This window comes from Sinocyclocheilus grahami, unplaced genomic scaffold (genome assembly GCF_001515645.1).
Source record: "Sinocyclocheilus grahami isolate Dianchi unplaced genomic scaffold, SAMN03320097.WGS_v1.1 scaffold1111.1, whole genome shotgun sequence".
NCBI classification, from domain to species: Eukaryota; Metazoa; Chordata; class Actinopteri; order Cypriniformes; family Cyprinidae; genus Sinocyclocheilus; species Sinocyclocheilus grahami.
The window spans coordinates 18,128-90,216 of NW_015506290.1; the positions used below are offsets into that span (position 1 = coordinate 18,128).

General features: G+C 37.0%; 2 protein-coding genes across 3 annotated transcripts; both read left to right on the top strand.

The window, feature by feature from the left end:
• Positions 1 to 4,849: 4,849 nt before the first annotated feature.
• Positions 4,850 to 18,882, top strand: LOC107566905 (uncharacterized). Of its 2 annotated transcripts, none has more exons than XM_016252472.1 (9): positions 4,850 to 5,221; positions 5,919 to 6,234; positions 7,463 to 7,783; positions 8,223 to 9,987; positions 10,142 to 10,198; positions 11,451 to 11,664; positions 11,840 to 11,973; positions 16,658 to 16,729; positions 16,807 to 18,882. In XM_016252472.1, exons 2-9 carry the CDS (start codon positions 5,931 to 5,933, stop codon positions 17,075 to 17,077), a joined length of 3,138 nt encoding a protein of 1,045 aa, XP_016107958.1. In that variant the 5' UTR covers positions 4,850 to 5,221; positions 5,919 to 5,930; the 3' UTR covers positions 17,078 to 18,882. The 2 variants fall into 2 exon arrangements, with proteins under 2 accessions (XP_016107958.1, XP_016107959.1); XM_016252473.1 differs by lacking the exon at positions 4,850 to 5,221 and adding an exon at positions 5,321 to 5,368.
• Positions 18,883 to 20,080: 1,198 nt separating this feature from the next.
• LOC107566904 (phosphatidylserine decarboxylase proenzyme, mitochondrial-like) lies at positions 20,081 to 54,506 on the top strand. The gene is made up of 8 exons (XM_016252471.1): positions 20,081 to 20,148; positions 26,939 to 26,997; positions 28,640 to 28,794; positions 43,126 to 43,362; positions 45,189 to 45,327; positions 46,661 to 46,810; positions 47,028 to 47,188; positions 53,777 to 54,506. The coding sequence occupies exons 1-8, from the start codon at positions 20,090 to 20,092 to the stop codon at positions 53,999 to 54,001; spliced, it is 1,185 nt and encodes a 394-aa protein (XP_016107957.1). The 5' UTR covers positions 20,081 to 20,089; the 3' UTR covers positions 54,002 to 54,506.
• The last annotated feature ends 17,583 nt before the right edge of the window (positions 54,507 to 72,089 follow it).

A 72,089-nucleotide genomic window follows, 5' to 3' on the forward strand; every position in this document is an offset into this window, starting at 1 on the left:
TCTTAAAGGAGTAATCTTGGGGGTGCCTGTGTCCTTATCTGAAGAAGTATTAAAGACAGAGATAAAGAATGAAATGGTGACAGAAGTGAAGCGTTTGCAGTCTAGTAAAAATGGTAGGAAAGAAGATAGTACTACTGTTGTATTAACATTCAACTGCAAAAACTTGGATATATGTGCTATACGGTTAGGCCGTATATCAGACCAGCACTGAGATGTTTTAACTGACAAAGATTGGGACATGTTGCAGCAGTTTGTAAAGGGAGAAGAAGATGTTGCAAATGTAGCAGAGATCATGATTATGGGCAATGTGGTGAGGGGATTGAACCTAAATGTTGTAATTGTGGAGGTCCACACTAGGTTGAAAAGCCCAAAAACTAGCTACAGAAGCAATGAAATACAAAACAGTACAAAATATTTCATATGCTCAAGCAGTTAAGCAAGTACAAGCTGTTAATGGAAATCTGAAGGAAAACAGCACAACCCAATTTAAAGATACATGCAGTCATAAATGTCTCTTGGATGGAAACATGCTTGTGGTAAACAAAATGAATTTTGTGGCATTTATAGCAGAAGTCATTAATTGCTCAGCTCAAACAGCGAAAAGAACCGAAAAGCTGAAAATCATAATATCCGCAGCTGCTCGACATTTGAGTATTACTGAAATTTCAGTTGAACTGATTCAAACATTACTTGGACAAACCGAGGGAACCACAGGGTTATGTGATCCTTCGGGAAGTCAATGAAGTAAAACCATTAAATGAAAATACTACAATGGAAGTTTGATTGCGAATGGCCAAGAATTTAAAAGATTTGTACATCAGTTAACAATTTTACCAGACATTATTTGTATTCTGGAGACTTGGCTTCATCCACAATTAGATTTTGTCATTCCTGGTTACAAGTCAGTTAGAAAAGATAGAATTGGATCAAATGGTGGGGGATGTGGAACCTTTGTTAAAAATGGAGTGGCTTTTAGAGAAATAATATTAGGTAATGTGTTGTGGTAGAGGTATGGTCACAGGAAGGTGGGATAAAGGTGGTCAACTTTTATAATCCTTGCAATCAGTTAACATTAGATGAATTGAATATAATAAGAACTAAGGCTGGAGATAATTTAATATGGTGTGGGGATTTTAATGCACATAATGCACTGTTGGGAAGTTTATGCACAGATTGGAATGGTTGTAGAAGAGTTTATGGAGGAACAAGCTTTAGTGTGTTTAAATGATGGGAAGGGAACTCGATTCAATATAAGGGATTCTTCAACTTCTTGTCTAGATCTAACAATAGTTCCGGGAACTATAGCATTGGAATGTAGATGGAAAGTCCTAGATCATTCAACATTAGGTAGTGATCATTTTCCAATAATATGTGCTTTTGGAATGGAAATTTATCACCAAAATAAAACAAAGCAAACCAAGTGGAAATTTGATAAAGCTGACTGGGTTATGCATTGATGGAATGGAGAATTATAGTACTGAAGATGATATAGACTTATGTTCTGAAATATTAAATGCGATTATTATTAATGCAGCTGAAGACTCCATTCCTAAATCAGAAGGTAAAGATAGGTTGAGGATTGTTCCTTGGTGGAATGAAGAGTGCACTAAAGCAGTCAAAGATAGAAATAGAGCATTCAGGGAGCTTAGGAAAACATTAATACCTACAAATGTGCTAATTTATCAGAGGAAACGGGCTCAGGCAAGGAAGATAATTAAGCAAGCCAAAAAGAAGTATTGGCAATCATTTTGTAACACAATAGGTAATGAAACTCAGTTGAGAGAAGTATGGAGTGTCCTTAAAAAGATTGTTGGAGTTTATAGAAATCAGAATATTCCATTTATATTTTAATAGATGAAGGGGAAAAACCAGTGACTGAAGAGGAAAAGGCTGAACTGTTGGCCTTTACCATTCAAAAGGCTCACAGTACAAATAATCTTGAAGAAAATTATAAGAGAAGGAGGGAAGAAATCTTAAAGCAACATCAAGATATTTATATTAAAAAACCTAATAGTCTAACAGCATTAGATGCCACTTTTAAAATGTGGGAACTAAAAAGAGTATTAATTAAAGTTAGAAATACCGCCCCAGGGAAAGATAGAGTTTGCTATAATATGATTAAACAAATGGACGAAGTGATACTTAAAGCAATATTGGATCTTTTAAAGGTCAACTGCCTTTATCATGGAAACAAGCTGTCGTAATTCCTATTCCCAAACCAGGGAAAGATTCGGGAAAGCCAATTGCTTTGACATCTAACCTCTGTAAAGTGATGGAAAAAATTATTGTTAACCGCTTATATTATGTGTTGGAAAGCAGAGGATTAATAGCTCCCTATCAGTTTGGCTTCCGACCAGGTAGATCTACTTCAGCTGCATTATTAAGACTAGAAACTGATGTAAAGAAGGCATTAGCAATGAAAGAGGTGTTAGTGGCAGTATACTTCGACACTGAAAAGGCATATGATATGATGTGGAGGGAAGGAGTGTTATTAAAGTTGCAGAGAATTGGAATTGTAGGAAGATTTTATAATTGGGTTTTAAGTTTCTTGTTTGGTCGAATGATTCAAGTCAAGGTGGATGGTGTATTATCTCAGATGGTGAATGTAGAAAATGGAACTCCTCAGGGAAGTGCTATAAGTCCTATATTATTTAACATAATGATCAATGATGTGTTTGAAGGAATTCATCCAGGAATTTCAACAGCATTATATGCTGATGATGGAGCAATGTGGAAGAGAGGGAAAAATGTTAAATATATTGTACATAAAATTCAGGAAGCAATAGAGGGCGTAGAGAAATGGTCTGTGGAATGGGGATTCAGATTCTCTATATCCAAAACGTGTTGTCAGTTTTTTACAAAAAAAGGATTGCAGAAAATATTAAACTTTATTTATATAAACAACCATTAGAAAGGGTAACAAAATGTTAATATTTAGGTCTGTGGTTTGATTCTAAATGAACACGGAAAATCCATATTGACTACATTGAAAAGAAATGTAGTAAAGTACTAAATCTAATGAGATGTATAGTAGGCCAAGAATGGGGGGCAAATAAACAATCAATGATCACCTTATACTGTGCACTTCTACGATCTGTTTTAGATTATGGGTGTATTATATATGGATCTGCCTCAATCAGTATGCTTAAAAAGTTAGATCTTATTCAAGCACGAGCTTTGAGATGTATTACAGGTGCAATTAAAACAACTCCAATCTCAGCAATGCAAGTTGAAACAGGAGAGTCCCCATTAGAAATAAGACGTAAAACATTATCTGTAAAAAATTGGATCAATTTACAAGGGCATAATTCAGATCATCCTACAAAATCAATATTAGAGGGGAGTTGGGAGACAATGAACTTAACAGGAACAGGGTTTGCATGGGCAGTAAAGGATTGGGCTGCAAAAATGTCACTAAAGAATATTACATTTTCACCAACAGTTACAATTTCCCCAATACCTCCTTGGTTTTTCAGTCAACCTAAAGTTGATTTTCAAATTCATGAATATATTCAAAAAGGACAGATTGACATTATTAAAACCCATTCAACAGAATATATCAGAACAGTTTATTATGCATTTCTGCCAATATACACTGATGGCTCAAGAAACCCAGAAATAGGTCGTACTGGATCTGCATTCTATGTTCCAGAATTTAAAATCGGAAAATATGGAAGGTTAACGGATGGGACGTCAGCATATGAAGCCGAAATGGTGGCACTTCAAATGGCACTTAGTTGGGTAGAAGAAGTGATGCCAAATAAGGTAGTGATTTGTTCAGATTCAATGGCATCACTTACCAGTCTTCAAACTTTTCAAACTTTTAGATATGATATCTTTATAGAAATAATGAATATATTGTATAGATTAAGACATGCTGGAATAATAGTTAATTTTGTTTGGGTTCCAGCGCATGTTGATATACCAGGAAATTAAAAAGCTGATAAAATGGCAAAAGAGTCACTTAATCTGAATACTCCTATATTTCAGTTTCACTAAGCAGGATGGAGGGGAAAAGTCTAATTAAAGAAGCTTGCAATTGGAAATGGCAAGGGAATTGGAATGACTGTAAAACAGGAAGACATTTTTATAATATACAAAACAGGGTAATGATACTGAACTTAAGTAGAGAAGATCAGGTCATTTTAACAAGACTAAGGATGGGTCATACAAAACTTAATTCTACAATATAATAGGAAAACACAGTACTGGGTTATGTGAAACATGCCAAGTAAAGAAAACAGTTGATCATGTGTTGTTACTCTGTCCTAGGTATGAACAGGAAAGGAATGAACTACAAAGAGAACTACAGAACTTAGGATGCAATGAATTTTCAATCGGCAACATATTAAACACAAAGCAAGGATGTGGTAAAATAATAAAGGCCTAATGGTTAGAGAGTCGGACTCGTAACCCAAAGGTTGCGGGTTCGAGTCTCACACCGGCAGGGATTGTAGGTGGGGGGAGGGAATGTATAGCTCTTCCACCTTCAATACCACGACTGAGGTGCCCTTGAGCAAGGCAGCGAACCCCCAACTGCTCCCCGGGCGCTGCAGCATAAATGGCTGCCCACTGCTCTGGGTGTGTGTTCACGGTGTGTGTGTGTGTGTGTGTGTTCACTGCTGTGTGTGTGTGCACTTTGGATGGGATAAATGCAGAGCACTAATTCCGAGTGTGGGTCACTTGGCCACATGTCACGTCTTTTTTTTTTAAAGATATATACTAGACTGAAATCACTTCACACTCCAGCACAGGAGGTGGCGGTATGCACCTTAAAAGCTGGTATGCGACCCGACAATAAATCCACAGAAGAAGAGCCTGAGTTCCTGCAGCACCCAATGGCAACACGCTTTACAGCAGCACGCATGACGGAAGTCGTCACTGTCCGGCAATAGCAAATATTATGACGCTTGGGAAATTTGTTAGTTATTATCATTTATTATTATAATTTCGTGAATTTTATGATATCGTTAAAAACACATAGCTGTCGTAATAATACGCTAGGTTAGTGTGCAGTCAGTTTGCACTGGAAATCCGTCCATCAGTCTGAATAGCCATCAGAGTCGCCGGAAATTACTTTTACTGGCTTCAAGAAATCACATCCGACCTGTGCATCATCATGAGAATGGATCGGCGAGTATTAGTGATATAACCGCACACTCTCACCGCCGGAGACGTTCTTTAGCGGGGACCGACAGTTGTTAACGGGAACGCTATATAGGTACTGCTTTACAAAACATGTCTGGCTGGCTCTTGATTTATTTGTATTCGTGTCCAGGGCCTTCCAAAGTCTGGCATGCATGAGGAGCCTGTTCATTGACATCATTATGCATAAGACCTATAACGTTACATAAAAAACAGTTTTGAAGTAAGAAGATTTTCTTTGATGGATTATATACGAAAGGTGGTCTAGTAAAATGTTTTTTTAAACTAGTGTGAGGACATTTCCGACGAAACCTGGTCATTTTCATTCATTCATGCTATTCCGGACGCATTATTATTCTAGCTAGTGTTTTAATAAAGCACGATTTATGCGTATTAATTGAAATGCATGTGCACGTATAGACGGTTCAGTTCAATTTGGGTATAGTTCGAAGCTTCTTGGAATTGTATGCATATGCAAATACCATGGTATATTAACTTTTGATAATTCAGTACCATGTTATGTATCAAAGTAATGAGTGTCTTGTAAGTACCATGATGTTGAAATATACTAATCATTCAGTGCCATGATATTATTATCTGAGACCTTACATTTTGTAAATAACATGGTACAATATATGCAATACCGGTCTTACATGATAAGACTGGTAAGACCAAAGAATGCACACAATGGTAATATTAAATGTACCATGTGTAATTCATGTTATGACTTGTGATTTAATCGGTTGCCGATCTGATGTATTCTCTCCCGTCAGTCCCTTTAAAAGATGTTGTCCAATCCTCCGGCTGAGCAGAAAGGGACAGAGCAGGTGCCTGCGTCTGCGGCTGGTCCATGCCACCGTGCTGCTCTTTCTCCACTGTATCAGGAACAGCTGGCCATCGGATGCAGAGAAACCAGCAGTGAAGAGACTGAATCTGGTGACAAAACACGACCCTCAGACTTTGAGAAGGGCTTGAAGGGAGTTCATCTGGAAAATGAAGGAGCTCTGAGGCAGATGACGTTTGATCCAAAAAGTAGTAACTTTGGAGTCAATCCTAGTTCGACTTGCCTGCACATGTGTAATAAGCAAGGTAATGTTGAATATACAATTTTCAGTTTGGTTTTATTAAAGCAAATCATATTTCCTCATGCTACCTGAAAAGAAAACTTATGTTCATATGTATTTTGTTTTTCTATTAAAAAATTCTATAAAAAGTAAAAGCAATCTAGTATGCAACAGTCAATTTCCTTATTGTGCTATGTACTGTATCACATTATCATAAACAAACCACCTCATAGTGGGTGTTTTATACACCAAATAAAAACATTAGAATAATAAATATATACCTACACTACCGTGCAAACCTTTTAGGCCAATAAGATTTTAAAATGTTTTTCAAATAAATCTCTTATGCTCAAAATGGCACATTTTATTTGATTAAAAAAATACAGTAAAAGCGGCAATATTTGAAAATATCAATACAATTTAAAATAAAATGTCTACTTTAATGTATTTTAAAGTGTAATTTATTCCTGTGATGGCAAAGCTGAAATTTCAGCAGCCATTACTTCAGTCTTCAGGGTCATGATCCTTCAGAAATCATTCTGATATGCTGATTTGGTGCCCAAGAAACTATTATTATTATTATTATTATTATATATTTTTTTTACAATGTTGAAAATATGCTCCGGATTATTTGAATAAAAAGTTCAAAGAACTTAAAGAACAAGTTAAAGAAGTTAAAGAACAATATTTATTGGAAATGTTTACTGTCACTTTTGATTAATTTAATGTATCCTTGCTGAATAAAAGTATTAGTTTCACATAAAGAAAACAAAAACTAACCTAACCCCAGACTTTTGAATGGTAGAATATAGCAAATATTTAGGTAATATGCCATGATGATAGTTATTGAGTTACTATAGTTAGAGGCCACACTTTGTTGTTAGACATTGCTTTGATTAATAGAAAAACATTGCAAAATAATTATACAATAATATATAATACAGAATATAACATAATATATGTATATAAATAAAAAATAGAATATAAAACTGAATAACAGCACCGAAAGGTCTTTCAAGTCTTCTATAGTTTGCTGCCCATTCATTTAGCCTTATTTTATGACATTTCTAATCTTTTTAAGTTTTTCCTCTGGGCTTTTTTGGTCTGCACAGGAATAGCTTTAGAAGTGTGCACACGGTTTCCTAAAAGGAACATTGCAGATATATTGTAAAACAGTTGGTTCCAAATAGAATCAAAACAATGTTTTGGTAAATGTTATGAAGCACAGCTTTTGATCAACATCTCCTTTGCAGAGGCCAAGTTTAGGGATCACCGAGGGACCTCTGCCAACTTCAATTCATCTCCTCCAGCTGGACCATCCGGAGAGCAGCTTGGAGTTCTGGAACGATTTCTTGTGTCCCATCAAACTGAGATGAAGCGTCTGCTGACTGATACCTTTGGATCTCTGACCCAGCGTCTTGAGGCAGTGGAGAGGAGGATGGACCAGCTGTGTTCACAAAGCAGTGCACATACTTGCAGTTTAGCTCAGCTGCACAGTAAAGTTGGCCAGCTGGGAAGAGACTTTTCCTTTGGCTGTCCAATTACTCCAAGTTTTTCATCAGCTTGCAGCCGTGGTAAATGTTCATGTTAGCATAGTCATATAAATTCATTGTCATTTGAAGCTAATTTCATATATCCCATACCAAATGCTGTGATGAGCATAATATTCTTTCCTGTGTTGATGTATTTCCCATTGTAGCATGAAGGTGCAGTGGAAAAAAACATGTCCCTTTTTAATAGCTAACATTATGTAGTTTATATTAAAGGCACAAACCATGATTTGCTATTGCTTGTTATAGTCAGGTCGTATAAGGAGGAGAGGATGTTCTCTGTCCGAAAAGCAGTTTATTGGGTAGTAGTACATTTTGAAGAGAAATTCTTCCAGGTGTTTGCTAAAAGATAATTTTGTCAACTTTTTGGAGTGCTTAGTCAACGTTTAGAATATAAGTGACCTCAAATCTAAGCAAAGACATAGATTAAATTTTGATTTGATTTATTATTTTGTGCTTGCAGGAGTGGATGCAGAAGTGCCAAAAGACTACAAAGGAATTAACTCAAATATCTCTTCTCCTGAAACTAAGAAGCACTCTGTGTGTTCTTGGGCAATGTCAACTCCTTTACAGCCCAGCCAAAGTCCTGATCATAAGTCCGAGGACCTAAGCTGTCAAGATCTAATTGGAAATTATAGCAGCTCCAGTTCATCATGTGGAATTCTCAGAACATGCCATTCGGGACAAAAAGACAATTGTTTGCAAGGTAACTATTCGCCCGTTTCCGATTTTGAAGACCCGGAGATGGAACTGGAAGATGAGAAGGACAGAGTCGCGTTAAACTTATTGGTCGATTCCGTGCTTAGCAACTCAGATGACAATGGCAGCCGGGGACTTCCTTGTATTCGAGAAGTACTGTCCTCTGCTAGTGTGGGGAATAATAAAACTGGTCAGGAAGGAGAAGACACCTTGAATAATCAGTGTTTACACGTTCCTGAAAATCCTCGGGTGCCTTCCGTTCAGTTTCTCAGATCTTCAGCTCCTAGTGGCTTAAAGTCAAATACAAATACAGATCATCATTGTTCATTTTCAAAAGCAGTGAACTCAAAGCCCTCGGCATTGACAGATTCCTCTAAAGATGAGTGTGAAAAAATCCAGCAGCAGTCCTTTAGTCAGATTACCTTCCCTTTCTCCACTAAGCCGCTAGGAGCACAACCCAACTCCGATAAATCCAAGGGTTGTTCAGTTCTCTTTCAGACTACTAATAAGAAAGAAGCAGCGATCTTGGACAAGATCAAAATGAATGGTCTTTTTCACTCTACTACTACCTCATTGAGTAATATTACTTCAGTTTTGGATCACGTCCATACGTCAAGGGATGTAGATGTATTGACAGAGACAAATGCTGGAGATTCTGACGAGAACACAAAGATAGGTAATAAGGGACAAAGCTTTGATTGTCAGCACTCAAATATATCATACTCAAAGGAAAGCCCTTTTCAAGGGTCATCAATCCTGCCATACTGTGAACTTGCTTTGCCGAAACAATTGGTAAAAGGTGTAGGTGACCAAAAATCACTAGGTTCGCTTTTGACATTTTCTCAAGCACACTCCAGTTCGCATCACTCGGGCCAAAGAAATGGGTCCTCCAAACCATTTTTAGACAGCGATACTAACAAACTGTTGAATCAGCTCTCAGATACCGCCTATCGCTTGGTATCCAGAAGCTGTTCCTCAAGCAACTTGGACAGATGGACTGGTGCAACCAGCAGGACTGGATCCAAACTCAAACACTGTGGTGGAAAGAAACATCACCTTCCTGGATTTCCCGCTCTTAAAGTTGGAGAAACCCTTTCTTTGTCCTTCTTTGAGCAGGCAGGAGGGATGTCCAAACATTGGCAGCCGATTCTTGAGGACTTGATACTTCCGGTCTCTCCTCGATTGACTGGCACACTAGCTTGTCCTTCAGATGCTTTACCTATCCACCTGGATAAAGACTCTGTAGGTTGTCCTAGCTTATCTCAACTTTTTTGCCCCACCAGTCCGCCTTTGTCTACTTTTAGCAAAGGGAGCTTCTCTGGGGCAGGTGTTAGTACCGTCCTGGCTTTATCTTCTCCAGCTTCCTTCAGACTGTGGTTTCGACACAAGCGAATCAACTTTCCTCTTATGCAGTTGTCACGTCCTAGTATCCATACGGTTGTGAGTCAGATTTTGGGGAGGAGCAAATGTCATCCTTTTCGACCTCTGGTTGACTTCACAGCCCCACCAGGCATTGACAACGATCACCAGTAAGTTAAAGCTGTTGAAGTTAAAACTTTGTTTTGCATGTTTTGATTGCAAGGAAATTTGATTTACATAATCAGAGGTGAATGTCAGTTTTTACCTGCATGCTGCTTGCACTTACAATTCAACCCATTTTGATCTACATCTTTTCATCGATAGCTATATACGCCGATCCAGTCAAGAAGCTACACCCAGCAGGAAAAGAGCTTCAGCACGGTGGGCACATCCCCCTGCATCTTTCACATTTTTGCCAATCTATTCAATGAAAAAAATAAGTTTAATCAGTCTTTGCTAACCAGTTCAGGTTGAAGGTGAAGTGCATAATTTTAGTGCAACTAGCAACACAAAATCGAGTGACTGAAAAGCTTTCCAAACCTTTGGAAATCTACAGTGGCCAGGCATCATCTTGTTTCCTTGAAACTATTTTTGTGGCATTTGAGGGTTTTCTGTGTTTGGAATGCAAGCATCATTATTATTACTTTAACTACACTTACAGATATCAAACTTTGCATTTTTGCTGCATACATGAATGACAAGCTTGTGCAACTTGCTGTGTTTGAGCTGTGCTGTTACTTTTCTAAGCGACTTGAGTGTACGATTTTCAGGTATAAAAAAAAACAACCTTTTTTGAAGAAGTGACCAAGCCAAGATATCATAGAGACCTGAGTGTGGATTATTTTGGGGTGGGCCAATAAGAAACCACCCACAACACCCTGGCAACCACCCAGAACACATTACACCTTAACCAAATGCGATAAAATTTCTAGTGACAGTTTGTCTGTCCACACCAGTTGCGACATACCTACAAGATATGTAAATTCAATCACAAATCACAGCCAATCAGAAGAGCATGTGGGCGGGCTCTGTCCCTGCAACTGCACTGCTGTCTCACACTTCCAATGAAATAGTTGTTTCTTTTGTTATTTTCCTTTATTATTTCCTTTCCAAGATCTGAGGTAAATTATTCATTGTCTCTTTAACTTTGGCTGTTGAAGTCAAATAAAACTTTTTTTAAAAACAAAACACAGTAAATACCTGAGGTGTCACTCGTGATAGAATAGAATAGAATCTCCTGTCGCTCGTGTATCGCTGACATGGCTGGTTACGCCAAAAACTTTTATTAACATGGAAAATACATTATTCATGTTGCGGCATTGCATTGTAAAATGTAAACAAAAAATTTTGTTTTTCTATTCAGTTTGATACTGCTATTGGTGCAGAAATTACTCACTTCACCTTAAAGCGGTCTACATAATAAAATAGGAATGTAGCAATAAAATCAATCTTTCTTTTCAGATATTCTCATTTGTGATTGTTGTCAGATTTGAAGCATGAAGGCAATCCAATTTTACAATCCACAGCTATCTACACTTCTAAGCTGATCATTTAATCATGTAGATGTTGGCTGATGTTATATTACCAATCACCTGGTGTTCTCTAAAATGCTTGCTGCTTTCACTGTGTGTAGGAAAGCCACCTCATCCCTATCAGTGTGTCATCTGTCAAAAAATCGTCTTGCACCAGAAAGGAGCCTAGATCACCCCTCTCGGCACAGCATCAGCCCCAAATCGGTGCGATTGGATGGATCCCCCACTGAATCTGTGCCTAGTTATGCTATTGCCAGTGCAAATGTCAAATACCCTGGTTTGCATAATCGGGGCACATCTACAGAAATTAACCAGGTATTACAGTATTTCATCTCTTCTAGCATTTGAACTAATAGTTTTGAAAGAAGGAAGAATTCAAGTAGAAGGAAGAATGCTAGTAGAAATATTTGGATCTTCAGACATTGCTAAACTGAAGGATTTTGCATTCTGGTTATGTTTCCTCAAGCCTAGACATTCATTTTTCTTGTAGGTGGAACTCTACGACGCTAATAGTGAAGCTCAACGAGGTCAACGTTCCAAAAGGGTCTCTCAAATTCGTATTCGTAAGACTGTTCCCAAACCAGATAACAACCTTACTCCAATGGGACTCCCCAAACCAAAGAGGTGAGGATTCAACTCCTCTAGTCTTCATAATAAATAATGATGTGGAATCGTAGAACTGGTTTAGGATTTGTAAAAAAAAAAAAAAAATTATTACATTTGAACAGTTTGCTACAGTTCTTTTAATTGCAGTACAATTTCAAAGGGGTCAAGAACTGAGAAACCAAAATTCCCTTGATCTTTTGACAATTAGGAGGTCATTGTACTATAAAAAGATCCTGTGAGTTTCAGAAATCAAAAATTTCTTGCTAGTCTAAAAACAGCTTATATTGAAGCCAGTCTGCCAAAACGACAGGTTGTGGAATGTACAACTCTATGATGTAATAGTGTGGATAAGCTCTGCATCTGCAGAGGAAGATCAACGCCTGCTTCTACATCACTGCCTGTTTAGCCCTGCCCAACAATTTGCGCATGTACTGTAAAAAATTAGATGCAAATGCAGGTCTATGCTGAAACCAAACGATAAAGATGGTTTCGAAGACAACAAGATGCTGTGCAGTGCCAAGTTGTGGAAAAACATTTTTGCATTGCCTTCCTTCGGATCCCAACGTTAGGAAAGAGTGGATGAACTTTATTTTTAAAGAAGTTTCAGAATGCGTCAGTAAGAACTCGGTCCTTTGTTCACTTAATTTTACCGCAGATTCATTTACAAATAAGGCATAATTTGATGCAGGATTTTAAGAAAGATTGAAACTAAAAGATGATGCTGATCCGACAGTAATGTCGCAAGACTCACAACACACAAGTGTGAGTAACTGTTTTTATTACGTGGTCACTATTGCTTGATTGTTTGATATGTATGAGTATTATGCGTTTTTAACCTAAATCACAGCAGCATCCATCTGTGAAACATACACAACGGTTAGCCAATCATAGCAGTGGGCGTTTACTTCCAAGTCTACAATCCGTCACGCCTATTCAAACAGAGTGTACAGATGAGGGGGGTTAAAAACAGGACATAAAATAGCCTATTACCTCAAATTATTATGTTTTTTGATGTAAAAAATCTTGATAACATTATAAGTGAACCTCAGAGAACAGTACAAAATTAGTGCTGTCAAAATTAGCGTGTTAACGCAGGCGATTAATTTTGCGGTCACACTAGACTTTCCGTTCCATTGACTTCCATCCATACACATGCGAATGCAGCAGACCGGTGTTGTGCTGAATTTTGCACCCCTGCCAGATTATGCATCCCTTCGTTGAAATCGCTATGTGATTGCCTAATCACAACCCCTCCCCCACACCTACTACTAAACTACCAATACTAGGGGATGCATGCATAATCTGGCATGCGCTGTATCCTGTATCATTTCATATAAAAGTGCGAAATAAACTACGTGCATGCAATGTCGTGGTCAGTTAAGTCATGAAGTTACCAAAAAGGCGATTAAAGCTGCCTTAAAACTGTGCATGCATGTAATATATTATATATGAGCAGGGTTGGGAGGGTTATTTTTAAAATGTATTCTGTTACAGTTACAAATTACTTCATTAAAAAAGTATTCAGTAATGTAATTCAAGTACCACAATATAAAATTTATGTAATCTGATTATTTTTGGATTACTTCAAGTTACATATGTAAATAAAGTAAAAAAAAATCTATATCTAAGTACTTTTAACTATGACATTAAAATGAAAACTAATAAAAACTATAGTAAGAACTATTTGAAACTATAAAAAATTGCTTGTTTCACCATCCAGATATTACAGCCCATATGTATTTTTATATAAAAAGCTATGCAGACATCTAGTGGCTATACAGTTTAGTATTAGTTTTATTTTTATTATTTTTTTTATTTCTTTCTTTAACATGTACAAGTAAAAATAAATATAGTTCTACACAACATGAAAAAATTTACACCATATACATATTAGTCTATTTTAAAATAAACCTGCATGTGAAATGCTATGATCTTTCTTTATTTCATTGATTGATCCATTTTACTCTAGAAAACTTACACACAACTGCAGTCATGCACACCATGGAATTTTAAATCACTAACAAACACTAAATTTGAGCTAACATGATGAATTCCGTGCTAGTCGGACCTGCAATTGTTCAAGTTGTTTGAGTAGCCTTTGTTAAACAAGAGTCTTCATGCATAGCTTACGCTGTACAACTATGTTATTTTCTTGATTCTTTTTTAAGACAAAATAACTGAAATTGAAAAACGTTTTTCCCAGCAGGAAGCATCGTAATTAACTGTAGCAGCGTCTCATCCCGCGTTTGAGGAGAATAACTGTAGACGGGTGTTATTTGCGCACGCACCAGCAGGTGGCTCACGTGAGTCAACATGAGTGTCAACAGAACCAGGAACTACTGTATGATGAAGCAGCGCTAAATATAGCGTTATGATGTCAAAAAACTCATTTATTTAATTTTAAATGAAACAAATGTAATCCTGATAGTATTCCCACTTTTTACAAAATGTAACCGTAATCGGAATACTTTGTTTTTTGATGTAACTGTAACGGATTACAGTTACTAGATTTTTGTATCCTGATTAAGTAACGCTGTTACAAGTATTCCGTTACTCCCCTGTATATGAGTTACATTAAGAACTTGTCTCTGAAATGGTTTTCAGAACTGTCCTGGAGCAGCCCAGCACTGTCTCCCTCATCTAACCAGAGGCGGACAAAGTACTCAACTCCATTACTTGAGTGAAAGTACAGATACCGCTGGTCAAATATTACTCCATTACAAGTAACAGTTGTAAAGACAGATTTGTACTTAAGTAAAAGTACAGAAGTACTTGCTTTTAAAAGTACTTAAGTACCAAAAGTAAATTTCCTTTTTTATGTCAATGCACTGTTTTATTGTTGTATGTAATACTTGCAATATTTCTGAAGCAACTTAGAATACATTACACCTACTGAATACACTGACTAGCTTGTAGTATCTTTGAAATAAAGAGCCTTTAAAATGTTAAAAACCTATGGGGGAAAAAAACATATATATATATATATATATATAAATAAATATTTAACACCCCTACCCACCCCCACAAAAGCAGTATGGTAGTGCTCTCACACAGCTCTGACAGTGTGTGCACACATCTATGTGTAGCCATTCATCCACATTTGAACAGAGTGGACAGTGAAATCCTGTAAATACAGAGTAATAAGGAAGAAACAAAATCAAACCTGCTTTAAAACCCAGCAACACAACTGTAGCTGTATAACTTTACAACAGCAACACCGCTTTAACAAAAAAGCAAAACAGCAAGGCTTATATGACACCAAAACAAAAATTTTAAAAAATCTGTCTAATCGCTCTCGTGGTACTTGTTTTATTAGGAGATGCACAACAGTTCTTCTGTGGCTTTATAGGTAATATTTTCATGTACACAATTTAGCAAAATCAGACAATATTGTGTCTAATATATACCACAATATTAACTTCTTATTATTGAATTGTTATAAATAAATATCACATTTGCAGCTGGTCAGTGTTCAGAAAATGCTGGGAAATCACTTCATGTAGCCCTACAAGAGTGATTACTGATAAACTGTCTGAAAAAAAAGAAAAAGAAACGTTTTAGAGAAGAAAGCAATCACCCACTGACTTTCAAAGCTGCTACATAGTAACGACTTTCTACTTCGAGGACCTTGATAGAAATGTAGTGAAGTGAAAAGTACAATATTTGTCTTTCAAATAAAGTCATAAGTTCCCAGAAAAATTAATACTCAAGTAAAGTACCGATACTCAAAAAGTGTACTTAAGTAAATGTACTTAGTTACTGTCTGCCTCTGCATCTAACACACTCGATTCAACTCGTCAGCTCATTAGTAGAGACTTTAAGACCTGAAGTGGGTCAGAAAAGATAAAGAGAGTTGAGAGAAAATACGATGCGTGTCAGATCCTCATCACATTGAGCAGCGGCAGCTCTTAAAGAAATAACAGCCAAAACAACATAATAACCCCGCTGCTGTGATGGCTGTTAATCAAAGAAAAAAGAGGAATTCAATAACATTTATAGCTTTAAGCATTCATCTGTATTTAGTGTTTGATAACATTATTCAATTTCTGTATATTTCTGCTGCGGGGCACAGGTAGCTAAATATGACATTTATTATAATGGGTTTATGTTAAGATTGTTTTAAGTTCACTTAAATTAGAAGTTATTTTTAAAGTCTAATAAATGTTCAAATTGATAGCTCTTAATTATAATGTATATGCATTGAATGGCTATAATCAATGGTTAAATATTGGGGGGGACATTTTTTTATAGGGAAAACAATCAGTATTAATTGGTATCAGCGATACTGGCCTTCAGTCATAAAAAAGATGCCATTAAACAAATATTAAAAATGTACTGTCTTTATGTTGTTTGTACATTAATTTGAAGATTGAATGCGAAATTATTCCAATTTAAAAGTATATTCAAAAACTTTAATGTTGTGGGATTATTCGCAATTAATTAAAATGTGCGATTAATTAGTTAAATTTTTTGAATCTATTGACAGCACAATTTCAAAATAAAAAAACAAAGGCAGTTCATGACTCCTTTGATATATATTTTTTTAATTCAGAGGAACCATATTTTTCATAACACAAGAAGCCAATGCAAAACAGGTCTTTAGGAAACTTAATGGCTAAATTAAAAGTGCTTAAAATTGTGATACTTACAACATTGGTTAAAACATGGATTATCATAAATATTCTGTTTTGCATCCAATAAGGCTGAAGAAAAAGGAATTCAGTTTGGAGGAGATTTATACCAACAAGAATTACAAGTCTCCAACCCCTAACAGGTTTGTTTTTGCAACTTTTATTTATAATCGTGTTATTCTGGAAATCATTCTGCTGTTTCTGCCTTTCATTCACACAGAAGCCTGGAGACGATATTCGAAGAACCGAAAGAGAAGAACGGCTCTTTGGTATGCATCGGTCATCAGAAACGAAAGCGAGTTCTAGACTTCCCAGATTTCACACTGCCTCGGAAACGCAAGGCTAAAACTAACCTGGGTCCACTGCGAGTGAAGGGGCCACGAGGAAGGGCTCGTAGGGGAAGACAGGACGACGTTGACCTTGATGTATTGCTAATCGAGAAGCTCACAGAACTGGAAGACTACTTTTCTCGCCAAGGCCTGGAGGTTTAAGCTCTGCTTTTCACAAATCTATTCTTAGTTCTTGTGAACAATTGATCAGTTACCAAAAATTTCGTTTTTAATCTTTTTGCCTAATCAAGGAAAGAATTTGCGCTTCACACGCCATTGTTTACCGAACGTTTAGCAATAGAGTGAAAAAAACATTTTCATGTAGCATTTACAGTTGAGACTTAAAGCGTGTGAAGCGGACTGACACGAAAGACATTTGAGCTCTGTATGTGTGTGCGCAAATAATATAAGCACATTATAGTAAACCTTCACCTGAGCACTTTCTGACTCCTCACAATGTGACTGCTGCAACCTAGTTGTGTTTTTCTTCCATTTGAAACGCATTGCTAACTAACACGTTCCTATCTGTCATTTTCTGATGAAAAAAGGAGTGTGGGAAAAATAATTACTGATCCATTGGTTTAAGCCTTTCAAGGTCTCTGAAGCAAGGAGGTGCTCATCCTTGACTACTAATGACCTGTGAAATTGGCAGCTTAGATTTTATCATTACAGTTCCATTTTTTCCATCAGGACTAGTATATGTATTTACAGCTTTATGAATAAAAATACTAAGGCGGCCAAAAACAAGACTACGAAAAACTATTTAAAGTTTTTCTTTTCTTTTAAATAAATCCTTTAAGGTACAGTGCGGTGTTTGATCACTATATTCTTACGATGTGATATATTTATTCACTCTTCATGTCATTCCAAACCTGTATGACTTTCTTCTTCAGAATGCAAAAAGATAAAAATGTCCATACAATGAAAGTAAACGGAACCCAGCATTGTTCTGAACCCTGTTATTTGGACAAAAACAGTTGCAACATACTTCAAAATATCTTCTTTTGTGTTCCACAGAAGAAATGAAGCCATGCAGGTTTGGAATGAGATGAGGGTGAGTAAAGAATGACAGAAACTCAGTTTTATAAAAAGTCCCTCAAGTTATTTAATTTATATAGCCAAGACTACATTCTGAGACCTCGAACACGGGATAGACGAGCCATTGGGTTGTGTTTGAGAAAAATGGGAGAAAAACCACTTTTCTTTTGTTGGATGTGAAATTTCTTTTATTCATCACAAACTTTTGGATTATAGTTACTTATCCGAAACGGAGCTGTGATATGTAATACATGTTTGCCGTGAATCCATGCTTCTCTTTTGCTGGCTTGGTGAGACCCACTTTCTACTTTTCTGATCTGACATTTATTGGGTGTTATATGCAGCTAATAAAGTGATATGCTGACCAGATTAGACATATTTTAGTTTTATCATTCCATTGTGCAATATATTGCCACAACTTTATTCTCATTTGTTGAGGATGAAACCAAGGTTACATTTTGTTTTGATGTGATTATTGACATTTTTATTGCTTTGTTTTGTTTAATGGGAAACTTTTACAATCAATTATAATGTAGCCTTTGACCTTTTACCTAAGGCTTTGAAAGTCCATTATCTGCACTTGACCCCCAAAGAATAAACCTTTGCCAGACGAGCATCTCTGTGCCAGTTATGTCTGTGGGATAGAAATGTGCTTATAACTCAACCTACAGACATGTATTGTCTCTTTGAATCACTTCGAAGTGTTAGAACTGTACTCAGAAGAGCACATTTAAAAAAGGCTATTGTGTGTTTACTTAGTTATGCAGTGAAACCAGCTCTTTGATCAATTTTTTTTTAGATGGAAATATTTTCATTTGTATTGATCTTTTATTTCCGTATCACACATACAGTGTTACAGATACTGCTACTGTTGTGCTTCTCTTTGAGCTCACCAACAGACCAACACTAAGTTTTGCTTGATTGCTGTCAATGTGATTTGATATATATTTTATGAATAAAATAGTGTTAAGTAAGACTCATGCTTGGGTGGTTTACTGAAATCACAGTAATTGATCTTTTTTTAATGACGAATAATAAAAATGAATGTCAAATCAATTAAAATAAATAATGAAACAAATATAAAAACTTTGTAACAAACAAAATACATTTTCCTTTCCCCCCACCTTTATCTTATTTCTTTGTTCCGCCATGTTGATGTTCCTGAACCTGTAACGCAATTCAACAATACAATTTATCTTTGTACTTGGTACTATAGTTTTTGGATATGTAACATGATGACAGCAAAATATATATTTTTTCTTTTATGCTTTGTTTTAAATAGGATATTTGTTTATTTTCTATTTGTGACCCTGGACCACAAAACCAGTCTTAAGTCGCTTTCGGTATATTTATAGCAATAGTCAAAAATACATTGTATGGGTCAAAATTATAGTTTCTTCTTTAATGCCGAAAATCATTAGGATATTAAGTAAAGATCATGTTCCATGAAGATATTTTGTGAATTTCCTACCGTAAATATATCAAAACGTAATTTTTGAATAGTAATATGCATTGCTATGGACTTGATTAGGACAACTTTAAAGGAGATTTTCTTAATAATCTGAATTTTTTTTTTTTTTTTGCACCCTCAGATTCCAGATTTTCAAATAGCTGCATCTCCTCCAAATATTGTCCTATCCTAACAAACCATACATCAATAGAAAGCTTATTCATTGAGCTTTCATATAATGTATACATGTCAATTTAAAAAAACTGGCCCTTATGACTGGTTTTGTTGTCCAGGGTTCACATTTTATTAATTGTAAGTTCAATTTGTTTCTATTTATTGTAAAGCTAGTGCTATGTGTCAAGTGCTGTGGCAATGAATCCTCCATTCCGGTAGATGGCATCAGTGCGTGTGAAGGTGTGAAGCAGGAGGAGAACACGGGGAAACTGTAAGCGCATACCAGTGTTGCCAAGTCCGCGGTTTTCCCGCGGAATTGGGCTACTTTAAACACTGTTGCCGCGGGTTGAAGCGACTCCAATAACATTATATTTATCACCTGGAATGCTTATTTAAGCAGGGGAACCCCACCAAAAAACGTATTTTACCCACCGGAACGCGATTGGGCTAGTTTTGAGTAGCGATAGGGCGGGTTTTCTTGTGAAAACCTGGCAACCCTGCATTCAAGCATCATGGCAGCACTCGCACGCAGAGAGTTTATTATCCACCTGTCGGGGACGGGAAAGAGCAGGTAATTGTATCATGTTATTTTGCGTTTTTGTGAATGAATCTAAATTACTGTAGACCTTCGGAGGCTATTGCTAACAACTAACAACTACACGCTTCATTATCCCGGCGAACCCGTCAAGACAGGATAAAGTGACGGATCCTGAGACCTAACGTTAGTTGATCTCGGAGCCTAGTTACAGAAATATTATGGAGTGAAAACCGTATAACTGCTCTTACAGAGTTGCGTCAGCTCAAGTATTGACAGGGTGCCCGCGGGTCCTTAAAAACTCTTTTAAAAAACTTAAATTACGTTTTCCTAATAAAAGGTCTTAAAAGGTCTTACAATGTCTTTAAGATTCGATGGGTCTTCAATATTTCTGGGCACATTACCGCTAAAACATCTTCAGTCTGACAGATATAATGAGTGTTAACCATCACTGGACAGACCGCAGATTTGTTTTCTTCCCCCGCGGTAGTTACTGCGTCATCAGGCAGAATCGCAGCAGCAGAATACAGGGTTGAACTGCCTTCTTTATTTATATATATTCTCAATAATAACAATATAGTTAGAGCTACAGCTGACCAGCCTTCTAGCTCGTTTAAAATGTTTGTTTTTTTTACTTGCCCGACCGGACAAATAACCTAAAATGAAAACTTAAGTGACAAAAAATAACCAGCGAAGCATCAAAACGCGAGAATGATTCTTCTGATTTTATTACATTGTGTTAAACAGCATGGATTTCTGGTATTAAGATCGCGCAGTCTGCCTCTTTGCGAGAGACTTCAAAACAAATGAGCTTGACCGCACACATAAAGAAACTCCGATGAAACACACTGAGGTAAAAATTCAAAATGTTCAGTTTTTTTTCATGAAATAGTTAAGTAACATACCATGAAAAGGGGGCTATTTTGCTGAATGTTCTCACGATTGCAAATGTTACGTTGACTTCAGTTAAATAAACAAGTAGTCAAATAGTTACTAAGCTACTTACATTTTAGACACAGTATTTACTGTTTTGTTCTATTTCACCAACGAAAATACAGGTGCATCTCAATAAATTAGAATGTCGTGGAAAAGTTCATTTATTTCAGTAATTCAACTCACTGGGCGATGTTTTGTTACTGAATGATTCAGCGTTTTGAACAAATCTGTTGAATGAATGACTCAATGACTCACTCATTAAGTGACTTACCGCCACCCACTGGTGGTTTAGTATGTTAAAACGTGTGCATTCCCCCCAACATTTCTTATTTGTATATTCATAAATGCAGTGGTGGACAAAGTACACAAATCAAGTACTTGAGTGAAAGTACAGATCCGTATATTAAAATATTACTCCAGTAAAAGTACTCAGTTTTTGGAGTGAAAGTTTAAAAGTACTTGAATTTTTATGTACTTAAGTAAAAAGTACCGATAGATGAATGTTTATTTTGCAGTTTTATATAGGCTACTTTTATCATTTAATTTTATATTAACATATATATTTTTATAATCCTACTGCTCAAAATACCTGGGATTTTCCCAAAATAACCAGTAAGGAAATAATTAATATAATAAAGAAAATAATTTAGATTTTCGTAATGATTTTTTTCTTCTCAAACCTTGTCTGTGGTGTAAAAACACCCCTGGCCAAATGCCCCCAGAGGGCATCACTTCCCACTGTGATAAATACTGTAGTTACCTTACCATGTTCTGAACATCACATCCTTTCTGTTTCCCTCAGATGTAATCTATCTAGGTGGTTGAATAAAAATACTTGCGCTTTATTTAAAAAAAATTACCTCAATTTAGCACCAGCAAGCTCGTTAGCTAGACAGTTAGCATCAGCTAACATTATTGACTTATTTTCAGCATGGTTATGAATAAACATTTATATTAGTCTACTCAGCTAGTTGATCCAGATGCATAGTAACTTAGGCTACGTGTGCTGACAAACAATATAAAAACAGACGTCACATAGGGCTAAATGCATAGCATTTTAGTAAAACTGCTAACTTTACAGCAGCGAGGAAGATGAACGTGCATGGGTTATTTTATTTAATCCGTGTTATTTAAAAACAAATTTGACCTAAAACATAGAGACTCTTATGTTGATGTGTCTGCATTCAAGCATTTCAGTGGGCTTAAACAGATTTAGTTTACAGCAGATTTAGTTCACAAACAACTGACAGCTTTGACCTAAATATGATTTTCAGTTACTATAATTAATACTAAATTTCGACATTAACTTACTTTTAACAGCATCAGACGCGTGCGCGCTCACAAGATCTCCCGGTTCTTACTTGTGAATTCAGTTCACTGAAGACTCGCACTAAACGGATCATTGGAATCAGTGAGTTGTCGACTCGAGAACAGCTGCAAGGATCATTCCAATTCGTGAATGAATCATTTGGTGCGATTTGTGAACCGATTTAAAAGTTTCATTAAAAAGAAAACAACTATAACAGGTTGTTTTTGACCTATGAATGCTAATTCTTTACAGCGAAAAAAAGTCAACCGGTTTATCTTTTAACATCGGATGTTTGGTTTGTAAGTGACGAATCAGTTTCACAGGTTTCAAACTGTCGTTTGCAAGCACCTCTGAACATACAACACACTGTGGACGTGGTTCGTTATTAATTGTGATGCACGTGAATCCGTATTTTATGTACTGTTAGTGTTCATCATACTTCCGTCGCTTTGATGCACACAGGCCTTTGGTTTTTGCAGTTAACGTTAATCAGTGTTGCCAGATTGGAAATGTCCAAGTATCGTATCAGAAGCTCAAAATTATCGTATTTGGAAGAAAATGATCATACACGAGTAAAAACGTACAGAATACAGCTATTTATCTACTAGACTAAAACAACAACTTTTTGACACAACCTTCAAATTACCACAATAAATAAATAATTATGCTAGGGCCCTATGATTTTTTTTTTTGTCCCAAAATTCCATTTATTTTTTTCATTCCAAATTAAAAAAAATTTGGATTCAGTTTTTTTCCATTTCAATTTTTTTAATTAAAATTGGTTAAATTAAATTTTATTAATCGAAAGCACATCTAATTAAATAATGAAACGTATACAATTCAACATCAAATCTATTAAAAAGAATGTTTTATTTTTCCCAAAATTCCATTTATTTTTTTCATTCCAAATTAAAAAAAATTTGGATTCAGTTTTTTTCCATTTCAATTTTTTTAATTAAAATTGGTTAAATTAAATTTTATTAATCGAAAGCACAGCTAATTAAATAATGAAACGTATACAATTCAACATCAAATCTATTAAAAAAGTTTATCAAAAATTACGTTTAGGGTCTTATGAAATATTCTGTTTTTTCACCTTGTTTATTGTTACTAAATTCTGTGTTTTAATATGTCTAATTATTTGAATGCATAAAAACTACTTTTATTTATAGCCTTATGGACCCTTAGTAGCAACACCCTGTTAAGTAGGTATCCAGAGGATTTACAATTAAAATTAAAACATGGAAAAAAATATTGTGATTATTCCTTAATAATTTTAGTAGTAGTTGTACGTACATTCTACTGAACAATAGTAATACATTTCTGGCAGAAACGATATATTTTTTACTCTCAGAGCAGTTCTGGGGATGTTGTTCATGTATTTATGACCTATTTAGCTTCAGTATGTGTGTAGTAAACAAAACCGCGTGACATTCATTCAAACCATAGACTAAGATTCAGACAGACACAGAACATGCAGGATTTATATTTAAATAGCCTTTTTGCGGCTTAATATTTACAGATACTAGTCCATATCACGATTTAAGTGTAATGACCTTCCTTGGATTAATTCATCCAAACTTTGACAAATTCCGTGACATTCCGCATTATACAGTAAATTCCATTGACTGGATTCCACAATTCCATCCGTGTTTTCTGCATCGCGGAAGTCATAGGGCCATAGGCGTACCTTGTGGGAAGGTCCAAACTCCACCTGAGTTGCTGTCAGCAGAATCCTGCCTGTTACCAGATGTTGAGGGTCCTGAGGTGTGCACCAACCCATTATGCATAAAAACTACTTTTATTTATAGCCTTATGAAATGTTTTTTTCTTTAGAAATTCTGCGTTGTGTATTTAAATTTTTCTGGTTATCTGGTAAGGCATAACACATTAATTTAATTTATCTTTTAATTAATGAAAATTAAACAAATTAGCCTTATGGACCCTTAGTAGCAACACCCTGTTAAGTAGGTATCCAGAGGATTTACAATTAAAATTAAAACATGGAAAAAAATATTGTGATTATTCCTTAATAATTTTAGTAGTAGTTGTACGTACATTCTACTGAACAATAGTAATACATTTCTGGCAGAAACTATATATTTTTTACTCTCAGAGCAGTTCTGGGGATGTTGTTCATGTATTTATGACCTATTTAGCTTCAGTATGTGTGTAGTAAACAAAACCGCGTGACATTCATTCAGACCATAGACTATGATTCAGACAGACACAGAACATGCAGGATTTATATTTAAATAGCCTTTTTGCGGCTTAATATTTACAGATACTAGTCCATATCACGATTTAAGTGTAATGACCTTCCTTGGATTAATTCATCCAAACTTTGACAAATTCCGTGACATTCCGCATTATACAGTAAATTCCATTGACTGGATTCCACAATTCCATCCGTGTTTTCTGCATCGCGGAAGTCATAGGGCCATAGGCGTACCTTGTGGGAAGGTCCAAACTCCACCTGAGTTGCTGTCATCAGAATCCTGCGTGTTGCCAGATGTTGAGGGTCCTGAGGTGTGCACCAACCCATTTAGAGCATCTGTAATGAGCCGATTTCATGGCTTTGTTTGGATGAGGTTGACTTTGGAAAAAACCCTTTCTGAAATTATCGTACATTATGGGATTTTTTTCATTATTGATCGTACAGAGGTCAAAATTATCGTACAAATACGATAATTATCGTACGTCTGGCAACACTGACGTTAATCCTCTCTGTGTGGAGATCCCCGTTGACGTGGAGGGTTCGTGGTCAGTTTGAAGTCATAATGCTTCAGACGGGCACTCCTCTTCCTTTTTTTTTTGTCAGACGGTTCACCCGTTTTACTTTCACTGGTATTAATCTTAAAAAGCCACCGGTACATTTTATTTTTTACGTTACTTACTTTTTCTTGAACTCGATCGCACCAACTCTGCTCTAACAGCTGCCTGATAATTAGCTGCGGGGCTAATCAGATTGCCCCCTAGACTGTCAGTGGAAATGTTCTTTGATAATGTAAATGTTCTTTGCTCTCCTTCTGTACAATAAAAGTGTTATTGTAAGTCGCCTGTTCACATTAACTTTCAATGTTAAATTCACATTAAATATAAAGTCAGTCGTATTAAAAAGATGTTATGGCATGACACTCATATCTGTTAATTACGTAAACAGACAGGTTTTTATGCATAGTTTATAGACTACATTATTAGGTAACTTTGACCCTCGATCAATATCTATAAATGTGAGAATCAAGATATTTCATGATATAGTTCATGCGTTTGGGAATGTTTCGAATAAACAGGAAAAAATAAATAAAACACGTACTGTTGTGGCTGCTGTGTGTCACATGACGACTCCCCCCCCCAACTCGTGCCCCCTCAAAAATAATGAGTGCATGACACACCTGAGTACAGTAACGAAGTAAAACTACTTCGTAACTGTCCACCACTGCATAAATGTAACATATAACATTATTTATTGCAGTTGTAATTTTGCAGTGTAAATGATTTAATCTGACTGGTAACAGCCCTATGGCTTATATTTAATTTGTTGATAAATTGTAATAATTTGTCATAAAAGATGATGCATACATTTAAAAAGGCAAAAAAATAGGCCTTTGTAAAGGTAAATAAAAATATGCAGATTTAAGCTGATAGAACACTGATGAAAATATTGCTTCAGAATAAATAGTTTACACCACCAAAAATCTTGGTGATGCCGTACTTTTGTGGGGATATTTTCTGTGAATTGTCTGCTGATATGAAAAGTTCACTATATATCGTAGTAATAAATATCATTGATGTGATGATATTTTGTTTTCTTTTACATGAAACACATTAAATATTACATAAGCTGGCCCATATGATTTCTTGTCTTTTAACATTACTATGAGGCCCAGTTACTATAATAATAGTAACTGGGTTACTATATATACTATACTATAATAATAGTAAAAACGTTGTGACTGCTACATAAATGTCTGCATTAGCGAACTTAACGAATTTCAAGATGAGATTAATTCATTTATTTCTTTTAGTAATGATTCATTACTGCAAATAGCGACATTCTTTGTCAAATTTTCAATTTCAAAATGGAGACACCTAGAAATGCACGTGTTGGTTATGTAGTTCTTCAGTATCGTAATTTTGTGGGGATATTTTCTATGAATTGTCTGCTGATATGAAAAGTTCACTATATATCGTAGTAATAAATATCATTTATGTGATGATATTTTGTTTTCTTTTACATGAAACACATTAAATATTACATAAGCTGGCCCATATGATTTCTTGTCTTTTAACATTACTATGAGGCCCAGTTACTATAATAATAGTAACTGGGTTACTATATATACTATACTATAATAATAGTAAAAACGTTGTGACTGCTACATAAATGTCTGCATTAGCGAACTTAACGAATTTCAAGATGAGATTAATTCATTTATTTCTTTTAGTAATGATTCATTACTGCAAATAGCGACATTCTTTGTCAAATTTTCAATTTCAAAATGGAGACACCTAGAAATGCACGTGTTGGTTATGTAGTTCTTCAGTATTTGAAACTGATGTGAATTGTCTTGTATGCAGTTTCCTGCAGCACCGTGCTGTCGGTCTCGGATGGAGTCATCAGAGGTTATTTTCAAAAGGTCAGTCACACTTTCTAAATATTTTATCCCTGTTAAATTGTCCCACAGTCGTTTTATGGGTCACTGCACAGTTTCGTATTTTTCACAAACTTGCAAAACGTTTAGGGTTTGTCCCTAAACTTAAATTAAACTTGAATCAACCTGAAAGTCTTTATTGGAGAATGTAATACTGCAGTTCATCATAATAGCCGTTAGGTGGCACCGCTACATCACTGAGTGTTTATGTAGATTTATATACACTAGTTATTTCTATCTTTTGCTGTAGTGTGTCAGTAGGAAATATCAGTTTACATTTCCAATCATTGCTTTTGCCATTAATTATAATCGTCCAGTGAGATTTTTGAATGCACTAGGAGTCTGACAACAGAGATCTAATGATGTGAATTGTCTTGTATGCAGTTTCCTGCAGCACCGTGCTGTCGGTCTCGGATGGAGTCATCAGAGGTTATTTTCAAAAGGTCAGTCACACTTTCTAAATATTTTATCCCTGTTAAATTGTCCCACAGTCGTTTTTATGGGTCACTGCACAGTTTCGTATTTTTCACAAACTTGCAAAACGTTTAGGGTTTGTCCCTAAACTTAAATTAAACTTGAATCAACCTGAAAGTCTTTATTGGAGAATGTAATACTGCAGTTCATCATAATAGCCGTTAGGTGGCACCGCTACATCACTGAGTGTTTATGTAGATTTATATACACTAGTTATTTCTATCTTTTGCTGTAGTGTGTCAGTAGGAAATATCAGTTTACATTTCCAATCATTGCTTTTGCCATTAATTATAATCGTCCAGTGAGATTTTTGAATGCACTAGGAGTCTGACAACAGAGATCTGATCTCGCCATCATCCAGTCTGTCTGAATTGACATGAAGAAACAGAACAAACTGAGACAGACTAAATCCAGAAGAATCGTGGCAACGTCTCCAAGATGCTTCAAGACTGGATGATAGTGAGATCAGATCTCTGTTGTCAGACACTTTGTGTACAGAAAAATCTCACTGGATTATTACAATGAATGACAAAAGGAATGTTTGGAAATGTAAACCATTTCCTACTGACAATAATAATAGAAAAAAGATAATAATAATAAATAATATAAAAAATAATAAATACCCTGTTACAATAATTCACTTATATTGTTTATTTTTTATTATTTACACCTAATTGAACCTGGCAGGTGTGCTTCAGTTTGAACAGTGACTTTCTTATGTGTATTTGCTATTGATCTATAAATACCTTCCTTAAATTGACTGTCACAAACATGTAATAGACACATTTGTGACCCTGGACCACAAAACCAGTCTTAAGTTGCTGGGGTATATTTGTAGCAATAGCCAAAAATACATTGTAAAGTAAAGATCATGTACCATGAAGATATTTTGTAAATTTCCTACTGTAAATATATTAAAACTTCATTTTTGATTAGTAATATGCATTGCTAAGAATTTCATTTGGACAACTTTAAAGACGATTTTCTCAATATTTAGATTTTTGTGCACCCTCAAGATTCCAGATTTTCAAATAGTTGTATCTCGGCCACATATTGTCCTATCCCAACAAACCATACATCAATGGAAAGCTTATTATTATTATTATACATTTTCACATTTATGGTTGTATGGTTTTTTCTTTTTTTCTCTTAGGTTTTCCTGGACTACAGGCCTATATACGACCCCTTCCTCTTCTTTTAGCTACAGGTGGGGGTTATGTAGGATATGATCAATATGGGCGATACAAAGATCGGCAGCTGGAGAAGCTTGGCATTGAAGTGCCACCACGGATTGCCAGTGAAATTCAGGTAAGGTCAAACTCAGAATATAGTATTATTTGCGTGTAAAATTTCCAGACAAATTAACACATGGACCTGTTGCAAAGCATTGCCATTGCAAATGCATTGTCTGTCACATCCACCACTTTCCCCACATTCTAATTTCAGCACAGTAGGTTGTGTGCCATGAACTATGCAAAAATGTAAGTTCCCTGATTCTGTGAAAACTGATATCCCAAACACTGAAACCATTTTTTGTACTCGTGTGGCTTAGGGATGGGTCATGATTTTCGAATATTCGATTAGTTGATTTATTAATAGAATATCGAATAGGCTGTGTGAGTTTGTTTGTTTTTGTTTTTTTTAGACAATTACTCTCCATGTTTTCGGTGCTGATGTGGTGGTGACGCGTTCATGTAAGCAGAGGGTGGCGCTGCCAATAGTGCACCTAAAAGCTGTCAAAGACAACAGAACACCACATTGTCTCACGCGCGCACTGCAGATTTGTGTCAGGATTTAACCGACAAATCTTTTTCTCAGCGGCTGATTTCCTTTATTCTAGCAGCGGCCCGCCTACGACAAAACGAGCTCGGATCGAAGGTAGATACACACAACTACACCAAGTGTGTACCTGGCGCACCTACTTTCAGCCGAGATTGGCCCATAGAGAAAAAGCCGTTGTTCTGACGATTTGTGCTACCCTGTCAGATTTTGCTACCTCCCATTAAAACAAATGGAAGCATAATTCGATAGTGAAAGTGCTACTTATCAGATTTAGCTTTATATTAATAAGGTGTGAGGCTTTATTAACATGTACACCTACCCCAACCCTAAACCTTCCCTTACAGTAGGATAAATACAGTGTTGGGTAGCATAATCTGATAGATAGCATTATTTGTCAGAACACCATCTGTCAGCCAGAAGTGTTTTGTAGAGTCGGCATGGCTCTGGCCCATTATCTTCTACCTATCACATTATGTTACCAACACTGTATTTATCCTACTGTAAGGGTAGGTTTAGGGTTGGGGAAGGTGTACATGTTACCTTATTAATATCATGCTGGAAGCAAAATCTGATTGGTAGCACTTTTCGCTATCGAATTATGCTACCATCTGTTTTAATGGGAGGTAGCAAAATCTGATAGGGTAGCACAAATAGTCAGAAAACTGAAATCGGCCCGAATGTGCTTCTATCTGGGTGTTCTCTGCGGCCGGACTAAAATTGTGAACAGATTGCGCTCCCATATTCATCCCGAACATGTGGACATGCTAATAAAAATATGAGATACACTCTTAAAAATAAAGGTGCTTCAAAAGGTTCTTCAAGCGATGCCATAGAAGAACCATTTTTGGTTCCACAAAGAACCATTCAGTCAAAGGTTCTTTAAAGAACCATCTCTTTCTTGCGTTTTTGTAATCTGAAGAACCTTCTTTCGCCACAAAGAACCTTTTGTGAAACAGAAAGGTTCTTCAGATGTTAAAGGTTTTTTATGGAACCACTAAGACAAAAAGGTTCTTCTATGGCATCGTGAAGCACATTTATTTTTAAGAGTGTAGGTTATTGTTATGAAGACAGACGTTAAAATTAATGTTCACATAAGTGCCGTCATTCAGGCTGTTCACAATGTTTTAACGCATTTAGACCATCATTATAGTGGTGAGATTCATGGATGAATTAATCAAACTTTTGATTTTCTTTTTAAATTGCTATTAATGTTCATACTCATTTTTGAAATGGAAATGTCCTAGCCTTATGAGCAGTGTAAGCTAATCGACGGACTGTTCAGTTCAATTCAAGTTTATTTGTATAGCGCTGTTCATGATACAAATCGTTGCAAAGCAACTTTACAGAAAATTAAGTTTCTACAATATTTAGTGGTAGCTTATCAGTGGTGACTGTCAGTTAATAAACATATGGCAGAAATGTACGGAAAATCAATTAAAGATTTAATCAAACAGACGATGAACACTATTAACAGCAATTATTATATGATGCAATCAAATTTATAGCAAAATGTGGTAGTTCTGTATGTTGTTTCAGGGTTGGCATCATCTGAGGTCCTCTGAGGGGTTGGCATCATCTCTTCTCAGGTGTTCTGGATCCAGACTGAAGCTTGTATAAATCCTAGTTACAGAGAAACAAATAGAGACATAATTAGCGTAGCTGCTGTTCCAACCAAGCAAAATTTTTTTGTTTAACTCAAACTAAAGAATAATAATGCACATTTATATTTATAAGTGCCGTCATTAAGTTATATTATATTAATATGTTTCAGCACATTACAATCATTATATGGCTTGAGTTAAGATAGCCTATTCCCTAATGAATTAAACAGTTTTTTAACATACAGACTGAAAGCGTGAATGATCTCTGTCCGTTTTATGGGTGTGTAGCCTATAAATGTGGGGGAGGGGTGGATTTTTTAATAATATTCAAATAATACCAAAGACTATCCACCTTATTTTTCCCGTAAGAACGGCCGCAGCCATTTGTAAATGTAATGTGTCTGGCTTCCGGTTTCATCCACTTCCAACTATTTTTAGCTGCACAAAACAGCTCGTTTTGCGGCTTAATATTTCAAACTGGTGTGTCTTATCATATTATTTTAATGTATTATCTTAATTATGAACACTTCGTTATTTCCCTACAGCGGCTAATGAACCGGAAGTCTCGCACATTGACAGAAAACGGCTTACTCCTGCGTTGAAAAATAAGGTGGATAGAATCATATGCTGTGTCCCAATTCGCATACTATCCATCCTAAATAGTATTCGAAAATAGAATTAGTATGTCCCAAATCATAGTATGTAGGGCTGTGTAATTAATCGCATGCGATTACTTTTTTTTTACTACACAGAGCCGTAGTTCACTGACAAGCTAGGCAATATCGCGTTCATAATCACAGATGAATCGCATTCGATTATGAACGCAATATTGCCTAATTGTAGGCTTCGAAAAGATACCACAATCCTGCACAGAACGGCTCAACGGCTCTGTGAGAACCTACAGTATGGTGAATGACGTCAAGTTGACCGTTTCAAGATGGCGGCCGCATCTACGTGTCTGGAGCCGTCGAATGGGGCATCTATACATATCTATGGATAGAATACCCAAGACGTGTCACTCGTATAGTTTTGAATGGGGAAAAATGCAATGCTCAATATGGCCGCTCTATTGAACGAAGCACCGCCTTCTGAGCAAAAGAGCCAATCCTTAATCGGTAGTCAGCACGTCACTGCAGCTGCCGTTAGAAGTCCCGGTTGCTACAGAAACAGTCAGCGCTCTGAGACGTGTGCCTAGGACTGCGCATGCGCACTGGCTGATCTAGCCTGAGAAATAAGCTTTTTATAACGCTATTTTAGCAAAAGAAACAACATTTATGATACAGTTGTTGTCAGATTTCATTGGTGATTTCAAATATTAAATTTAATTGCAAGCTTGGTGACCAGTTTTGGAGAATTTGATGTTTCCCCATTCAAAGAGATAGGAGCTGCACTTGCATACTCGAGAAGCGTTTCAAAGATGGCTGCCGAGTGACATGACTTGCCTTAAAGGGACTTTGATAATACCCAGCAATTTTCGAATATTATTTTTGCTTGAAATGCCCATCCCAAGTATGGTTACATTGGGACACTGATGGTATGGCTGTGTTAAATGTATTCAATGTCTCTGGATACGGAGATACTCTTTGTAGTCCATGTTCAAAAGTGTGTGTGTACATGCTAATCTTTTGAAAAGCATATTACAAGAATGAGAATTTATGCTAATATATATATTTATATGTATATATACAGTGGTGTGAAAAAGTGTTGGCCCCCTTCCTGATATCTTATTTTTTTGCATGTTTGTCACACTTTAATGTTTCAGATCATCGAACAAATTTAAATATTACACAAAGATGATGCAAGTAAATACAAAATGCAGTTTTTAAATGATGATTTCATTTATTAAGGGAAAAAAGCTGTCCAAACCTACGTGGCCCTACGTGAAAAATTAATTGCCCCCTCCTGTTAAATCATGAAAGAACTGTAATTAACCACATTATTTTAGAAAGCGGAGTTAAATTTCACTAGCCACACCCAGGCCTGATTACTGCCAGACCTGTTGAATAAAGAAATCACTTAAATAGAACCTGTCTGACAAAGTGAAGCATGCTTAAATAGCAACACATTATGCTGCGATCTAAAGAAACGGCTCAACGGCTCTGTGAGAACCTACAGTATGGTGAATGACGTCAAGTTGACCGTTTCAAGATGGCGGCCGCATCTACGTGTCTGGAGCCGTCGAATGGGGCATCTATACATATCTATGGATAGAATACCCAAGACGTGTCACTCGTATAGTTTTGAATGGGGAAAAATGCAATGCTCAATATGGCCGCTCTATTGAACGAAGCACCGCCTTCTGAGCAAAAGAGCCAATCCCTAATCGGTAGTCAGCACGTCAAATATTGCCTAATTGTAGGCTTCGAAAAGATACCACAATCCTGCACAGAACGGCTCAACGGCTCTGTGAGAACCTACAGTATGGTGAATGACGTCAAGTTGACCGTTTCAAGATGGCGGCCGCATCTACGTGTCTGGAGCCGTCGAATGGGGCATCTATACATATCTATGGATAGAATACCCAAGACGTGTCACTCGTATAGTTTTGAATGGGGAAAAATGCAATGCTCAATATGGCCGCTCTATTGAACGAAGCACCGCCTTCTGAGCAAAAGAGCCAATCCCTAATCGGTAGTCAGCACGTCACTGCAGCTGCCGTTAGAAGTCCCGGTTGCTACAGAAACAGTCAGCGCTCTGAGACGTGTGCCTAGGACTGCGCATGCGCACTGGCTGATCTAGCCTGAGAAATAAGCTTTTTATAACGCTATTTTAGCAAAAGAAACAACATTTATGATACAGTTGTTGTCAGATTTCATTGGTGATTTCAAATATTAAATTTAATTGTAAGCTTGGTGACCAGTTTTGGAGAATTTGATGTTTCCCCATTCAAAGAGATAGGAGCTGCACTTGCATACTCGAGAAGCGTTTCAAAGATGGCCGCCGAGTGACATGACTTGCCTTAAAGGGACTTTGATAATACCCAGCAATTTTCGAATATTATTTTTGCTTGAAATGCCCATCCCAAGTATGGTTACATTGGGACACTGATGGTATGGCTGTGTTAAATGTATTCAATGTCTCTGGATATGGAGATACTCTTTGTAGTCCATGTTCAAAAGTGTGTGTGTACATGCTAATCTTTTGAAAAGCATATTACAAGAATGAGAATTTATGCTAATATATATATTTATATGTATATATACAGTGGTGTGAAAAAGTGTTGGCCCCCTTCCTGATATCTTATTTTTTTGCATGTTTGTCACACTTTGTTGTTGCTGCAAAGCGTGGCACAACCAGTTATAAGATTTAGGGGGCAATTACTTTTTCACGTAGGGCCAGGCAGGTTTGGACAGCTTTTTTCCCTTGATAAAATAAATAATGATTTAAAAACTGCATTTTGTATTTACTTGCATTATCTTTGTGTAATATTAAAATTAGTTTGATGATCTGAATCTTTTAAGTGTGACAAATATGCAAAAAATTAAAAAAACAGGAAGGAGGCCAACACTTTTTCACACCACTGTATATACATTCAGAATTCAGAAAATATTCAGACCCCCTTCACTTTTTTTCAATTTTATGTTGCAGCCCGATACTACAATTGTTTAAATTAATTTTTTACCTCATTAATCTACACTCCGTACCTCATAATGACAAAGTGAAAACAGAATTTGAGAAATGTCTGTAAATTTATTAAAAAGAAAAAACACATTATAATATCACAATTACATAAGTATTCAGACCCACTCAGTACTTAGTTGAAACACTTTTGGCAGCAATGACAGCCTCGAGTCTTGTTGGGTATGACGCAACAAGCTTTGCACACCTGGATTTGGGGATTTTCTGCCATTCTTCTTTACAAATCCTCTCAAGCTCGGGTCAGTTTGGATGGGGACCATCAGTGGACAGCCATTTTCAGGTCTCTCCGAAGTCTCTTATGCTCACCAAGGCGGCATTTATAAAATACAATAAAATAGTCATATTTTGAAATATTATTACAATTTAAAATAACAGTTTTTTTAAATAATATATTATTTTATAATTATAATTCTGATACTCTTTCATTATGATGCCAAGTCAGTTCACTAAATCATTTTTATAATTATAATAAAGCAGTCTTCAATATGTTTTGACGCAAAACTAAAAATTGCTAATGTCTAACATGAATTTTTAATTACTATTTTTGGCATTGTTTCTGTTTCAGAAGTGGCATGGTAGCCCTTTTGTGAATTTCTTTCTTGCTTATTCTACACATAAAATAGTTTGAAAACCTGATGAAGAAAAAAATTCAAGCCCACAACACAAATATACAACCACTTAAATAATAAAAAAAGACTTAAGGAAATCTTCACACTCACTTGTACAGAGTGACACAATAAGAGGTCTGTCGATCTTCTTAAAGGACTACACTCCACTCACTGTCTTTGTACTAGGATCCGCTCAGATATGACGTGTGTGTGATGTGATGTCATCACTAAATATTAACCAGACCAATGAGTGAAAGGGCTTACTTCCTATTTGATGACTGTCAAAGAGCCCATCCCACTCCATAAACACTCAACTGTAGACAGCTATAGCATGTGTATTCAGTAGACACAGAGAAATAAATATAACTGACAGGACCAAGGGCTTGTGATTAAAGTCATTAAGGAAATAATCACTGTACTTTTGCCACAATAATTTTCACAGAGCGATTGCTTTTGTGTTATGACAACTATTGCAACATACTGTGACTCATAACTTTTTGGGGGCGGAGAGGTTTTGGTGAATTGATATTACTTTTGGGAATTGGTTTGTAAAGATGCAGCACAGGCTGGGCTAGATGATGCATTTTAAAAAAAGAATCTAGCAAGAGAATCTAGAACTAGGGCTGGGTAAAAAAAATATCGATTTATCGATTTTAATCGATTCTAATTTTTTTTGGGATAGGCTCTTTGACAGTCATCAAATAGGAAGTAAGCCCTTTCACTCATTGGTCTGGTTAATATTTAGTGATGACATCACATCACACACACGTCATATCTGAGCGGATCCTTGTACAAAGACAGTGAGTGGAGTGTAGTCCTTTAAGAAGATCGACAGACCTCTTATTGTGTCACTCTGTACAAGTGAGTGTGAAGATTTCCTTTGTAAGTCTTTTTTTATTATTTAAGTGGTTGTATATTTGTGTTGTGGGCTTGAATTTTTTTCTTCATCAGGTTTTCAAACTATTTTATGTGTAGAATAAGCAAGAAAGAAATTCACAAAAGGGCTACCATGCCACTTCTGAAACAGAAACAATGTCAAAAGCATCTTACTTGGGCTAAGGAGAAAAAGAACTGAACTGTTGCTCAGGGGTCCAAAGTTCTCTTTTCAGATAAAAGTAAATTTTGCATTTCATTTGGAAATCAAGGTCTGGACTCTGAAGGAAGACTGGAGAGGCACAGAATCCAAGCTGCTTGAAGTCCAGTGTGAAGTTTCCAAAGTCAATGATGATTTGGGGTGACGTGACGTCTGCTGGTTTTGGTCCATTGTGTTTTATAAAGTTTAAAGTCAATGCAGCCGTCTACCAGGAGATTTTGGAGCACTTTATGCTTTCATCTGCTGACAAGCTTTGTGGAGATGCTTATTTCTTTTTTTTGGCCACAGTGCCAAAACCACTTCCAAGTGGTTTGCTGACCATGATATTACTGTGCTTGATTGGCCAGCCAACATGCCTGATCTGAACCCCATATGGAATCTATGGGATATTTTCAAGAGAAAGATGAGAAAGTCGATTCAACAATACAGACGAGCTGAAGGGCGCTATTAAAGAAACCTGGGCTTCAAGGCTGATCACTTCCATGCCACACTTCACTGATGCTGTAATTTGTGCTAAAGGAGCCCCGACTAAGTATTGAGTGTTTTACAAATCCTTTTTTTTTTGATCTTAGGAAATATTCTATTATTTTGAGATACTGGATTTTTGGCTTTCGTGAGCTGTAAGTTCTAATCATCAAATTTAAACCAAAAAAACTTTTGAAATATTTTACTTTACATGTAATGAATCTAGAATATATTAATCATATTTAACTTTTTTAAATAAGTTACAAAAAAAGAACTTTTTCACAATATTCACATTTTTTTGAGATCTGTATATATTGATACGAATGAAAATAAAATTCATATAAATTGGTATATGCACTCATAGATTTTCTTACACATTGTTGCTGTACTAAAATGTTTTCTAGAACATGCAAAAATGTATATTCTTAAAATAACAAGTTAAAGTAAATGCTCAGTTTTTTTTGATGCGGTGGACTTTGTAGTCAAAGGGATTTTGAGATCAGAAATAATTTGTCATAACAGTCGGGAGCTCATTGCTCTTTATCCTTCAGTTGAGAAAGAGATGAGAGAGAGAGAGGGGGAATGGGGTCATAGATGGAATTCAGAATCTACTGAGCACATGCTGACAGGATTGTCTGTTTACAAACCCCTCCCTCTCCTCCTCCTTTTCATATTGCCACCTTCCCAGCAGCACCAGGCCTTGAATTCAGCAGCGGCTTAGAAGAGAAGGTGGACTCATCCTCCGGTTGACCAATCGCAGTTAAGCATCCCACATGTGACGAGCAATGAGGGCTGGTCTTTAAGCTTTGCAGCGGAAAACCACCGGGCCAGACAGACGGAGTGAGCGTGAGAGAGAGCTAAAGCCTGCCATACGCACTAATCCCTCCGCAGTGATCATGTGTCAGGGGAGTCTGAAGCAGCAGAAGCAGAAGGGGCCGGTGCGGAGCACTGTGGGGAAATGGTGAGATGCCGCAGGTCTTTGCACAGCTCTCCCTGTTGCTACAATCTCCACAGAGTCAGGGTTGATGTGCGGCGTTTCCGTCCGCCGGGCTCCTCAGCGGGAGCGACAGGGGAGCCCGCACACGGCGCCAACGACGCCGGCCCGGGGGGCCCGGCTCAGCTCAGCCACCGGAGCCGATTCAGGTACCGGCAAGGAGTGTGTGAGATGCTAGGATGTAGTTCAGGCTGAGAATATGTGTGGATGACGGGTGAATTTTGCTGGTCGCATCTAGAACAGTTGTTGTCGGCGCACTCCGAGTCAGAGAGGACAATTGAAGGATCAGCAGAGCTGGAAAGTGGGCAAGCGAGAGGGATTATGGAGACCTTGCATGAACTGGGCCACCCTGCAGAGGGACAATCAGTGTGAGTTCGTGTGACGGGACTCGGTCCCCCCGGATGAGCCCCCGTCACTGTCCCGGCAATTGTGTTAGGCCTAATTGCAACGTAACATTAAGCTGTTGCTAGCACTCTCCGTCCGATTCAATCCACACCATTTGCATAGCTCTACTCGGAGCAGATGCTGTTCCCCTGGAGTGAGCGAAAGATGCAAAGAGCTAAGGGAGGCTCAGATTCAGCCACTGATTGGCCAATATGTGCCTGCAATGAGGAAACGAGGGGGGCTATGTAGGACAGACTGTGTGCGAAAGAGAAAGAGTCCGAATCCGAAGACTTTACCTTGTCTTTTTACTGGCTGCAATCATCTGCTCTCAAACAGCCTCCGCAGTTTGAGTAATGCACTGTGAATAGCTGTTGAACTGCAAGGTTCTGCAATGGCTATTCATCTGCTCTGGACAGGATGGGGGAGGGGTAGAAACGCTCTAAATTCAATTGAATGATAACCTGATGACTGAAAGCTCTCGTAAAAACCCAGAGTCATTGTTTAGAGCCGTTTAAGCGCACTAGGGCACAGCGCACACTTTGGCATATTAACTGGATTTGTCAACCGCTAGAATGAGGTTACATAATGCACAGCGCTAAAAGTGTTTAATGTGAAAGGTTATACCAGGCATTTGCACAGCACTTTTACAAATGTAGTTATAGGATGGAAACAACATTTGCACAGAGGAGCTGCTAAACGCGGGTTGTCAGGTTCGTTGTTAGGTTGTGTAATAATGAGTAGTTTTACCTCTAAATATGTTATGACAAAGGAAACTAGATTTTTGCGTCTTCAAGAAAATGTGAGTGGTGGTGGCATCGGCAAAGTTGCTTTTGTGATTCTAGGACGTTGCTATAGCTTTCTACATGGTTGCTTAGTGTCCCAAGTGAAAAGAGCCCTCTGTATTGGCTCAAGTCCAAACTTCAATGTAAGCCTTTTGTCTTTTTTTTTTTACTTCCAGTCAGAAATGCTTGTCTGCCAGGTGCAGGTCAAGTTAGGTAGAATTTTTAAATGAAAGATTTGAACAAAACCCTACAAATAAATGTGAGCAGAAGGTAGGACGCTGTCTAATCATAGGCCATATTAAACATTATGTAATAATGCTTCACAGTTTAAAGTGCTAAACGTTTTTTTTTTTCCATAGAGGCATTACCTGTTTGTTTACATTTGAATGCTCATGCGTATTCGTTGACTGACCTAAAAATACAGCTATTTTTGTATTACTTGAGTTAAAGAAATGCAACATACAATACCAGTAACCCAGGCACACTGGAAAACATGCCCATGGCAACATTTCTGCAAAATTATATTACATTGCTTCTTGCACATTTCGCGACACTTTCAAAGTGAATTGTCGGTTTGAACATGAACGTAAATGTCAGATGAATGTAAATCTGGCAACCTTTTATTACATTGGTTGTTATACGTTTTGCAGCAGTGCCAAAATTAAATGTTCGCTGAGTGGCGTTAAAAGGTTAATGCTCTGTCATGATTGAAAATGATGTACTGTCTAGACTTAACCCTACGTTAAACCTAACCAGTAGTGTTAACAAAAGCAAACATGAAATTCAAACGCATTTGCTGAAGCAACCCTGCAATTTAGATTGCTTCCACAGGTTTTTGAGCTCTCGTATTTCATGGGACTCATACATATATGCTCTGCAATGCGAGTGCAGTGTTGTACCAGGTGAGCTATGGAGCAAGTTTACTATGTCAGAAAAGCCATACATATAGAACATTTTATGATGCCAACATCAAAGTGAGTTAGTTTACAAATTAATAATCTACCCCTATAATTATCACGACTGCCAATAGTGTTTGGAAACTGAAGTGAATTGTATGTATAGGTACATTTTTGGAGTTTTAGGTAGAGGCATGAGGCAATATTATTTTAATGTTACATTGACAAACAGCTTCAGAGATTGCAGTCTTTAACCATTCAAATGCATAGAAGCTGTACTTAACTGGAGCTTTCTGTTTGGCGCCATTACAAAGATGGCTGCCAAGTGGACTCGCTTTCTTTTACACAAAGGACTTTGAGCATCACTATTTACATTTGCTCATACCAGAGCTGTGACTAGACTGGTCTCCGGAGTATGGTCCGATGTTATGCCTGCTGCAGTTTGTCTATTTAGAGTAAGAGCAATAAAAATGTACACCTTTCTGTGGGAGAGGAATCATGCTGTTATGATGACGCACAACAGGTCAATGTACTTTAAGATTGTGGAGGGAAATAATGTAGCCCAGGCACCAAAAGGTTGCCCACTGAGCCCGACAAACCTGGCGTGAGCTAGTGTTGCTATAGTTTTTATCATTAATACACTTGAGGATTATTACCATCTGATTACTCGCTCTGACCATGAAGAAAATGTTGATCTCTCAAACAGAGGTTATTGGATAGCACATTTTGAAAGGGTCAAAGTAAAGATGTTCTGGTGTGCATCATTGTGAGCAAAGTCAGGTGACACATTGAGTGTTTGTGTTAGCCTTTTATGGCTAAGTCTCCTCTGTCCACAGGTCAGAACAGGGTTTCATCCTGATTAGGGTGGACACCGTATTATATTCTATAGATAGCCCGTGTAGCTGCAGCCCTGGATGGTAGCTGTCAACCCCGCTGGTGCTGTGTCATCACTTTCAGGGCCAAATATGACCTACTTTACTGACACAGTAAAGCTAATCTCACTTTAGCCAGAAGCAGTAGCTCTTAGTGTCCTTCTCAATAAAAAGCGAGCAGTTCTAGCCAAACAAGACAATGCGTTCCATCGACAGGACCAGAATAGAGGTGCAATATTCTTGCACGTGCCGTTCCGTTTGCCTAACAGTTGTGTTGATCTGGAATGTTATCTACCCACACTGGTGCTAAAAATAGCGCAATGGACACACAAAAAAAATAAAAAAGATTACTGGCAGATATCCCTCATGGCTTCAGTAGTTCTGTGGACCCGTCCCACTCGGCATGACCCATAAAAACATGCATGTTCGTGTTGGTTAAATAGGTTTATGTTGATTAAAATGTGGACTTTTTTGAGACTGGACCATGCCTTTGGTCATGTATTTCTCCTCATGTACCATTTCTATCGCAAGTGCAGCAGGAAGGTGACAATAAACCCTAAATGAGACTAAAGGTGTTAAGCAGGTGAAAGCAGCCTTTGCTTAGACTGATGTAAGTGGAATTGAGCTGAAAGGAGGAGTATATGATCAGTTTAGTCAATAAAAGCAGTGTGAACGGCCGTGAGGTTAGATTTACTGTAAAGTGGAGAATTGCTATTTCTGTCTCTTTCCTATCTCAGGAATCTTTTCTAGCGTTTGTCTTCTGCTGTTTATTGTCTTCTGTATGGGCGTCTTTGTGTTTGGTCTTTGGTATGTGTGAGTGGGCTGTGTGTATGTTTCTGCATTTTTATAAATATTTCCTTCCTTCCTTTCTATTATTATTCAAGAATCTCAAGAAAACATGTTTAGGTAATATTTCACCCTAAAATTAATAAGAAACAAGAAACTGTATTAAAAAAGACTTATGTTTCTTAGACCATTATGTGTTTTTTGTTTTGTTTTGTTTTTGGCATTGTGACATTTTCAGATTTTTGGCTTTCGTGAGCTGTAAGTTCTAATCATCAAATTTAAACCAAAAAAACTTTTGAAATATTTTACTTTACATGTAATGAATCTAGAATATATTAATCATATTTAACTTTTTTAAATAAGTTGGCCAAAGTAGGCTGGAGGCCCACAAGCAGAGTAAGTACAGTGGAAACAACAAATAGAGCCCACAGACTGATGTTGTGTGTGTTTGAGTTTGCAAAATCTCACTATCCAGGGACATAAATGCCATCCATCAGTGAGTAATCAATGTGTAATGGCCATTTGGGATTTTGTCTACGATTATAGGAAACGTTACTGGAATCATACAAGAATAATGCCCTAAATAACCCTGATCTGGGATCAGTACTTTTCATTCATAACCCAGAGAAGAAAGGATGCTACAAAACTGATGTGAGGTCAGCAGTACGTGCTGCTGCTATCAGCAGATGGCCGCTTGCATATGGACCCGCTGAGCTCTGAGCTCCATTGGGACTCGTGTGAAAAGAGCCATTGTCCCACAGTACAGCTCTGAACTGAGGAACACTTTGTCTCTAGACCCAGTCGAGGGCATCGTGCCACGGTGGTTCTGACACCACTATTGTTCAGTTCCCAAAAAACATTGCCAGGCAGCCCATGTGGATGCTCTGAAGCAGATACCGTATCTCCAGTGGCAGACAGGAAGTTACAGAGAAACAGGAAAACATTTGGTTTGTTAATCTAAATCTGTAGTGTTGGACATACAGGAGGTGTCATAGCATCATGATTATGAAATCTTGTACATATAACTGCCACACTGATAGTAGTACACATATTACATTACCTTTAGTCATTTAGCGGATGCTTTTATCCAGAAAACTTATGCCACTTAATTAGGTACTCAAGGGTTTCTTGTAAAGAGTTTTTAATGATGAATTTGTTAATGCTTTTTTAATCCATTATGATATTACTTTATTATTTACTTTATGCCCCCAAAAAATCTCTGAATAAATTTGAAATCAGTTTCAATTAAAAACATTCAGAAAAGGTTCAAGTCATTGTGTGTGTGAATTGCATATGTAATATTAATATAAATTAGTATAACCAGACGAAAAAAGTGTTTGACGCAAATACAATTTTTATTAGTAATGCACCAAAATGTTTTTTGTTTTTTTTACAGAAACCAAAATTTAGATTGGTTTTCATTTATAATTGGGTCATAGTACTGTATATGCTGTTCATGGTGTCATGTATCTGTTTCAGTCAATGTTTTCTGCCCTCCAAAACCATTTTGGCTGAAACCTTTTGCTGTTGTGGCCATATATTTTGAGCTGCTGAAATTTCGGTACATCACTTATTTTTATGCAGATGATATATAAAGAAAACAAAGTGGCAATTGCTTACATTTGCTTTGCAGGTGGAAGATCATTACGTGTGTTTACTTGTCTTTCTGCAAATGTTTGCTTTTGTGTATAAGATATTTGAGCATGGCGTCTGCAAACTCTGTCTCTTGGGTTGTAGGTTACAATCTACAAGTCCATACCCACAAGACTTCTCTCCAGAGCCTGGGGTCGCTTGAACCAGGTGGACCTGCCAACTTGGTTACGGAAACCTATCTTCAGATTGTATATATGGACGTTTGGAGTCAACATGAAAGAAGCGGCCATAGAGGATCTACAGCACTACAGAAACCTGGGCGAGTTTTTTAGGCGAAAACTCAAACCTCAGGTCCGGCCAGTGTGCGACTCTCACTGCGTGGTGAGTCTGGGTTTGTAACTATAGAGGCATTCTTTATAGATGGGATAGATTTTTTGTCCCATTCACTTTCATTCATATGCAAACCCAAGAGAATGGGTGCATATGCAAGCATGTACGTAGAATTTTCATTTCAATAGAGCCAATAGATGAACCTAATGTTATACATTTTCATTTATTTGCTCAAAATGTTCATTATGGTGTCTGAAATATTTATTAGATTTTTATAATTTTGCATAATCCATCTACTTATGTTGGTTTTTAAATACAGTTTACAGAAAATTTACCAAATAAACAATGTCGACTTGAGGTGTGCGATATATCGTCTGCGATAATATCGTAATTGTTGTATAACGATGTGCGATTTGAAAAACCATTCAAAACACCCCAACAGAGCGCACGCATACATTACGTTAAGTCTAGACTAGTGCACGTATATTATAGAGCGTTCTTTCACTGCATGATTCAGTCTATTAAAATGCCTTTAGAATGATCACAAATTCAGGACGGGGGCAGAACATTTATATATTTATACCACTTCATATAGTTAAATCAATTTCACATGAAGAGTGCAGTTTTTCTCCAAAAATTACCATGATTACAAATGTGATATTGATTTTTACAACAGTTCAATAAACAAGAAGTTAATAAAGAGACTTACATTTTAGGCACCATATTTCCTGTTTTTGCGCTATTTCGACAACAAAAATAATTCCAAACAAAGCCACAGCACTGTTTTGCGTCTCTGAGCAACATGACGGCGTTTCGTTCCTGAATGAATCAACCGTTGATTCGGTTCAATCACAACTTATAAACAGTGACTTGCTGCCACCTACTGGCGGTTTTAATTTCACATTAAAAGTATCTTTTATCTTTTTTTATTATTTAAATAATGTTAAATATAAGTATTCAATGTTTTTTTGTTTAATATATTTAAAAATATATATGTATTTGTAATTGCAGGTTAAATGCATTCATTTCTTGCATTAATCAGTGTGTAAATACATCTAAATGCCACTTCAGATGCAACTTCTGTGTTTCCTCTGCATTGCAAAGATGAACGTTGTTGATACTGATTTAATTTGCTTGGTAACAGGCAGCCCAAATGTCTTATTAATCTAATTCACTTAATAAATTTGACTCAAAAAATAATGGACACTTTTAGAAAAAGGCCCATAAAATGTAAAAATCAGTTTAAACTTATTGGAAAAGATTAATTTCTATCAGTGTGAACTGACCACCACACAGAATATGAAGAATATAAAAAATTTTAGGAGTCAGCTGTCCATGCTATCCTTAAGGTACCAGCACAATAACACACAGCAAAATATCATCTAATTATCATTATCGATAAAATCCCAGAAAATATCAATAGTCAATATCGCACACCCCTAGTCGACACAGATACTTGCAGACTAGTTTAGTTTGGGTGAAATATGATCCAGAAATGGTCTTGACAGGTTTCTTGAGATTTGCTCTATAACAGTGGTGCTCAGTCCTCTTCCTGGAGGTCTACAGGCACAGTTTAGCTCCATACCTATCCAATTACCAATTAAATAAGATCTTCAAGAACCTTAGATAATTACAAACAGGTTGGAGCATAGTTTGAACTGAACTATGCAGAAGGTAGATCTCCATAAACAGGACTGAGTACCCCTGCTCTACAACATTTAGACCATCTGCGCATATATCTTTTATTTCCACCTTCTTTATACTTCACATGTGTCTGTCTGGGTATTTTGTGCACTTTGTCAATATCGCACACCCCTAGTCGACACAGATACTTGCAGACTAGTTTAGTTTAATATGACTGTTGATTTGCTCTACAGATCAGTCCAGCTGATGGCAAGATCCTTCATTTTGGCCGTGTGAAGAACTGTGAGGTCGAGCAGGTGAAGGGAGTGACCTACTCACTGGAGACGTTTCTCGGGCCGCGCAACTGGACCGAGAATTTATCTGCTAACAGAAGTAAGTCTCAGTAAAATTAAGTCATTTTGACCAAGTAAGACAATGTTCCTGGATCGAAATCCTTTGATACTGGAACATCACAAGATTAACACTAGAACATTTGTAATAGTGACATTTAATTCAAGGTTTTCCAAGCAGCTAAATCTATTTTTAGGTTGTAAACACGAAAGAATCACAATTTCGGGAAGGAGAGTATCACTCGCTCTTATCAATTTGCATGCACACTGCTCAGTCAGCAGAAAATAACACACTAACTGCTTGTCACAACAGTGGCAAAGTTAAGGCGGTTCTAATTACATTCGCCAGTTAATTTTCTTTATAAGGCATTTTCTAATTTATTTTCATATATGTAACATTTTGGTTTACATTTTGAGTTGTTTTCTTTCTTCACAGTCCGTATTGTAAATTTTTGGATCACTGCATGTTTGACTTCATATTTCAAATGCCTCAATACATTTTCCTAATAAATTTATAACACTGAAGCTGTATTGTTCAAATGGTTTGTGCCAAGTGACTTAATTTAACAAGTACCTGGAAAAGCTTAATGTGGTACTTTGTACCCTAAGTATAATCCACACTACCGTTCAAAAGTTTGGGGTCAGTAAGATTTATATATATATATATATATATATATATAAGTCTCTTATGTTTACCAAGGATGCATTTATTTGATCAAGAGTAGTGAACTATTATTACAATTTAAAACTGTAAAACTTTTTTCTAATTTTAATATTTTTAAAATGTGATTTATTCCTGTGATAGAAAATCTGAATTTTCAAGCATCCAGTCTTCAGTGTGACATGATCCTTCAGAAATTATTCTGATAAGCTGATTTGGTGCTCAAGAAACATGTCTTTATATTATCAGTCTTGAAAACAGATATGTTGATGCATTTGAAGGATTTCCGGAGTTTTTCAGGATTCTTTGATAAATAGAAAGTTTAAAAGAACAGCATTTATTTGAAACAAAAATATTTTGTAACATTTATAAATGTCTTTACTGTCACTTTTGATCAATTTAATGTATCCTTGTAGAATAAAAGTATTAATTTATTTTTTTTAAAAGACTGTCCCCAAACTTTTGAACGATGCCTCTAAAATCAAAGGGAAATTATAGACTGATATGAATGTTGAAAGACCTGTGCCTAACCCTAAAATCGTGTCTGACCAATCTGAACATCAAGGAACATGTCCTACTTGGGTAAATCATGCTAAGCTTATAGGCCATGTGAGGACAAAAAAACAAACTGTCCAGTATGTTTCATATTGGTTTTCCTACCAATTATTGAAAATAATCACTTTCGTTTTTCTCACCTTTTTCCTGTCATGTTCAGATGAGGATGATCCTGGCACGTACCAGGATACCCTGGTCACTAAAGAGGGGAATGAGTTGTTTCACTGTGTAGTTTATCTGGCTCCAGGTGACTACCACTGCTTCCACTCGCCTACAGACTGGAGGGTGGCACACAGACGCCACTTCCCAGGTCAGCGGCATTATATGTTCTCTTTCTCTTTCTATTTCTCTTTGCTTTTTGAAAATATGATTTGTTATTAAAAGATTAGTCAATGGTGACTTTAGGTCTTATATGCTTAAGTTATAAGCATCTTTTCTAATCTGATGGCAACTGAGCAGTGCGATACCATCAGTGTGTTGTTACATAACTGAAGCACAGAGTGTGTTTATGTTTGTGTTTATTCTAGGTTCTCTGATGTCAGTAAACCCAGGAGTTGCGCGTTGGATCAAGGAACTTTTCTGCCATAATGAGCGGGTGGTCTTGAGTGGGGAGTGGACGCACGGTTTCTTTTCACTCACGGCTGTAGGAGCAACAAATGTGGGATCTATACGCATCTATTTTGACAAGGTTAGAACTTTTTTGCTCTGCAGTAAAATACAAATATTACTATATTTATATAGTATATCTATAATATATATCTATATATTTTTTTAGCTTCTGCAAAAGAATGAGTGTTTAAAGGAGTAGTTCCCCCTAATAACTCTTTAAAACCTGACATGAAATAATAGTCAAAAAATAACATGTTTTGAAATGGAATAGTTTATTAAACCTTTAGAGAAAGATGGGGGGGGGGACATTTGTGCATGTGTTTTATGTTGAGTATCATATTTGATACATCAGGCTGTTAAGGTTCATGTAATATGGTATAGGAGAATATGGAGTATATGGAGAATATTTCACAATTGTTATGATTAAAGCTCTGTAGACCAACAGAGCTGGGTAGATTACTTACAAATTGTAATTAGGGATGCACCGATACCACTTTTTCCAGTACTCGCCCAATACAATACTTTTATTTTTGGTACTTGCCGATACCGAGTACCAATGCCGATATTTTTATTGCATTTGTACATTTTTTAAATATTGGGTAGGCACAATGCATGCACATATTTGTACTGATGCAGAATAGTAGAGCCTAGCGCATTTCACACAGGCTGCTAGTTTCACTTTCGCTAGAAAGTCGTGTATGCCTAAGGTTAAAAATAAATGACGTTTATAGTGAATGCCCCTATAAATGGTCTTATTTTTACGATTTAGTTTTAATCCAAATGATGCATGAACGAGTACGAGTACAGGAGACAAGTATCGGGCCCGATACCGGGTGCATCCCTAATTGTAATCCGTTACTGATTCCAAATTACATGCCAAAAATTGTAGTTAGTAACATCATCAATTACATTACACATTTTAGGTAATATAATCAGACTACTTTTAGATTACTTTTGACCCATCTCGTTTTTCACATTGATTTAAATAGGATAATCTTGTTCCATACTGATATAAAAATAACAAAGAGTCAGAAATATATTCCATTTGTTATCAACAACATGAATTGCATTAAACATTATATTACATCAAGGCTTCCTAAACTGGGCTTGTGATAGAACTGCAGGGGGTTCATGAGTTAAATGAAAAGCTAATAATTAATTAAATAACAAAAATGTTAAATTAAAACAAATCATTTTAACATGAATCAAAATAAAACACTTACTGAATCAAATTAGATATTTTATTTGTTTACCTGCATGTCATGTAATCAACATCAGACATGTGTGATACTTCATTATTAAAATATTTATTTTAAAATTTCGGGTACTTCAAATAAAAATATATTAGGAGAAAGAGGATCAGATGACAAAAAAAGTCGGTGATTTTGTGCATTTTAGTGTGTTTGGAAGACAAACGCCTTCCAAACTAATACATGGTCAAATAACCGACTGAGTGATAATTCAAATAAAAATGTATGTGTTCATCAGTAGTTGTTGCAAAGCTGAAACACTTCTTAAACCTGAAATTATTTTTGTAAATCCACCTGACTAATGACTGATCTCTGTGTGAATGTCCACAAAACTGGAAGACTTTATGAGTGTATATAAGCAGTAGGCTATTTTAGGAAGGAAATTTAAAAGATGAAAAAGAGGAATTAGGGACAATTAATAAATTATGACTAAATCATTGCTATTGTATCAATAATATGTAATCCATAAAGTAACTGCAGTCTGATTACGAGTATTTTAAAATGTAATATAATCTAATTACAAGTACTTAATTTTTGGAATCTGATTATGTAATCAGTAACTACCCAGCTCTGCGTGCCGACATGTAGTTCCGTTGTTCTTCAGGCATCCCAAGTTTGAGTTCCAGCTCGCGGATCTTTCCCGATCCTGTCCCCCTCTCTCTCTTCCATTTCGCTTCCTGTCTAATTACTTTCCTATCGAAATAAAGCCATAAACATCAAAAATAAATCTCAAAAAATACTATGACGTTTTTGCAATACAATGACTGAGAGATGTACAAATAACTCAACTCAACTCAACTCAAACTTTATTTATAAAGCACTTTCAACACCACGACTGGAACCGAAGTGCTGTACAGAAAAAGATAAGGGGGAAAAAATAAGAATAATATAAAAACAAATGAAAAATAATAATAGTAAAATAAAATAAAAAATAAAAATACATAAATAATAATAGTAACAAGAAATATCATACATTGTCAGAAGCTAGAGAAAACAAATGAGTTTTAAGCGAACTCTGAAAAACACCCAAAGTTGGAGAAGTTCTAATAGACAGAGGAAGGGCAATCCAGAGCCTAGGAGCTGCCACAGAGAAAGCATGATCCCCTCTACATTTTAGACAAGATCGCGGAACCATTAGGAGTAGTTGTTCATTTGAGCGCAGAGATCTGCTGAATTGACGGACACTAATTAAATCAGTAACATAGCCAGGTGATAGACCATGCACAGCCTTATAAACATACAGCAACGCTTTGAAATGGATTCTGTATCGTACAGGTAACCAATGCAGTGCATTTATGGTCCTGTTTCAATGGCAAGTAAATTTGTGAATCATCCGCATAATGAATCCCAAATTTTTCAAAAATAAAACTCAATGGCAACATATGCAGAGAAAATAAAATTGGTCCCAGAATAGAGCCCTGAAGAACCCCACAGACAAGAGGAGCAGTAGAAAAAGAGTAATCACCTAAACTGACTGAAAAAGTCCTATCCTTCAGATAAGAAGGAATAAACATTCCTTTAAAGCCTGATATATCATATTTGATACTCAAATTTTAATTAGATTTTTCTAATAAAAATTATAGAATGGATGATCAAGTTGCTTCAGTCCAATAATTGTTCGTCTTGAAATATGACTAACAATATAACGTTTACATTTCAGTAAGGATTTCAAAGCAAAAATATGTGTACCACAAGCTGAAGAGGGCCATTTTTACAGTCATTATAAAAACCCTTTTAATTTTTGATTGTTTAATTTAGTGGCCTTAGAAATTTACATATCAAATATGACAAAAGCTTTATAAATTATTTTCATTATTTGCTTATCATTATTTTATTTGGTTTCATTATTTGCTTATCATTTGTGTTGTTCCAAATCTATATGTCTGTCTTTCTTTTGTAGAACATAAAATAAGGCTGATTTATACTTCTGCGTCTGAACTACGCCGTAGCCTTTACGCCATAGGCTATGCGTCAGTTTTCATTTATACCTCTGCGTCGTTGTCCACGTCAACGTGCAGTACACATGCAAACCGCTAGTCTGCAGTGTCCACGGGCATGTTGCTGGTGTAACCCGCAGTACCACGGCAAAAGCCGAAGAAGCGGCTCGTCAGAGAAGCATTATAGCCGTGACGGCGGCAAAAAAATATCAAATCATTATTTAAAACTACAAAAAGGAGACAACAACGGAACAGGAGATGATGGCATTCTTTCAATCTGCACAAGGACTTGTACCACAGCAGATCAACATTGTTTGTTGCGGACAACTACTGATGTATAATGCTATATGTAGTATAATAAATGATAAGATGCTTGTTCTTTGCTTTGTTTTATTTTATATAAGAAGGGGTAACATTAAAATATATTAAAGTGCACATAAACACACACAAAACTCAAGTACATATTGGAGGGAGGGGTTCTAGCAGACCAATCACAGCGCTTGCGGTCCGCGTAGAATTGACGCGCTGTTAGATTTTTAGAGAGGTGCACGTCAGGCTATGGCGTATGGATGTGCGTCTATACGTAAGCTACGGCGTAGGTCTGACGCAGAAGTATAAATCAGCCTAATGTCCAAGCTAGAGGTAGGGATGGGCGATACCCCTTATTTTGTTTTCGATACGATACTGATATTTTTCAAGGTAGTATCGTCGACATCGATACCGATTCGATACTTCTGCACTAAACTTATAAATTATGAAATTTATGAAATTATTTCATTACTAAGAGTAAAATGGGAAATGAAAACCACTTAACTTTGTTTAAAATGCATTTTAACCCGTTTAATCCCAAATTTTTCCCAGACATGAAAATATCCAAATGATGTGTCATTAGTAACCCTTTGAAAAAATCCCTTTTTTTTTTTTTGGAAAAGTCACCCACCCGCTCCCGCTATATATTCACTCTTTGTTCACCCGCCGTCCGCTTAGAATAATTTTCTTCCCGACCCGACCGTGCCCGCTAAATTTAGATCTCGTTTCCAGAATCTCACATTTAAATTTCCGCTACTGAAAGAAAGAGTGATAGGCTGACAAATAAAAGTGTAGCCTAGTCTGCACAAAATTGTATGTTATTTTATTCGTCTTGTCAAGAGTCTTGAATTTATTGACTTTGACTTGAATTTATATGAATTATCTTAAGACACAAAATTTGTTTAATATTTTATGCAGCACAGTAGGAAAAAAAGTCTCAGAGAAAATAAAAATGTAAAAAAATTGTATTTCTTATTTTTATTCGTCTTGTCAGGATACAATTCGTTGAACATTGACAACACAATAGGGAAAAAGTGTGGCAGAGAGAAAGCGGTTAGCTATTTTTATTCGTCTCGTCAAAATACTAAATTCGTTTGACATTTTTCTGTTAACAGTAAAGTGTCACAGAGAAAAATTTCATTTATAATTATAGGCTAAGCAAAATATAAACAAAACGAGTTGAACGTCCTTCAAGGACAGTGCATCCACACTTTGCTCCATCCTTTTTCTGCTCTGTCACTCATCGACAACCTGACTGTTCTGTCTGAGGGCCTTATATTTACCACAGGTACAGCCTGCTCTGAGCATTGTTATGCACATACTGTGATGTTTAAATCATGTGTGCATAACAGTACTGAGCGCAAGCTGTACCGGTGGTCAATAAGAATAAAGCGCAGATATGCTGTTCTAAATGGATGTCGGGAATGGGATATTGTTTGACCGCCCGCTCCCGTTCAAATTACACCAGAGTTACCGACTGCCACCGCGTTTTATTCTGGAATTTAATCCTGTGGCGCAAAAAATCCGGTCGGGTCCCGCGGGAGTGCCACGGGAATGCAGACCTCTAGTCCAAGCATCTCTTATTGCATATGACAAAAACATATTCCAAGTCTTCTGATGACACACAGTACAGTAACTTTGTGAGACAGACGGCATATTCAGTCTTTGCAGGACCTAAATAACTGTGATCTTCTACAGTAGAATACTACCTGTGAAAAGCTCCAATACACATTGCAGCAAAACCACTTATGTATATCCTAAAGGCAGAATGCATTTCAGTGTATCCTGAGCGCTTTGACTCACAGGGTGATTCTCCTCGTTCAAAAGTTCATAGCTGTTTGATTAGAAATATTGTGGTTGTGCAACATCTAGTTCATGGTATCCAGCTGTTTGTTGAGCCATTTTTGTACTGCAACTATTTTTAAAGCAGTCTGTTGGGTCTGAAGGGCTCCCAGGGACAAGTAGCACCAAAAAAAAAAATCAACAACTGACTATACTTTAATCTCTCAATAACATCTCACAAATAAACCTGCAGATTCTACATAAAAATGGGAACATTAATCACAGAAGGTGATTTGTCCAGCAGTATTGAAATGCACTGCTTTGAAAGCTGTAGCAGCAATTCTTTAAATGAAACTTCTCGGACAGGCTTTAACAGCGCTGACCACAGTCACTATTAAAAAACTGAAAGCTGAAATAAAATATAAATATTAGATTAAAAACAAATGTAAACAAAACCAACTGATATTAAAGTGATAGTTCACCCAAAAATGAAAATTACCTCAAGGCATCCTAGGTTTATATGACTTTCTTCTTTCAGACGAATATAAAGAGTTATATTAAAAATGTCCTGGCTCCTCCAAGCTTTATAATGGCAATGAATGGGTGTTGGTATTCAGTAGTCCAATAGAAGGTCTACGTCCTACGTCATCCGCTGGAACGCCACTCTCTTGTGAACACATGTATGACAGTTTTCTTACAAAAAACGCACAGATTCGCTTTATTAACCCCCACAGAGCCGTGTGGGGCACTTTTTGTATGATGGATGGACTTCTATTATTGGACGTCTATTGGACTATTGAATATCAACATCCATTCACTGCCATTATAAAGCTTGGAAGAGCCAGGACATTTTTTTTATATAACTCTGATTGGTTTTGTCTGAAAGAAGAGTCATATACACCTAGGATTTCTTGAGGGTGAGTAGATCATGGGGTAAATTAAATTTTTGGGTGAACTATCCCTTTAAATACTAAAATGGCTTAAAGGGGTCATATGATGCTGCTAAAAAGAACATTATTTTGTGTATTTGGTGTAATGAAATGTGTTTATGCGGTTTAAGGTTCAAAAAACACATTATTTTCCACATACTGTACATTATTGTTTCTCCTGTATGCCCCGCCTTTCTGAAACGCGTCGATTTTTACAAAGCGCATCGTTCTAAAAAAGCGAGGTGTGCTCTGATTGGCCAGCTATCCAGTGTATTGTGATTGGCCGAATACCTCAAGCGTGTGACGGAAATGTTACGCCCCTTACCATACTGTGATGATGCCCTGTCAGGCCGGAGCGATGATTAAAAAACATAAAAAGATTTAGAGGATAGTTGAATTTTAAAAATGCAAACCATTTGGTTGTAGTGCAGTTTCAATAACGAGTGTTTTTTCTCTTTAGGAGCTCCGCACCAACAACCCTCGATACAGCAAAGGAACTTACAATGACTTCAGCTATGTAACAAACAACAACCGGGAAGGCATCAGCATGAGAAAAGGAGAACACCTGGGCGAATTCAATTTGGGCTCTACTATTGTACTTTTATTCGAAGCTCCACGGGATTTTACCTTTAATTTGAAAGCAGGCCAGAAGATCCGTTTTGGAGAACCTCTTGGGACAATGTAACGCCTAGGAGAGGGAACAGAATCTGATGATGGACACGCTAATCTGTGTGCAGATGCATTCAGGGTCTCAAAAACTAATACACTCACATTTGCAGAGATGTACTCTGTTTAAACTGAGATACATGTGTGTTCATATGTACTCAATCAACCACCACTGTTGCATTATTGCCATTGGGTTCTCACAGTCGTTTTGTTAGGGTACGTAGGGGTATTTTTTTGTTTTTGTTGTAAAATAAGCAAAGCTTAGACCATCACGTAAAGTATTTGTTTACCATGAAATGCCATCCAGATTTTTTGGCTCTAAATTATTTTTCTATTTTGTTTTAGTAAAACGATTGTTTTGTTTTTGTGTTTGCCCGTATTGCCTTTGGCTTGAGTCAACCTGTGTGAAGGATTTGAAGAGTTCAGGACTTCCACAGCTAACTCTGCAAGCATTGGGAATATATTGGCGCTTTTCCACTGCATGGTACGGCACGGTTCGGTACGGTTCACTTTTGGGGGGTTTTCCACTGGGTACAGTACCTGGTACCTGGTACTTTTTTCTGTACTACCTCGGTTGAGGTACCATTACCAAAACGTGACGTGTAAACTCTGCTGATCACTGATTGGCCAGAGAGAATCGTCACTACCTGCGTCACTGAACTTGCAACATGAGACTCACAAATAAACCTGCATATTCTACATAAAAATGGGAACATTAATCACAGAAGGTGATTTGTCCAGCAGTATTGAAATGCACTGCTTTGAAAGCTGTAGCAGCAATTCTTTAAATGAAACTTCTTGGACAGGCTTTAACAGCGCTGACCACAGTCACTATTAAAAAACTGAAAGCTGAAATAAAATATAAATATTAGATTAAAAACAAATGTAAACAAAACCAACTGATATTAAAGTGATAGTTCACCCAAAAATGAAAATTACCTCAAGGCATCCTAGGTTTATATGACTTTCTTCTTTCAGACGAATATAAAGAGTTATATTAAAAATGTCCTGGCTCCTCCAAGCTTTATAATGGCAATGAATGGGTGTTGGTATTCAGTAGTCCAATAGAAGGTCTACGTCCTACGTCATCCGCTGGAACGCCACTCTCTTGTGAACACATGTATGACAGTTTTCTTACAAAAAACGCACAGATTCGCTTTATTAACCCCCACAGAGCCGTGTGGGGCACTTTTTGTATGATGGATGGACTTCTATTATTGGACGTCTATTGGACTATTGAATATCAACATCCATTCACTGCCATTATAAAGCTTGGAAGAGCCAGGACATTTTTTTTATATAACTCTGATTGGTTTTGTCTGAAAGAAGAGTCATATACACCTAGGATTTCTTGAGGGTGAGTAGATCATGGGGTAAATTAAATTTTTGGGTGAACTATCCCTTTAAATACTAAAATGGCTTAAAGGGGTCATATGATGCTGCTAAAAAGAACATTATTTTGTGTATTTGGTGTAATGAAATGTGTTTATGCGGTTTAAGGTTCAAAAAACACATTATTTTCCACATACTGTACATTATTGTTTCTCCTGTATGCCCCGCCTTTCTGAAACGCGTCGATTTTTACAAAGCGCATCGTTCTAAAAAAGCGAGGTGTGCTCTGATTGGCCAGCTATCCAGTGTATTGTGATTGGCCGAATACCTCAAGCGTGTGACGGAAATGTTACGCCCCTTACCATACTGTGATGATGCCCTGTCAGGCCGGAGCGATGATTAAAAAACATAAAAAGATTTAGAGGATAGTTGAATTTTAAAAATGCAAACCATTTGGTTGTAGTGCAGTTTCAATAACGAGTGTTTTTTCTCTTTAGGAGCTCCGCACCAACAACCCTCGATACAGCAAAGGAACTTACAATGACTTCAGCTATGTAACAAACAACAACCGGGAAGGCATCAGCATGAGAAAAGGAGAACACCTGGGCGAATTCAATTTGGGCTCTACTATTGTACTTTTATTCGAAGCTCCACGGGATTTTACCTTTAATTTGAAAGCAGGCCAGAAGATCCGTTTTGGAGAACCTCTTGGGACAATGTAACGCCTAGGAGAGGGAACAGAATCTGATGATGGACACGTGGACACGCTTGCAGATGCATTCAGGGTCTCAAAAACTAATACACTCACATTTGCAGAGATGTACTCTGTTTAAACTGAGAAACTGAGATGTTCATATGTACTCAATCAACCACCACTGTTGCATTATTGCCATTGGGTTCTCACAGTCGTTTTGTTAGGGTACGTAGGGGTATTTTTTTGTTTTTGTTGTAAAATAAGCAAAGCTTAGACCATCACGTAAAGTATTTGTTTACCATGAAATGCCATCCAGATTTTTTGGCTCTAAATTATTTTTCTATTTTGTTTTAGTAAAACGATTGTTTTGTTTTTGTGTTTGCCCGTATTGCCTTTGGCTTGAGTCAACCTGTGTGAAGGATTTGAAGAGTTCAGGACTTCCACAGCTAACTCTGCAAGCATTGGGAATATATTGGCGCTTTTCCACTGCATGGTACGGCACGGTTCGGTACGGTTCACTTTTGGGGGGTTTTCCACTGGGTACAGTACCTGGTACCTGGTACTTTTTTCTGTACTACCTCGGTTGAGGTACCATTACCAAAACGTGACGTGTAAACTCTGCTGATCACTGATTGGCCAGAGAGAATCGTCACTACCTGCGTCACTGAACTTGCAACATGAGACACAACAGACCCGCTAGACTTAAATCAGCAAGCCAGCAAAGGAACGAACGCAACCGTTTTGAACGAGCGCACCTTTTTTTAACAACCAAAAAATGGCTTTCGTTGTCTGTTGAGCAAGTACAGACGTTCCTCTCGTTGATAGCAGAGGAGCGGATCCAGTGAGAGCTTGATGGGGCGACGCGGAATGAAAAAGTTTTTCAGGCGGTGAAACTATAACGACATGTGAACAATCCCACCCACTCTAAAGCGGTACTAACGGGTTCCAGGCAACCCGTAACCCGTGTTTTTCCAACCTTCTACCCGTGCAAGTGCACTGGAACGGCAGTCAAACCCGTGACTTCCCACCCGTGAACTCGTACTAGATCGATGTACTCCCAGTTCCGCGCTCTGACGTCACATAGCCTGCGAAACAACAATGGCAGCCCCTTTCTGTCAAGACTGCAGCTGTGCACAGAGCCTATACAGGGGGTAGTGCAAAAATTACATACTTATCAAATATATATAACAAAATAATCTGTTTATTCTAGAAGTTTGTTTACATCTAGCTACCACAATTCCTTGCGCTCACGTAATTTGGCGTGACCAACGCTACAAAATCGTGAGTTGTGGTTTGAAGTCGTGACTTATGGGCTCAAAAACCTGCCTGGAACGCAGCATAAACTGCAGTGGAAACGCAAATGATTGGCCGAATACCTCAAGCGTGTGACGGAAATGTTACGCCCCTTACCATACTGTGATGATGCCCTGTCAGGCCGGAGCGATGATTAAAAAACATAAAAAGATTTAGAGGATAGTTGAATTTTAAAAATGCAAACCATTTGGTTGTAGTGCAGTTTCAATAACGAGTGTTTTTTCTCTTTAGGAGCTCCGCACCAACAACCCTCGATACAGCAAAGGAACTTACAATGACTTCAGCTATGTAACAAACAACAACCGGGAAGGCATCAGCATGAGAAAAGGAGAACACCTGGGCGAATTCAATTTGGGCTCTACTATTGTACTTTTATTCGAAGCTCCACGGGATTTTACCTTTAATTTGAAAGCAGGCCAGAAGATCCGTTTTGGAGAACCTCTTGGGACAATGTAACGCCTAGGAGAGGGAACAGAATCTGATGATGGACACGCTAATCTGTGTGCAGATGCATTCAGGGTCTCAAAAACTAATACACTCACATTTGCAGAGATGTACTCTGTTTAAACTGAGATACATGTGTGTTCATATGTACTCAATCAACCACCACTGTTGCATTATTGCCATTGGGTTCTCACAGTCGTTTTGTTAGGGTACGTAGGGGTATTTTTTTGTTTTTGTTGTAAAATAAGCAAAGCTTAGACCATCACGTTGTAAAGTATTTGTTTACCATGAAATGCCATCTTGAATTTTTTTGGATCCAAGTTATTTTTCTATTTTGTTTTAGTAAAACGATTGTTTTGTTTTTGTGTTTGCCCGTATTGCCTTTGGCTTGAGTCAACCTGTGTGAAGGATTTGAAGAGTTCAGGACTTCCACAGCTAACTCTGCAAGCATTGGGAATATATTGGCGCTTTTCCACTGCATGGTACGGCACGGTTCGGTACGGTTCACTTTTGGGGGGTTTTCCACTGGGTACAGTACCTGGTACCTGGTACTTTTTTCTGTACTACCTCGGTTGAGGTACCATTACCAAAACGTGACGTGTAAACTCTGCTGATCACTGATTGGCCAGAGAGAATCGTCACTACCTGCGTCACTGAACTTGCAACATGAGACACAACAGACCCGCTAGACTTAAATCAGCAAGCCAGCAAAGGAACGAACGCAACCGTTTTGAACGAGCGCACCTTTTTTTAACAACCAAAAAATGGCTTTCGTTGTCTGTTGAGCAAGTACAGACGTTCCTCTCGTTGATAGCAGAGGAGCGGATCCAGTGAGAGCTTGATGGGGCGACGCGGAATGAAAAAGTTTTTCAGGCGGTGAAACTATAACGACATGTGAACAATCCCACCCACTCTAAAGCGGTACTAACGGGTTCCAGGCAACCCGTAACCCGTGTTTTTCCAACCTTCTACCCGTGCAAGTGCACTGGAACGGCAGTCAAACCCGTGACTTCCCACCCGTGAACTCGTACTAGATCGATGTACTCCCAGTTCCGCGCTCTGACGTCACATAGCCCGCGAAACAACAATGGCAGCCCCTTTCTGTCAAGACTGCAGCTGTGCACAGAGCCTATACAGGGGGTAGTGCAAAAATTACATACTTATCAAATATATATAACAAAATAATCTGTTTATTCTAGAAGTTTGTTTACATCTAGCTACCACAATTCCTTGCGCTCACGTAATTTGGCGTGACCAACGCTACAAAATCGTGAGTTGTGGTTTGAAGTCGTGACTTATGGGCTCAAAAACCTGCCTGGAACGCAGCATAAACTGCAGTGGAAACGCAAACCGAGCCGAGTCGTACCACGCAGTGGAAAAGCGCCATATGAGAGGCCATCACTATTTGCTACCTTCGTATTTCACAATGCTTCTCTTTAAAACCGTTCTCTCCGTCCAACTTTTGCTCTACACGAAGTTGCAAGCCATTTTGACAGCAAAATCTTGGCCACATTTACTCACCAAGAACAAGTTTTGGAAAAGACAGGCGACATTTATCACTGCCGTTGTTCTCTGGCATTGAATTATGCCTTTGCTTGTTGGTCTAGCAATTAGTTGGGAGATAAATGTTAAGTATTATCTCAACTTGATTAGTGCCAAAACACAAGATACATTTTTTACTAACACACTTTTTTTTCCCCCTTTTGATATGAATCAAGTTCTTGTGATCTTATGGCTTATATTTTTTTTGTTCTTTGACGTTTATTATATTAACCAGCACCTGGCAAGTTCAACAGACAAGTTCTACACCCTGAGCTAAGGATAAAGGCTCCGGACCCCCCTAATCTGGACTACACATGTGTATGAAGATTAGGGGAAGGACTCTGGAAATTTTGTTTTGAATGTGTTGAAAACACTGGGCTTTTCTGTGCACTGGGCCACACGTCTTTTGGAGAAAAGTCTCATTAATTCATGTAACATAGACATTAATTTCAAACTAGTTCAGTGCGCAAGAAACATGTCATTAATAAATTTTGAAGGTTATTTAAAATGTTGTGTTGTATAAATTTGTGATATTGGTATTTGATAACATCATTGTAATGTTTTACAGTAGCTTTTTTCAGCTACTAGCATCTTGACCAGGAAAATAAACTCCCTCCCATAACTTTTTGGAAAGATAAAGCAGTAAGGGGAGTGTTAATATACACAGTTTGTGGTGGATTAGTACAGTAAGCTTCTCAGGACAGTTTGTATATTTAAACATGGGGGAGTATAAAAAGGATAAATCTGGCTGGCGGTATTTGAGGAAAGTCATTTATCATTACATAAGCCTGATTAATAATGAACAAAATCTCTGCAGAATATGGATTAAAATTGAAAGTGCTGAATCAGGAACAGTATCAAGCATTGTGACATGCTATACTTGATTTAATTATTCTCATTTAAGATGCATTGTTTTATTACTTATAGTAGTAAGATTGTGTGGGATATTAGTACTTTTAAAAATGATGTCACCCACAGGACCATTAAGAGAAGCTTCTAGAAGGGAAGCCCACGCGACCCTCCTCTCTTCACTTCCAGAAGCTTCTCCAGAGCCTCACACTCGACTCACATTCTCAAGCCCGTTACTTGACCTTCAGAAAAAAATACACCAAGCAAACACTGACTACTACAATTGTACTAATGTTACCAGCAGTTCCACTGATAATCATAGTTATATCAGCACTATTTTGATGCTAATTGTGGTAGAACTTACATCCTTAAGCTACCTTCTCGAATAAATAGTTGACAAACAACATGATTTTCTTATCTATTATATAAACATACATTTTAGGTTTAAATGGTCACTGGTCATTTAAAAAGTGTTCACGATATAATTTTTTGCAATTCTTAGTTCTCAATCCACAGTGTGACAGTCATTTTTTAAACTACAAATATTACGTTATATAAGTTTACCAGGTAATAGTGTGTTGTATAATAATGTCAATAAAAAATACGTATTAAAATAGTTTTAGATTAAATACAGCATATCATGCCGGCGCCGCAGTGATGCGTTTTTCTGCAAGCATTTCAGCTTGAGAAGACGTGAAGATGTAGTTTATCAATCACACTATGCTTAACTAATTCGAACTAATTGTTTCAACTGTACCAGTGTACCACAGCAGAGGAAACTCTGAGCAACTTTCCTTCTGTCTGTACTGTAGGCACTCTTCTGTACTGTAGGCCAAAATAAGGTTTCTGAAGGTTGAATTTTAATAAGCGCTCCCATCACTGGCACTAAGTCTGTATAGTGACTAAACCAAGTTAATATTGTGAGAACCAAATCAATATGCATCTCTAGACCACGTATGAAGTCAGATATTTCATTTTTGTTTACATTGGTGTACATCCCCATGCTATCCTAACAGCTCAGACGCCATATTAACAACTAACGTCTATTAGCTTTACAAAAATATAGCAGTATCAAAACACAATATAACTCAATATAACAGTATGAAAGGGTGTAAGCCACTGAATAAAAAAAATTGCGACTTCTTTTCTTAGAATATTAACTCGCACTTGAAAGGGAAGAAAATATTTTATTACAACTACAAGTTTTTATCTCCCCCTACCGACGGTACTGGCAGTCTGCACTGACAAAACATTCATTATCGTGAGAACCACATTTCCATTCATTTGTCCTAGAATTTCCTCTTCCTATGTTTACATTAGTGTATTCGCATGCTATCCTAACCTTGCCTTCAATTGACCTATTAACAGTTAGTGACGGCTTAACTAGCCTTACAAAAATCACAATATTCATGGTTTCGTCTTAAAATAAAACTTACTACAGCTGTGATAAAACTTTATAAATGTAACCACCACTGTGCAAATAATAAAAAACAAGACTAAAGCTTCTGAAAACGATTGTTAGAATGAGATCCAATATGAATTTATGATCGTTGTGCACCATACCTCTATGGTTAGTATTTTTTTCTTCAAGGGGAATAGTTTCAAAGTAAAGATACAATATATATTTATAATATGCAAAAGTCTCAAGACAATGGGCAATCAATTTACCAGCATTTTAATGGTTTACATTTACAGTTAGAGCTTCCCTTTGAATCTATCATCAATTAATTTCTAAATGTAAAAATAATATTTTATGTTTCAAATGTTAAGCCTCTCTCCCCTGTCTTTGCAAACCTTTGGATAACTTTACATTAACCCTCTGGCACTATGCTGAAAATAAATCTAAAATCTAACTGAAGTGTAACGGTTAATGTCAATACTGGATAAAAATAATAACCCTATATACTGGGAATACTGTAGTGCTTGAGATTCCAGGTAACAAAGTTTCTTCACACCTCTAAACCTGCTGATCTGGACTCCACGTGTATTTGTTCCAGGAACTTGCTCTCAGGGCACTACGTCCCAAACTGGTTCAGTTGCTGTCTGATAACACTGCCTTTACTCAGCTAGAATTTGCCGTCACAGAGACTGACTGAGTCACCTTGTAGGAAACGTTGAGTAGTTCATAAGTAAAATGAGTTGAAAACAGTTGTTTACAGAGACAAAGGTGATTTTATGTATCAAAAAATATATTGATCATCGTGCCTAACATATACAGACATCCAAAACATTTTGGTTGGCATATTTTATCCTATTTACAATAGTCAGACTCGCAGTCTTATGGCCAAAAAAACCTGTCCACGACCCATTGTATTAAATGTAATTACCATAATATTGCTTATAATCATATAATATTAGTACTTATAAGGGTTTTATGTTGCACTAAATAGTCTCTTTGGCAACATAAAACCCTTATAGAGGGTTTTATGTTGCACTAAATGGTCTCTTTGGCAATCCTAGACACATTGTGTCAGCGGTTTGTGTACAGTAACCAGAAAAGCTTGTTCAATAGAAACTCGGATGGCACAACACTCATTCTGAAGTAAAAGTTGACAGTGTCTTTTTGTGTATCCCTTTGAAAAAGAACAAGGGTTCTTCCTCAAGTTTCAGTCACCTGTGTCTGACGGCATGTCAGGGTGTGGCTCAAAAACCTAAAGAAACTTGGAGAAGTCCACCGGGACATATTGTGAAGCGAGCCCACCTCTGTGTGCACCAATAAAACCTGTTTAACCTCATTATAAATTTATAGAAACACTCCATTAACAACAACAAAATTAGTCGAATAACTTGAGTAAGTGTATGGGAACAATTGGGTGACGCCAAAATGAAGGAGAGTATCTAAGCATGCCATTGTTTGAGGCTGCTTTAATGTGGTTCAGTAGGAGCAATCCAACTTAACAAAACAATTATGTAATCCAAATGTAAATATTTAATATAATAGGTTTCGGTGCAGTCCCAGAAGGTCAGCTCTTGTTTTGTCCAAACCGCAGTATGATCTCCAGGTTTATGTAATAGCTAAAGGATCCCAAAAATCCAGTCATTTTAGAACTGTATAGCATTTGGCTTCCAAAATTTGGGAGGTGGAATGGTGGTTCCAAATTGGAAACCCATAATCCTTTGCTTCACAGGGTAAATCTAGTCTCACTTCCTCCTCCAGCAGCGGCAGCAACAGGCGTAGCAGCGTCCCACCTGCTCGTCGCTTTCCCTCACTGTGTAAGCCGGAGGGGGGTTCTGGCTGCCGTTCCTGGCCTCTCCGTAAACTGGCACACTTGAGGTGTTGTTCTCGCCTGGGGTTTTGAAGCTGCTGTAGGGGTTTAAGGCAGAGTTGCGGTTGTTGTAGGTGCTCTCCAAGGCCATTGGGTTCATGATGATGGTGCTGGAATCAGCCGGACCCCGCAGTTTGGCACGAGGGATGGTGACATCACCATAGGGGTTCTCGAGAGAGATGTTCATGGTGTCAGGCTGGAGAAGCAAGTCAAAAACGAATAATCAAGAGCCTCGGTTTCAGTCTGTTAAAACTGTTGAAACATAACTGATCCCAAATATCAGATTCTTCTTGAATATTCCTGGGGAAAGAACATTTATTTCATTGTTTGAACTTTTGCATAGCAAATAAGAGATTTGACATTTGACAAAAAACACAATATACAACAAAACCCATTCAAACTAAGAGCCATGACTATTTTGGCGTCCACAGCAACGCACAATGTTCCGTTTATTAAAAGCGCACTACAGTTGCGTGATCTCCCACTTTAAATGCTTGAGCTCTTCAAAGTCAGGCGGCTGTTGTTCTGAAAATGATTCCAATCATATCCTTCATCTGTGAGGAGAATTAGAACGATTATTAAAACCTTTTATTTCTGGTAATCTTGCTTGGTGTGAAAGGGCCTTTAGGTCTGGTTCTACAATTTGATTGGCTGAGCGGATATCCAGCTTGTACATTAGTGATGGGGATTCAGTGGCGCTGTCTGCAGGTCTACATTAATACACCAGTAGGTGGCGACAAGTCTCTCTGTCTTTATGAGTGTGTCATTGAATCGTTCAAATACACTGATCATTCATGAACAAAACAAGTGACTGGCTGATATTCTGAATAAAACACTACTCTTAGTATTTAAGTCATAAAAAGGTATGACAGAAACAGTAAGAGTACAACGGTAGAATGCCAATTTTACATTGAATCATTCACCGAACCGATTCCTTCAAACACAACCGATTCAATCATGAACGTCTCACTGCTGTGTTTTGCTCGGAGACGCAACAGCTGATTTTACTTCGCTTGGTATCTTTATTAGCTGTGCAAAAACGGACAAAATATTTGGCAAAATTGTAACTAAAATGTAAGTTACTCAATATCAACTTATTGTTTTTTGTACAGTTAAAATAATAAATAAGCCACTATCATGCACACTCCCACGCTGTTTATGGTCTGAATAACAGCAGGCCAGTGATTATATCTGCGGCCTCATACTTGATGCTCGCACAACAGCACGATTTCGAATCTGATATTGCTTGAATTAAGTTTTAAGTAAGGATTTTTGTAACATTAAGAAGTATATAAATGCTTAGTTGTTATTGCAACGGTTTTATTGCTTAATTCTTTTAATGATATTCTGAGCCCCTAGACACTGATAATTCATGAACAAAACAAGTGACTGGCTGATATTCTGAATAAAACACTACTCTTAGTATTTAAGTCATAAAAAGGTATGACAGAAACAGTAAGAGTACAACGGTAGAATGCCAATTTTATATTGAATCATTCACCGAACCGATTCCTTCAAACACAACCGATTCAATCATGAACGTCTCACTGCTGTGTTTTGCTCGGAGACGCAACAGCTGATTTTACTTCGCTTGGTATCTTTATTAGCTGTGCAAAAACGGACAAAATATTTGGCAAAATTGTAACTAAAATGTAAGTTACTCAATATCAACTTATTGTTTTTTGTACAGTTAAAATAATAAATAAGCCACTATCATGCACACTCCCACGCTGTTTATGGTCTGAATAACAGCAGGCCAGTGATTATATCTGCGGCCTCATACTTGATGCTCGCACAACAGCACGATTTCGAATCTGATATTGCTTGAATTAAGTTTTAAGTAAGGATTTTTGTAACATTAAGAAGTATATAAATGCTTAGTTGTTATTGCAACGGTTTTATTGCTTAATTCTTTTAATGATATTCTGAGCCCCTGGTATTGTAAATAAGACATTACAAGATTTTTATTTTAAAAAATTCCCCATCAAATCATTTAGACTCAAAGAACTCTACTTGTAAAAAATAAAAACAAATAACAATCAACTGTTCCTGTGTCAGTGAATACTTCAATACAAAGAAACTGCTTACCGGCAGAGGCCTGGGGGGCGACTTGTTTGGTGGGAATCAGTTTTCACAGCTGCACGCTGTTTCTGCTGTGACTTCTGTTCTTCCGTGTTTCCGAAATAAGGTAAAACAAACCTGAGCCACCAGGCTGAAGGGAAAAGGAGGAGGTGGCAATCCAGCTGACCGTGAGTCTTGTTTAAACATGACAGTGTGTATGTAACCCAACCCTGCCTTGTATTCATGTTGTGTGTGTTTGTGTGTGTGTGTGTGTGTGAGAGAGAGAGAGTTCAGGAATGCTAATGTTAAATTTACTATTAATATATTATAGTATGACGACATGTTGCAGTCAAGATACAATAAACATATACTTTCATCAAATGAACGCCAGATATAGCTACTTTGCCCTGAAGCCAATATTCTAATAAGCCTGTGGATGCTGTTGTGTAAGGGGGTTATGCTTTCTGCAAACATTACATTGCTGGGCATGAGAGAGGAGTACACAGCCTCTTGTCCACAGCCTTGTTTTAACTTTAAACATTAACAGAATTGACTTTTTAAACTACTTCTGAATGGAAAAGTCGAAGAAAAGGGTGCTGCAGTTTTTAATTGCTGAGAGAGAATTAAAAGCTGTCTGTCTGGGTTTGGTTGTTGTTGAATGAGAAACATGTTGCAAAATGGTCACTTTACTTCATGAAATCACAGATTATATATTGTTATTGCAACCGTAGCAGTTTCTGTCTCTCCATTAAAAGTCCATGCAACCAAAACTTTGACTCTTCAAAAAAGTCCATCATCAAATTGATTTGATATGCTCTTTGTACAGTGTGTGCATTCTGATCGATGTAAATAAAAGTCTAAATTAAATCTGATTAAACCTTGGTTCATGAATTACTTTTACAATGTATTTTTGAACTATTAAATGTTTGGTCGCATGGACTTTCGATGGTGGGACAGAAAACTTTGAAACAAAATTTAAAACAACATGAAGCTATGTAATTGATGAGAAAATGTTCATTTTGGGTGAACTATCTATCTATCTGTCTATAGATAGATAGATAGTAGGGCTGCCTGATTATGACAAAAATCATAATTGTCGATTATTCCCTTGAAATTGTAATTTACGATTATTACGATTATCACAATTTACATTGAGTGGTGTTTATACCATTGTTTGATGCAACTGCATGCCGTATTTTTATATGAAAATAACCAAGCTGAAAACACTAACTGAAAAACCTTTAGTGCTTTTCTTTAGTATTAAGCCTCAAATGCCAACTAAACATCAGATTGGTTTCTTCTTTAAATTATAAAAAAGTAAAACTATGAATGGTATTATAATGTTATACTAAAATTACAATTAAAATAATGGTAAAAACCCTTAAGATAACATGTAGAAAGAAAAAAAAGCATCTTAAGCACGCAGAATAACACAAGTGGACTTTGAACGATTACGTAATTGTGGCATCCATAATTGTAATCGCGATTAGAAAATAAATTAATTGTGCAGCCCTAATAGATAGATAGACAGACACACACGCACATTGCATTAGATAGCAAAATGTAAAATCAAAAGGTGTTTATTTTAAGAAGTTTTAATCACAAAAATAGACATGTTCAAAATGAAGACAAAAAGTATTGTGACCTCGTGGTTGTCAAACATTAGTGGATGATGTTTAGAGTTAAAGTGATGAACTACACCTGTGGCTACTCTGCTACCACCTGTTTGAAATCACTGACAAGAGCAGATGAAAAAATCATTGTAAAAATGTCTCTGAGAAGTGAAGTTCATTCTGGGGGGAAAATCCAGCAACATTTGTTTGCAGATGTTACTTGCTTTAATCTCTAATGCAATGGCTTTAAGATTTTTTTTAAAGATATAATTCCAAACTGTTATGGACCTGCTGTATATTTTAATTTTAACCTAAAATCTTCAATCTTAGCCTAAACGTATGTATATAAATAACTACCTATGCACCTAGTTTCAAAGAATTTCTTTTGCTTGTAGGTGGTTCATTTTGTTTGTAGTTACACTTTTACCATATGATTTCCTGTTCGATTGCAATGCTTAGGAGTTAAAGTGATGAACTACACCTGTGGCTACTCTGCTACCACCTGTTTGAAATCACTGACAGAGCAGATGAAAAAATCATTGTAAAAATGTCTCTGAGAAGTGAAGTTCATTCTGGGGGGAAAATCCAGCAACATTTGTTTGCAGATGTTACTTGCTTTAATCTCTAATGCAATGGCTTTAAGATTTTTTTTAAAGATATAATTCCAAACTGTTATGGACCTGCTGTATATTTTAATTTTAACCTAAAATCTTCAATCTTAGCCTAAACGTATGTATATAAATAACTACCTATGCACCTAGTTTCAAAGAATTTCTTTTGCTTGTAGGTGGTTCATTTTGTTTGTAGTTACACTTTTACCATATGATTTCCTGTTCGATTGCAATGCTTAGTTATTCTTTGACCAGGTTGTGTTCTGTAAGCATAGATTGTCCTGATGGAATGGCGTCATAGGGCATTCAATGACAAAACACAATATCAATGCACACATACTGGTTCCAACACATTCTTTTCGAGGCCTGAGAATGAGGACATTGTTGGCTAGCGAGCTAAAAATGGTGCTGCTGGGAGTTTTAAGGTGCATCTGAAATTTTTGAGGGGGTGGCAGGCCCATCTGGACTGAACCAACTCAGTGTTACATACACACGTGAAATCCACCCCACCCACATTTTATCTCATTTGATGACTGAAGATAAAAGAATTATAAACAAGGCCGTGTCTGACCAGGTTCTGTTTTCAGAGGTTAAAGAGGTTTGAAAAGAGCTCAAGAGGCACTTCAGACCTCTTTAATCAAAGGTAGCCCTAGTAACAGCGAACACAAACATCAGCAACAAAGAACTAGAGTGGTTAGACAGACCAAAAGAAAAGAAATGGTCAAAAGCATCCATGACTCTATTTATGCACCTCATAGTGCAGCTAACAGCACAAACAAAGCTATTGCTAAAAGAGCAAACAAAAAAACGTGTTGAACATCATGTACTCATGACCTGAGAAACAAACATCTTTTTTTTTCTTAGAAACATAACTACATTTTTACGTTTCCGAAGAAAAAAATGTTAAGATGCTAAGATGTTGTTAGGGAGTTTCTGTGCAGGTGCTACTGTATGGTGTTCTGACCAGTTTTTAGCATATTGCTCTTTGGTTGCTAGTGATTGTGGGAGGTTGATATGCAGTTGCTAAGCTGCTGTTTGTGTTTGCTATAATTTTACGGGTTCTATGCAGTTGCTAAAGTGTTTTCATGGGGTTTTGGCAGAGTTTGGATGTGCCCAAAATCGCCCTCTATACTCTTAAATAGGGCACAATTTGAGGAGATAGTGGATATTAGTGAGAACACGTATTCAATCCCATAATGCACTGCAATAATGAGTGTGCAACTGATGTACACACAGCGGCTAGTGAATACCCATAATGCATTGTGAGGGTCTTGCCGAGTAAATTCCCGCGTCTTCCCAGAAGATGCCGCTTGCAACCGAATCATCCATTTTCCAAACCGCTGGTCCAATGTGGGTACACCGTAATATAATACAGGTATACATTTATTTTCAATTGATTAGTAAGTCATTTAATTAAGGTTTATATATGCCAGTTTCCATGAAAGAGTTTGAGATAAATCTTTTCATTACTATTGAAGCTGCCAAGTTTCAAATGATTATTAAACCGCATGCGCAAACTATGCAAGAGTGGCAGCTCTTCCAGCGCACTCAGTGTCCGAATTCACTTGCTCGATTTTTTGGGGACTAATGTAGGAGATAGTGAATGAGGGTATAAAGTGAACACAGCCATGGTCTTATTATTGGGAGATACCAAGTTCCAGCTCTACCACTGGAGAAAATTCTCTTATTAACCAGCATTTTTTTTTTCTTCCTAAAAAAATGGCCGCTGATCTCCTTCCCTGTGTTTTTTTGCTAACTTTGGATGCTTGCCTTAAAACAGCTTTAGCTCTGGGTGGATGGATGCTGTGCAGTTGCTCAAGTGTTTTGAGTTATTTTTTAACACGTTGCAGTGTGGTTGCTAGGTTCAGTGTTGCCAACTAATTTTCAGGGGAAGTTGCTAAAGGCAGATCGATTTGTTGCTAAATGACATTGTGATGTCATTGCGTGATGACTTCATTGCATAACCATGACACAATACACAACACAATTTTTTTTTAAATGTTATTTGTTCATAAAAATATTATAAACATAAAATATTTTAATTTGTAAAAGTAACATCTTTATGATCGGATTTTTTACAACATTGAATTTTTGAACAGTTACACATTTTATGTATTTTCTTATTAACTAGTAAAACTGCACATTCTGAACAATTATAGTTTTAAGCAGTGTACTGGTAGTTAGTTAGTGTGCTACACAAAAGACTGTAAAACTAGGACACAGTGTACTGTTAATATGAAGGAACAATCTGTATTCCACATTGCATTTTGTGTTTTAAGGTTACAGGGTTACAACTTAATGGATAACATCCTGGCAGAAAATGACTAGTACCTTTTCAGTTTTTCCACATATTTTTTCTTACAGTTTACCTAACTGAACAACACTTGCTGTATCATAAATGTGCATTTATTATTGACCAATTGGAACTAGCAACTTAATGCACATTTGATGTTTGTGCTGTTAGGCATCTTTCTCCAGCTCTCTCCAGGTTGATGTGCTGCTTGGCTGGCTAGCTGTTCAATGGTTTCCTCTTTTTGTGTAATTTAGATGAAAATATGTGCCTTTTTATCATTTGAGTCACTTTACAAATGTTGCTAAAGTTGACAAAAACTTTTTAAAAATAGCTAAATTTGTTGCTAGGTGCTTTTTGAAAAAAAAATGTTGCTAGGGTAGTCTGAAAAGTTGCTAAATCTAGCAACAAAATTGCTAAGTTGACAACACTGCTAGGTTGTTGTGGGGGGCTGTTGTAAAGGTGTTGCTACGTCCGGCTGCTAAGGTGTTGTGTGTTGCTTTTACTGCATTACTGTGTGTTTACTGTGTGTCTCTATGATATTCCGATCTCTAGTCTTGGGTCTCTTATTCAGTGTAAGTCTATGGGATTTCCTTTTACACATTTTAGCACCCACCAGGTCAGAATTTTAAATTGTATCACTTAGAAGCACGCCTCTCCTCAACAAGTTATTATATTTTCTCATGTTCATTACAGAGATGATATTGCATGAGCTACATCCCGAATAAAAAAATTAACAAAAATAATCCTTTTAAAATTAGGTTATAAACACTAAATGGCTTGTGATTTCAAAGACATTAGCAGTTGGGCCATTTAGTCATGTGACACAGTGTGGAAACTCTCGTGGTATTATGATTTGATTCAAATCCTGTGGCGGTGACCCAAAAAAAGCCAACAGGAACTTATCAGAGACTTGTTCCCTAGTCAAACATGCAAGTGACCGAATCACATTCCACACTCACTAAGTGATTCATTGTCTGACTTTCTGTGTGTCATTCTCTTTCTCATTCAGTGGGTTTCAGTGACTTGGGTGTAACATTTTTGTATTAGTGATGGTACTGTAAGTTCATTTGAATTCTTTGAGAATATGACACCACTTGTAAAAGCGGAACAAAAAGCAGCACGCAATTCAAAAAGTATAGCACTCCCAAAACAAACAGCGGTAAATTGAACAAATCAACAAGGAAATAGAAAACAACTTGATCCTTACTGAAACTAAGTCCTTTTTTTTCTCACACTCACAAAAATGAGTTCCTCAACACATGGTAGCTTACGTAATCTTTTACACAAGTTTCCCAGGTTATGACTCTGTAGTGACTTGCTCCTCGAATGAGCCTAAATGCAGTTCTCAGGCCATTTTAAGCCTGTAGTTATTAAACATTATCCATTATAATCAAATGACACACCCAGCTAGTAGAGGCTGGTATCTCAAGTTCGTGAGAGAATCAAATATATACCCACAGCACTACAGTTTAGACTCACTGGGGGTCACTGAGTCACCGCAGTATCCAGCTGTATCAGGAGGCAGATCACGTGAGCATCATGGTCTTCACTGCTGTTGGTACTAGTCATTGCATAAAGCGTTGCATTATTTGCATAAAATTGAACTCCACTCAAATAATTTTTCCCAAATGGCACATTTGTTGTGAACTTGTGGTTTTGTGGTCCTTGCTTGTGCATGTCTGTGAAGCCCACGGGACAGTAGGGTGTCCGATTTGTCATTGTATGATTCAGAAACTCCCTCTGCTAAGCACTCACGATGTAAGTACGATCTAGACCTGTAACAGTCATTAATAAAATCTTGTAAAAATAAATTAAGAAATGCATTGCAAATGTGTTTAAAATAAATGTACTTTTTCTAGATATGCCAAGCTCTAAAAATGGGTAGAAACTTTGAGTATATTTTAAAGTGTTTTTTTTAAATATATTTTTTATTTATTTATTTAAGTCAAAATGGTTGAGAACCAGTGGTCTGTGTAACATTACATCACCAAAGTGTGAACTTGGAGGAGGACTGCAAGGGTTGAAAGCAACATTTGGCCAAAAGTGTTAAAGGGATAGTAAACCCCAAAATTTTAATTCTGTCATTAA

Bases quoted from the DNA above. Each gene is read 5' to 3' on its own strand.
- LOC107566905 (XM_016252472.1), top strand. From the start codon at position 5,931: ATGTTGTCCAATCCTCCGGCTGAGCAGAAAGGGACAGAGCAGGTGCCT. The intron at 6,235-7,462 runs GTAATGTTGAAT...TCTCCTTTGCAG, and splicing joins GCACATGTGTAATAAGCAAG to AGGCCAAGTTTAGGGATCAC. The intron at 16,730-16,806 runs GTTTGTTTTTGC...TCATTCACACAG, and splicing joins AAGTCTCCAACCCCTAACAG to AAGCCTGGAGACGATATTCG.
- LOC107566904 (XM_016252471.1), top strand. From the start codon at position 20,090: ATGGCAGCACTCGCACGCAGAGAGTTTATTATCCACCTGTCGGGGACG. The intron at 26,998-28,639 runs GTCAGTCACACT...TTTTTCTCTTAG, and splicing joins TCAGAGGTTATTTTCAAAAG to GTTTTCCTGGACTACAGGCC. The intron at 43,363-45,188 runs GTGAGTCTGGGT...TTTGCTCTACAG, and splicing joins TGTGCGACTCTCACTGCGTG to ATCAGTCCAGCTGATGGCAA.